At 51.3% G+C, this 70059-nt stretch overlaps 3 protein-coding genes across 3 annotated transcripts; 1 reads left to right on the forward strand and 2 right to left on the reverse strand.

Moving 5' to 3' along the window:
- Window positions 1-16: 16 nt before the first annotated feature.
- Window positions 17-8543, reverse strand: LOC135887533 (zinc finger protein CKR1-like). Its single transcript, XM_065415263.1, has 3 exons — window positions 8456-8543; window positions 2353-2460; window positions 17-1509 (listed from the first exon to the last, which is right to left on the reverse strand). Exons 1-3 carry the CDS (start codon window positions 8541-8543, stop codon window positions 17-19), a joined length of 1689 nt encoding a protein of 562 aa, XP_065271335.1.
- An 18623-nt stretch (window positions 8544-27166) lies between these two features.
- Window positions 27167-35641, reverse strand: LOC135887535 (zinc finger protein 664-like). Its single transcript, XM_065415264.1, has 4 exons — window positions 35559-35641; window positions 28785-28894; window positions 28380-28430; window positions 27167-28287 (listed from the first exon to the last, which is right to left on the reverse strand). The coding sequence occupies exons 1-4, from the start codon at window positions 35639-35641 to the stop codon at window positions 27167-27169; spliced, it is 1365 nt and encodes a 454-aa protein (XP_065271336.1).
- Window positions 35642-36305: 664 nt separating this feature from the next.
- Window positions 36306-57650, forward strand: LOC135887536 (zinc finger protein 436-like). Its single transcript, XM_065415265.1, has 6 exons — window positions 36306-36339; window positions 36655-36768; window positions 37131-38411; window positions 53750-53838; window positions 54433-54546; window positions 56583-57650. The coding sequence occupies exons 1-6, from the start codon at window positions 36306-36308 to the stop codon at window positions 57648-57650; spliced, it is 2700 nt and encodes an 899-aa protein (XP_065271337.1).
- The last annotated feature ends 12409 nt before the right edge of the window (window positions 57651-70059 follow it).

The raw sequence follows: 70059 nt of genomic DNA on the forward strand, positions 1-70059 counted from the left end.
CAGTCCGTGCATCCCCTCAGGGCTCCTCCTCCCCATGGCTCCGCTGGTGTTTGATGAGGTTGGCCCGGCGGGTGAATCCTTTCCTGCACCGGGAGCACTTATAGGGTTTGCCACCCATGTGGGTCCGCTGGTGGATGATGAGGTCGAGAGTGAGGCCGAAGGCCTTCCCGCACTCGCTACACTTGTAGGGCCGCTTGCCCAGGTGGCTGCGCTGGTGCTTGGTGAGATGCGAGCTCTGGCTGAAGGATTCCCCGCACTCGGGGCATTTGAAAGGCTTTTCTCCGGTGTGGATGCGCCGGTGCCGCTCCAGGTGGGAGACCCAGGCGAAGCCTTTCCCGCAGTCGCCGCACTTGTAGCTCTTCTCCGCTGCATGGCCCTGCTGGTGGGCCAGGAAGGCGGCGTTGTCCCCGAAGCGCTTGCCGCAGTCCCCGCACTTGTAAGGCCGGTCGGGGGAGTGGGTCTTGCGGTGCTGGAGCAGGTGGGCCTTCTGGGCGAAGCGCTCCCCACAGCTGGTGCAGGGGAAGGGGCGCTCGCCCGTGTGGACCCGCCGGTGCCGCTCCAGGTGAGAGGCCCAGACGAAGCCTTTGCCGCAGTCACCGCAGCGGTGGGCCCTCTCCCGCCGGTGGGAGCGCTGGTGCCGGGCCAGGGCCGGGCCGGCCCGGAAGCACTTCCCGCAGTCGCCGCAGCGCAGGGGTTTCTTTCCCAGGTGGGTCCGCTTGTGGCGGGCTAGGTCCGAGCTCTGACAGAAACTTTTCCCGCAGTGCGGGCAGCGGTAGGGGCGCTCCCCTGTGTGGCTGCGCCGGTGCTTCGCCAGATGGGAGCTCTGGCTGAAGGATTCCCCGCACTCGGGGCATTTGAAGGGCTTTTCGCCGGTGTGGATGCGCCGGTGCCGCTCTAGGTGGGAGGCCCAGATGAAGCCCTTGCCGCAGTGGCTGCACTTGTGGGGTTTGTCTGCCGCGTGGCCCTGCTGGTGGGCGGCCAGCTCGTCAGGCCGGGCGAAGCGCTTCCCGCAGTCGCCGCACTTGTGGGGTCGGTCGCTGGTGTGGGTGCGGCGATGCTGCAGCAGGTGGGAGCTCTGGCTGTAGCTTTCCCCACACTCGGGGCAGCGGAAGGGGCGCTCGCCGGTGTGGATGCGCCGGTGCCGCTCCAGGTGCGAGGCCCAGATGAAGCTCTTGCCGCAGTCCTGGCAGCGGAAGGGTTTGGCGCGCTCCTCGGCCGGCTTGCCCTTCCGCTGCCGGCCCCCAGCCACCCCACACTCGAAACTCTTCCTGCAGTCGCCACAGCGAGTCTGGGCCACCGTGCCCTTTGGCTTCCTCAGGCCTGGGCCGCGCTGCGTGGCTTTGTCATGCTTCTTCCCTGGCTGGGCTTTCTTTTGTTCATCGGAGTCGGCAGGGCTCTTTTCCCACTCAGGGTTCTGAGACGTGCGTGGTTCCAGCTCCTCTGAGCCTTCCTCCTCCTCTTCCTCCTCGTCAGCATCCTCCTCCTCGTTGTCGCTCACCAAACCATCAGCTGCTGGGATAAAGGGAGAGAGAGTCCAGGCATGAGTCACTCCCTGCACAGGGGCATGGGGGGGGAAAGGTACCCGGATTTCCCCAAAGAAGAGAGAGGAAGGGGTTTATTCTGCCTTCACATCCCATCTGAAGACTCCGGGGAAGGGAGCTGCTGCCAGGTACAAGCCAGGACGGTTGGGGAACCATGACTGACGTCTGCCACAAATACACATCTGGAGTTAGTTGAAAAGCGACAATTATGATTCGTGGGAATTTTTTTTAGGTGGTTTTTAATTTTATTTAATTTCCTACCCCAAAAATGTCACTGTAAGAACCTGAAGTCAGAAAAGTCACAGAATTTAAGGCTAAAAAGGGACCCACCGGGACATCTAGTCTGAAATCCCTTTCTCTTAATTTTCAGTTTTCGAAAAACCATCTGCAGTTTAAAACTTTGAGCTGTCTCTAAAAATGTTCAGTTTTCATAAATCAACCAACCAACCAATAATTTTATTGCAAAACTTTTTTTTTTTTTTTTTTTAATTAAAGAAAAGCAGATTATTTTGATTTTCTAGTTTTGGGTTGAAAAAGTGGAAATTCTGACCAAAATGAAGATTTCCTGCAAAAATGTTTGTTTTGGTGAAAACACTCCTTTTTTTTGGTCCTCCCTCTTAAAAAAAAGAAAAAGTTTTAATGAGCAAATTCCAACCAGCTATAGCCACAACACCTGCTGCGGGCTACAAACCTGACCCGGGTGGGAGGAGGCAGAAGCCGGGAGCTCACGGGAATTCCAGCGGCTGTGTCGTTTGTGCCCCATTCACCGAGGTGGATGGGCCGGGGGAGTCTGATTCACCCGGTTGCTCACCTGTGTGGGCTCCTCGGGGGCTCTCCCGTCCCTGGAAATCCCGGGCGGACGGCTCCTCCCCTCGTTCCATCCAGGAGATCAGGTCGGGTTTAGAAATCGGAAATAGTGCTCGTGGGGGAAAAACAGGTGATATCAGGGTTCATTAGGTGTCTCTACTCCAGCTCCTTGCTCTCTGATTCTGCCTCTCTGGCTGCCCCCTTGTCCTGGGGGTCTCTTTTCTTCCCCAGCTCTTTGCTGGCTCAGCTGTTCAACAGCTGAATCCCTCTCTCCTGGCCTGGTCTCTGTGATGTGTTCTCTCTCTTTCCGATCCAGGCCTCATCTCATTTCCCTGTCCCTCAGTTCATCCTCCTGCCCCTGCCGCTCACAACTTCCCTAACTCCTCTGGTCTCTTTCTCCCCTTATCTCTACTGACTTCAAGCTCACAGCCTTCAAGTCTGTGCCTTCTTCTTTTACACTCGCTTACTGTCGTTCCTCTCTGTCCATCTCCTACAAACCTCCTGTCCTCTGGCCCATCCTCTGGTCTTTATAGCCTGCCCAGCCCTAGAAGACGACCATAGATGTTGCTGTTCTGTCCACTCTGCGGCCTTGACTGCACCAGAGAAATTAACCATGCTAAGAGCTGTTTCAACCTCCCCGCACGCTTGTAGCATGCCCTGGGTCGCTTGCAAACGTGCTGCGCACAGTTATGACCCGGGCTATGCGAGTAAGGACTTTCCAGGGCTGAAGTCTGACCTGCATTAGTCTTCTTAGCTTATGTGTGACATGCCTCAGGGGGCATGTGACCAGGGTTCATCACCGAATTGGGCCCATTGGTTGGATCATTAGCTTCCCCGGGCCGGGTACTGACGGGGAGGGCGACGTGAACGCTGATCCACACCCCACCACGGTGTTAGTGCCGCAGTGAAGGTAAGCTAGCAGAGTCTGTCTGGGCAAAAATCACATTGGAGAAGAAAGCTACTAGAGCCTCCCTTGGGATAGTGCTTGGGGTGTGCTATAGACCACCAGGATCTGATTTGGATATGGATAGAGACCTCTTTAATGTTTTTAATGAAGTAAATACTAATGGGAATTGTGTGATCATGGGAGACTTTAACTTCCCAGATATAGACTGGAGGACAAGTGCTAGTAATAATAATAGGGCTCAGTTTTTCCTGGATGTGATAGCTGATGGATTCCTTCACCAAGTAGTTGCTGAACCAACAAGAGGGGATGCCATTTTAGATTTGGTTTTGGTGAATAGTGAGGACCTCATAGAAGAAATGATTGTAGAGGACAACCTTGGTTCGAGCGATCATGAGCTAATTAAGTTCAAACTAAATGGAAGGATAAACAAAAATAGATCTGTGACTAGGGTTTTTGATTTCAAAAGGGTTAACTTAAAAAAATTAAGGAAATTAGTTAGGGAAGTGGATTGGACAGAAGAACTTGTGGATCTAAAGGCGGAGGAGGCCTGGAATTACTTCAAGTCAAAGTTGCAGAAACTATCAGAAGTCTGCATCCCAAGAAAGGGGAAAAAATTCATAGGCAGGAGTTATAGACCAAGCTGGATGAGCAAGCATCTCAGAGAGGTGATTAAAAAAAGGCAGAAAGCCTACAAGGAGTGGAAGATGGGAGGGATCAGCAAGGAAAGCTACCTTATTGAGGTCAGAACATGTAGCGATAAAGTGAGAAAGGCCAAAAACCATGTAGAGTTGGACCTTGCAAAGGGAATTAAAACCAATAGTAAAAGGTTCTATAGCCATATAAATAAGAAGAAAACAAAGAGAGAAGAAGTGGGACCGCTAAACACTGAGGATGGAGTGGAGGTTAAGGATAATCTAGGCATAGCCCAATATTTAAACAAATACTTTGCCTCAGTCTTTAATGAGGCTAATGAGGAGCTATGGGATAATGGTAGGGTGACAAATGGGAATGAGGATATGGAGGTAGATATTACCACATCCGAGGTGGAAGCCAAACTCGAACAGCTTAGTGGAACTAAATTGGGGGGCCCAGCTAATCTTCATCCAAGAATATTAAAGGAACTGGCACATGAAATTGCAAGCCCATTAGCAGGAATTTTTAATGAATCTATAAACTCAGGGGTTGTACCGTATGACTGGAGAATTGCTAACATAGTTCCTATTTTTAAGAAAGGGGAAAAAAAGTGATCCGGGTAACCACAGGCCTGTTAGTTTGACATCTGTAGTATGCAAGGTCTTGGAAAAATTTTTGAAGGAGAAAGTAGTTAAGGACATTGAGGTCAGTGGTAATTGGGACAAAATACAACATGGTTTTACAAAAGGTAGATCGTGCCAAACCAACCTGATCTCCTTCTTTGAGAAGGTAACAGATTTTTTAGACAAAGGAAATGCAGTGGATCTAATTTACCTCGATTTCAGTAAGGCATTTGATACAGTTCCACATGGGGAATTATTAGCTAAATTGGAAAAGTTAGGGATCAATATGAAAACTGAAAGGTGGATAAGGAACTGGTTAAAGGGGAGACTACAACGGGTCATACTGAAAGGTGAACTGTCAGGCTGGAGGGAGGTTACTAGTGGAGTTCCTCAGGGATCGGTTTTGGGACCAATCTTATTTTATCTTTTTATTACTGACCTTGGCACAAAAAGTGGGAATGTGCTAATAAAGTTTGCGGATGACACAAAGCTGGGAGGTATTGCCAATACCGAGAAGGACCGGGATATCATACAGGAAGATCTGGATGACCTTGTAAACGGGAGTAAAAGTAATAGGATGAAATTTAATAGTGAAAAGTGCAAGGTCATGCATTTAGGGATTAATAACAAGAATTTTGGTTATAAGTTGGGGACGCATCAGTTGGAAGTAACAGAGGAGGAGAAAGACCTCAGAGTATTGGTTCATCACAGGATGACTATGAGTCACCAATGTGATATGGCCATGAAAAAAGCTAATGCGGTCTTGGGATGCATCAGGCGAGGTATTTCCAGTAGAGATAAGAAGGTGTTAGTACCATTATATAAGGCAGTGGTGAGATCTCATCTGGAATACTGTGTGCAGTTCTGGTCTCCCATGTTTAAGAAGGATGAATTCAAACTGGAACAGGTACAGAGAAGGGCTACTAGGATGACCGGAGGAATGGAAAACCTGTCATATGAAAGGAGACTCAAAGAGCTTGGCTTGTTTAGCCTAACCAAAAGAAGGCTGAGGGGAGATATGATTTCCCTCTATAAATACATCAGAGGGATAAATACCAGGGAGGGAGAGGAATTATTTAAGCTCATTACCAGTGTGGACACAAGAACAAATGGATATAAACTGGCTGTCAGGAAGTTTAGACTTGAAATTAGAGGAAGGTTTCTAACCATCAGAGGAGTGAAGTTCTGGAACAGTCTGCCAAGGGGAGTAGTGGAGGCAAAAGACGTATCTGGCTTCAAGACTAAGCTTGATAAGTTTATGGAGGGGACGGTATGATGGGATAGCCTAATTTTGGCAATTAATTGATCTTTGACTATTAGCGGTAAATATGCCCAATGGCTTGTGATGAGATATTAGATGGGGTGGGATCTGAGTTACTACAGAGAATTCTTTCCTGGGTGTCTGGCTGGTGAGTCTTGCCCACATGCTCAGGGTTTAGCTGATCGCCATATTTGGGGCTGGGAAGGAATTTTCCTCCAGGCCAGATTGGCAGAGGCCCTGGGGTTTTTTTGCCTTCCTCTGTAACGTGGGGCACAGGTCACTTGCTGGAGGATTCTCTGCACCTTGAAGTCTTTAAACCATGATTTGAGGACTTCAGGGGCTCAGATATAGGTTAGGGGTTTGTTACAGGAATGAGTGGGTGAGATTCTGTGGCCTGCGATGTGCAGGAGGTTGGACTAGATGATCATAATGGTCCCTTCTGACCTTAAAGTCTATGATTCTATAACTGCCCGACAAGTCCTGCGGCTGAACCACAGCCAGTCCTGTGGACACTGCGCTGGGCTGGCAGTCGGGATGCCCAGATTCTATTCCTGGGTGACCTCGGGCGAGTCACTGCCTCTGTTTTCCCTCCCTCCCTTTATCTGTTTGAAGTACAAGCTCTTCAGAGCCGGCATCCCCATTGGCTAGGTTTGAGGGTGGGGCAAAGTACAACAGAACCCCAGTCTCGGTTGGGGTCACTCGAAGCTGCCGTAACAAAACTCACAGCAGCGTCAGTGGACTCTCCAGCTGTCGGAGAGGCTACCCAGAGGGCACTGCCGTTTGGGAGGTGAATGCAGGACAAACCTGCAGTGGTTCAGTAAGACGGGCCAGCACTGAGCCCCTTGGGATTACAGCTGTTCAGCTCGAATGGCTTCATTCTCTGGTGTAGACCAAAGGCCTTGACTGTGTCATCCTGCTCTGCGCTAGGCCGAGCCATCCTCCCCTTTTGTCCTCTGACTCTGCAGACACCTTCCTTCCCCCGGCCTAGAGCGTGTAGACTATCAATAAAAAAAGCAGATTTTGCACTAAATCTATAAATGACACAGATTTCAGTTTGCTGTTGTTCACAGGGCTGTATTACGGACCGTTCACAGCAGCCGAGGAGCGGCAATGTGGTCAGTAAGGAGACCCAGGTTTAATTCCTGGTTCTTCCACTCATTTTACCCCGGGCCTCCTCTGTAAAAAAAAAAAAAAAAAAAAAAAAAAAAAAAAAAGAGCTAATGATGCTCTCCTGCAAATGCTGGGAGAGCCAACCCAGAGCTGTTTGTGGTGGAAGGGGGGGTCCAAGCACCTACAACCAATGTTAGTATGTCTGGGACCATCCAAGGTGCCTGAATTCTCATGCATTAGCCTGGGCAGTCTGGGGCCCTGACAGACGCCAGCCAGCCAGTTCCTCCTGGTTACTGAACTGGGAAACTGACAGTATCCCTACTTCACCTCAGATCTTCAGTTCACCTCCTCAGTTTCTTCGGTTTCCTCCTTTCAAACCCCATCGCCTCCTGCCTGCCAGCCCTTCTTATCCCCCGCCAAAATCTCTTTCCTCTGGCGCCTCCCCTTTCAGGCACGCCTCTGTTCTCCTCCACTCTAGATGATTTCTCCATCTCTCCTCTCCCTCCATCCCTCTCCGGCCCAGCTCCTAAATACCTTTGAGGTTCTGGGCTTCTGTGCGCTGCTTCCATCCAGCCCAACTTCCCCCTCTCCACTAGCCGAGCTAGCAACCAGCTCCTGGCCTGATCTATCCCCCCAAACACATCCTCATTGCACTCTCCACTGCCACAGCCCTGACCTCATTTCCCCCAGGCCGTCCCTCCGCGTCCTCCTCCCACCGCACTCGCGGATCTGCCAGCTCCGCCTCTGGACTTGTGGCCTCTGTCCTCAGCCCCCTCCTCGCTCCACGGTTTCGGTCGTCATCCGGTCCCCTCTGCCTCTCCCCGGTATCCCCTTGCCCTGGCGTCAGACCCTTCCTGTCAGACTCCAGCTCCCACGGAGAGAGTGGGTTGAAAAATGAACAAATAAATCAATATTCAGGCAACAGATTGCAAAGTTGTTTTCATCTCAGTGTCCCACATTTTTTTTTAATTCAATTTCCCCCCGAAATTCCATTTCTTGGGAAACAAAAAAACACTGTTGATAATGGCTTTGATACAAATTTCGGGAAAACAAGTATCCAAAAAAAGTGGCTTCTTTTCTCCCCCCCCCACCCCCCGAAAAACTTTGACAATTCTTTGGGGGGGGAAATCTTTTTTTTTTGGAGGGGTGGGGGGGGGGGTGGGGAGGTGGAAGCCGACTCTTCCTAAGAAAAAACATCTGGTTTGAGAACTGTGGACCACCTCGAGCCCTGCGTCCTTTCCACTTATCCAGCCCCTGGCTACTTCCTGCCGCTCCTTAATCCTACGACAGCTCCTCAGTCTGCCCTTCGCTATCAGCAAAGCACAGTGCTCTGTGGCAACTTGCTTAGGATTCATGAAACGTTTAATACTCAATCAGTGTCAAGGATTCCTGTGGGGCTTTCTAGCCACACCGGCATGATACCTGCTTCCTCACATCTGGCTTCCTAGGCTGCAGCTCCCTGCCTTTCTTCTCCTCCCGGTCCCGTCTTCATGGAGAGGGGAAAGAGGAGGGGCAGGAAGGAGTGGATTTAAGTTGGAGAGAAGAGAAGGGAGAGATGAAAAGAGTTCCTCACCCAGGGACATCAGGGTCTCATAGCTTTCCTGCATGACGTCCCGATACAGGGCTCTCTGCCGTGGATCCAGCATCACCCAGGGCTCCATGGTGAAACAGTCGCCTCCTCTAACGTCACCAGCGGCTGTAACGACAAACGCCCCCTGCTCAGTACCTGCTGCCCATCTCCCATACGTTGCACCTGTGCACCTTGGAAAAGAAGTGGGTCCAGCACCCCTATACCTCAGGTGCCCAGACCTCCTGATAGCAGGGGCTTTGTCTTTATACACCCTGCTCCCTGAAAAAACGGGTCCCAATTTTTCATTCTTGCTACCTGGTCACCCTAGCAGCACAGGTGTGTCCCACTGGGGCTAATCCATGGAGACCTGGGAGCAGGAGGTCGGCTCCCAGTGAAGGGCTCCCAAGGAAGATCCTTGCTAAGGTGCAGGGGGGAAGCTGCAGAGAATTAGAAAGGTTTGCTGGGGAGAAAGACTCAGGAAAGGGGCAGGCAAGAGACAGCTGAGAAGAGACTGAAAGAGGCAGGAGGGGCAAGTGAGAGATGCCTGAGCAGGGTATGAGGTGTGTCGTTCAACTGTGTCGAAGGAGCTGTGTGTACCGGGGGGCAGGGGGAATGGACTGTGTTAGGGGCAATTTTGTACCGTGTGGGATAATAAAGGGTAGGGGTAATATTGGACACAGAAGAACGTGCTGTGGAGCCTGAGAAGGGGAACCAGAAGGTGGGGTGCCTGCAGGGCTGTGCCATGAGGGGGTGTTTGGAGACAGTAACACCACGACAACGCCCCTCAGAGAACAGGCCTGGCTTCATGCAGGTATACCAGAGGATGAGTCTGCCACTCGGGCCTAGATGGTGGCTCTTTGTCCCTGCTCATTGCAGACCCACCTCCCACACAAATCAGCCAACAACACGCCACCACACCCTGCACTTTCCTCTCTTTGGCCGCCCCAGCTCTGTAGCGGCTGATCAGTCCCGTGTTTGGGACCCACAGGGCTGGTCTACACTGAAAACTTACATCGGTCTAACTATGTTGGTCAGGGGTGTGAAAAATCCACACTCTTGAGAGATGTAGTGAAGCCAAGCTAACCTAACCTAGACAGCGCTCGGTCGATGGATGTGGATTAGCTACAGTGACGGGAGAACCCCTCCCATCATGTAGTGAGCGTCTACATGGAAGCCCTGCAGCAGTGTCACTGTAGTGTTTAAATGTGGACGGACACTGAGAGCTCCCTGCCATACAGAGGACAGGGCTGAGTTCCAGGTATTCCAGGATTTGTTCCATTGACAGGTGAATTCTACACCCTCCCCAACAGGCCTGTTCCCAAAACTCAGACCCGGAGTCACACAAGTCGCAGCAGACCTGTCATGCCCCTCCCTTCCTTCCCCTGCTGCATTTACTGTCCCTTTCCTCCTCCAGCAGCTCACTAAAAATACCCTCACTGAGCTGAAGAGAACTTGCTCCATGCCCCAGGCGGGTTGGGACGATCTGGAGAGAAAAGGGCCTGTTATGCTGCAGCCGGTGACTGGGGAAGTTCTAGAAGGTGCTTTAGTCCACTTCACCCCTTAGGCTTTTTCCTTGCAGACAGACACTAGGCTCTGCCATGGGTGCTGGGGGTGCTTGGTTTGAAGTCATTTCCATCATTTACAGGGTTTACAGTTTTGTTTAATGGCTTTCAGCACCCCCACTATAAAAATTGTTCCAGCACCTATGGCTCTGCCTTGCTGGGAAAACGCTGAGGGCTTGTCTACAACGACAGGTTATGTCGGTGTAATTATGTCGCTCGGGGGGTGAATAAGCCATGCCCCTTGAACGATGTAAATTACACCGACCTACGTGCCAGTGTGGACAGCGCTATGTGGGTGGCAGAGCTTTGCCCGCCGGCTTAGCTACCGCCTCTTATGGAGATGGTTTTATTATGCTGATGGGACAGCTCGCTCCCGTCAGCTTAGAGCATCTTCACCAGATGCCCTGTACAGCTGCGCCGCTGCAGCGCTTCTACTGTAAACGAGCCCCCTGTGTCACTTTAGCAGACTCGGCCCCTCCCACCAGGACTAAAGCCATCCAAACATTTTTAAACCCTGCCAGGAACAGAGTCTGGACTCACGTGCGGAACCCAAGAAGCTGCCTGTTTTGGGGGATTCCCCTTGGGCACAGGCAGAACAGCACGGGGACCAGGCAGAACTGACTTTTCCTCTCTTTCTGCTCCTCACCTTGTTCAGGGGAAAGTGAATCTGCCCAGGGATGCTGCAGTAAATGGGTCTGGGCAGGTTTGGCTCCCGGGGCTTCCCAGTGTGACACTTTCATGACTGGCAGTTCGGTCCTGCCCTGCTCCCAGCAAGGATCCCTGCTCCCTCGCAGAAACGGGGGGGGGAGGGAGAGGGAGTGTATGGTGCTGGGTTAGGCAGCCGGGAGGGCTCTCTGCTCCCTCTGAACCCCAGCAGCAGCCTGCGGGAGGGTGATAACAAGCAGAGGGCTGAATAGAAGGGTCTATAGCCTGCCCATGGGGACAGAAGGAGGGGTAGGGACTGAAAGGGGACAGGACAGAATTGGGGAGGCTGGTGAGGAGAGGGGTAAAATGAGGGGGGCTGCCCCAGCTTCCCTACAACCCTCCCCAGATTCCTACAAGGCCAACCCCAGCCTGCCTCAGGATCCCCCTACACCCACAACAACCTGCTGCCTGTTACCAAGGGCTCACCCCATGTTACCTGCAGTGCTACGGGCTGTCCCCACCAACTCTCCTCCCAGACACGGTCCTCCAGAATCCCCCTCCCCTCCCTGGTGGCCTCTGACTCCCTGCAATACCCTGGTCCCCAGAGGTGCTCTGGGTTCATCCCCACCCCCTTTGTTTGGGGAGATGTGGGGAACCCCCAGCAAGCCCTGTTTCCAGGCCTGGGGCAACCCCCCAAAGGGGAATCCTCTAACCATGCGTCACTGGCAAGATTCGTCACCCAGAGGGTGGGCACAAAACTGGGCCCCTTGGGAGCCCATAATAACTTCCCACCCCACTGATTGCTCCTGCCAGTCTCTCCCCCTGTGTCCCTCCCACCCCCTCCCCTCGGGCTGGGAGACTCGGTCCCTGGCCCGGCCCGGGGCGGGGCGTTCGCTCTCCCGGAGCTGGCTCGGCTCCTGCAGGCGCTCAGAGGGGCAGAGCCGGGGGGGATCAGGGAGGGCAGCAGCTCTGGGACTCGCAGACCCCCGCCCCCCCGGGAGCAGAGCTGGGGCGAGGAGGGGCCGGTGATGCAGAGTCACTTTCCTGCCCGGCCCCAGCCCTTTCGCCCGGGTCTCTCCTCTCACCTGCAGGCTCCGGCTCAGGGGCTGATGTCGGCAGAGCCCGGGGCTGCCCCAGGGGCTGGTTCCAGCCCCCGCAGAAAGTCCCGCCGGCTGGGCACAGAGCGGGGTTAACGCAGGTTTCCGACCCCCCGCAGCAGCGGCTCAGTCTGCGATCTCGGGTCACAATAGAGCTGGCGCCCGCCGCCACTACCAGTCACCCCGTCTCGCTCCGGAAACCAAACCCCGGTATCCGGGCCGGAGGAAACACAGAGCGCAGCCAGAGCCAGAGCCCTCTAGAGGCAGCCGAGACAGACTCCGCTTTCCCCGGCCCCTCCGCTCCCTGGCAGAACCTAGTGCTCGTTCCAGATGTGTCTCTAGCTGCAGCCCACGGCACCATGGTATCCCAGTGTCACACAAGCTTTCATCTAGCCTCGGCATCCTCCTCCCAGCACTGCTGGGACGCAGGGTAGCTCCATGGGAAACTGAGGCACAAACAGTCTAAGTGACCTATGATAAAAACGTAAGAAGGGCCATACTGGGTCAGACCAATGGCCCATCTAGCCCAGTATCCTGTCTTCTGACAGCGGCCAATGCCAGGTGCCCTAGAGGGAATGAACAGCACAGGCAATCATCAAGTGATCCATCCCCTGTCGCCCATTCCCAGCTTCTGGCAAACAGAGGCTAGGGACACCTGATCATCCTGGCTAATAGCCTTTGATGGACTTATCCTCCATGAACTTATCTAGTTCTTTTTTGAACCCTGTTATAGTCTTGGCTTTCACAACATCCTCCAGCAAAGAGTTCCACAGGCTGACTGTGTGTTGTATGAAGAAATACTTCCTTTTGTTTGTTTTAAACCTGCTGCCTAGTAATTTCATTTGGTGACCCCTAGTTCTTGTGTTATGAGAAGGAGTAAATAACACTTCCTTCTTTACTTTCTCCACACACAATTTTATAGACCTCTATCATATGCACCCATAGTTGTCTCTTTTCCAAGATGAAAAGTCCCAGTCTGATTAATCTCCCCTCCTATGGAAGCTGTTCCATACCCCTAATAATATTTGTTGCCCTTTTCTGAACCTTTTCCAATTCCAATGATGAGCAAGACAAGGTGGGGTGAGATAATATCTGTTATTGGGCTAACTTCTGTTGGTGAGAGACAAGCTTTGGAGCTTAGATTCATAGATTCTAGGACTGGAAGGGACCTCGAGAGGTCATCGAGTCCGGTCCCCTGCCCTCATGGCAGGACCAAATACTGTCTAGACCATCCCTGATAGACATTTATCTAACCTACTTTTAAATATCTCCAGAGATGGAGATTCCACAACCTCCCTAGGCAATTTATTCCAGTGTTTAATCACCCTGACAGTTAGGAACTTTTTCTTAATGTCCAACTTAAACCTCCCTTGCTGCAGTTTAAGCCCGTTGCTTCTTGTTCTATCCTTAGAGGCTTAGGTGAACAAGTTTTCTCCCTCCTCCTTATGACACCCTTTTAGATACCTGAAAACTGCTATCATGTCCCCTCTCAGTCTTCTCTTTTCCAAACTAAACAAACCCAATTCTTTCAGCCTTCCTTCATAGGTCATGTTCTCAAGACCTTTACTCATTCTTGTTGCTCTTCTCTGGACCCTCTCCAATTTCTCCACATCTTTCTTGAAATGCGGTGCCCAGAACTGGACACAATACTCCAGTTGAGGCCTAACCAGCGCAGAGTAGAGTAGAAGAATGACTTCTCGTGTCTTGCTCACAACACACCTGTTAATGCATCCCAGAATCATGTTTGCTTTTTTTGCAACAGCATGACTCATGTTTAGCTTGTGGTCCACGATAACCCCTAGATCCCTTTCTGACGTACTCCTTCCTAGACAATCTCTTCCTATTCTATATGTGTGAAACTGATTTTTCCTTCCTAAGTGGAGCACTTTGCATTTGTCTTTGTTAAACTTCATCCTGTTTACCTCAGACCATTTCTCCAATTTGTCCAGATCATTTTGAATTATGACCCTGTCCTCCAAAGCAGTTGCAATCCCTCCCTGTTTGGTATCATCTGCAAACTTAATAAGGGTACTTTCTATGCCAAAATCTAAGTCGTTGATGAAGATATTGAACAGAGCCGGTCCCAAAACAGACCCCTGCGGAACCTCACTTGTTATACCTTTCCAGCAGGATTGGGAACCATTAATAACTACTGAGTATAGTTATCCAGCCAGTTATGCACCCACCTTATAGTAGCCCCATCTAAATTGTATTTGCCTAGACTATGTTTACATTGGCATTTTTGTGGCTAAAACTTTTGTTGCTCCGGGGTGTGGAAAAAACCAACTCTGAACAACAAAAATTTTAGCGACAAAAAGCATTGGTGTGGACAGCGCATCGTCGTCAGGAGCTGCGCTCCCGCTGACAAAGCTATCCCTGCTCGTTAAGGGTGGTTTAATTATGCCCACAGGAGAACTCGACACGGGAGACCTTATAGCGGCACAGCACCATTGTAAAGTCTGTAGTGTAGACATAAAGAGAATTGAACCTATATGACCTAAATTTAAGGCGGGCAACCCAAACCACTGAGCCATTCTTTCCTTCCTAACTAAATTAGGCTTTTAACAGTTTATTTAATATGTTTAGAATCTCCTTCCCAACCCTTTTGTGAGACAAAACATCTGAAAAGCCACAGCTGGATTATGCTCTTGTTTACTCCAACTGCTGTCCCACTGAAATAAATGTAAAGATTCAGGCAGTTGTTATCTTTTCAGGATAAACGGCACCAGCCTCTTGTGGGGCTAATTCTCCTCTGTCTTGACCTTTTTGTCCTCTTTTTACAATTGGAACCCAAATCAGAATTCTCCATTCCCTCACCCACACCAGAGGCTTTTTCCCTTGTGTTGTCATTTACACCAGGGGTAGCACTTTAGAGATTGGCTTAAGCCATGAAGCATGAGGTTTACTATCCCTGACAGAATGTGTTGTTGTTCATTATAACAGTTCTGGATATTCTTGTTCGCCAAATAAATCCTGCTGTGTTCTTGTCCTCAACGACTTCCTGTAGCAATGAGTTCCGCAGGCTAATTCCAGGTGGCACAAAAAAGTATTTCCTTTTATTGGTTTTGAAATTTCCCACCTTTTCATTTCATTGCATGTCCCCTTTTCATTAGAATGGCTCTAGTTCTATCTAGCCCAGTATCCTGTTCTCTGAAAGTGGCCAAGGCAGGTGCTTCAGAGGGAATGAACAGAACAGGTAATCGTCAAGTGATCCCGCCTTCTTCTTTTGCTACAAGACAGGAAGAACAGAAATTCCTGCAGCACTACCTCATTTTCCACTTCTCAAAACTTCTCAAAAATCTACTTTGCTAGGATGTCAAAAAACAAACAAACCTCAACAATGTTTTGGTCTTTGTTGATGTGCAGAGACCGTTGTCTATCACACTGACCAATATTGTCTCGTTGTTTCCTTGTATTCCCATGTTTGTCCATACCCATAGGCGCTGACTCCATGAGTGCTCCAGGGCTGGAGCACCCACAGAAAAAAATTAATGGGTGCTTAGCAGCCAAGCTCCCCCCTTCCCTCCCAGTGTCTCCTGCCCACCAGCGGCCTGGCCGATCAACTCCTCCCCTTCCCTCCCAGTGCCTCCTGCCCCCCATGGATCAGCTGTTCCGAGGTGTACAGGAGGAGTTGGGAGGGAGGGGGAGGAGCAGGGAGGGGGCGCGCTTAGGGAAGGGTGCGGGAAGAGGCGGGGCGGGAGCAGCGCAGGGGCGGGAAGACGTGGGGTGGGGCATTGGGGGAAGGGGTGGAGTGGGGGCAGGGCTTGGGGCTGAGCGGGGGTTGAGCACCCCCAAGACAATTGGAAGCCAGCGCCTGTGTTCATACACCTCTGTTGTCTCTTGTTTCATACTAAGTTTCTAAGACCCTTAGGGCAGAGACTGTCTTTTTGTTCTGTGGGTAATGTCCGGCAGTAAGGCGGGGCAAAAGGGAGTCCTGAACAGAGTTCATGCAAGAAGTCTGATCATGGTGAGATCCAATCCAAGGGGAAGGCACAGCAAGGGCAAGGCAGGGTCAGGTGAGGCCAGCACTAGCAAGGCAATGGCCTGTTGCACAGACAAGGCTAGTAGCAAAATAGGAAATTTATATAGAGTCACCAGGCAATCAGGGCCAAGACTATGTGGCCAGTCAGGAAGTGGCTCATAGAACCCTGGCAGCTGGCCCAACCAAGTCGGTGAGTTCCCAATCCCAGGCACTCCAACTCCGGCTCTTTGCAGCACACAATATTAAAACACTGTGTGAGTTAATTATTAACCAATCTAAGTTATTAACCAATCTGTATGCTTTTACTCTGTTATTAACCAATTAAGTTAGCAAGTTATTTATTTATTTGCTTTGAGAAATATATATATATATAAAACCACTGAGGTCTGAGTAGCACTGGTGAAGCATCCCAGGGCTGCTTCCCGAAAATCCTGTGGGCCTGGATTCAAGATCAGCATTTAACAATATGCTTGTACAGCAACTAGTACAAGGGGATCCTGGTCTATGAATATGGTACCTAGGTGTTAGGACAATTATGTCCCCTTATAGTCATCAACTTTCTAGAGTAAACAATCTCAATTTTTTTTTTTCAAAATCAATGGCATTAATTAATCAGGGAGTGAAATACTATTCACAGCAAGGGAATCAGAGTTTGGCCTATCCCTAGGGATGATAGATTGGCTGTGGATAGTGCATTTTCCCTGGCAGATTAATTCCACAACAATTTCAAAGCCACTGGGAAAATATGCAAGTTGGATGTTTTTAAGCCATTATTAGATTGCTCAGCGCTCCTTTAATTTCATAGTCTGGCGATGTCTCAATCCCACTTATTTTAAAATTAAAAATCTGTGAGCCTGATTCCTGCTTGTAAACATCTTATGTTGTGGGGCAGAAGGAGTCTCGCATTAGACGCCAGGATGAGATCTGTCTGGGGGCAGATTATCCCACATCTGCTACAGCAAAGCTCTGACATCTTCTGGAACGTTGTCAGAGACAGGATACTGGGCTAGATGAACCTTGGCACAGACCCAGTCTGGCAATTCTTATGTTTCCCAACTACTATTCAATATGAATACATGTAGCAGAATCTGCCCTATGTGTGCAGTGGACACAGAAATCACCCACTGATGAAAGAACTACCTACACCGCAGTATCTTTCTTTGCTCCAGTCACTGAAAACAATGAATAAATGGCACTGGGCCATCACAGACTGTATTCTTCACTTTTTACTTTTCTAATTACTATTATTTATTTGTATTACTGTAGTGCCAAGGAGCCCCTGTCAAGGACCAGGAGCCCTTTGTGCTAGGCACTGTACAAACATGGAACAGGAGACAAGAGTATACAATCTCAGTTTAAGACAAGAGACAACAGATGGATACAGAAAGACAGACCCGGGAGTACATGGAAACAATGGTACAATGTTGGTCAGCGTGATCAGCAATGTTCTTAGCACTCCAGCAGCCTAACCACTATCAAGTTTCTTTGCCAGCATCAGTAATGAAAAATTGTGTCCGGATCAAAGCAACCTATTCAATATTTTAGTTCTCCTCCTGCCTTTAAGATTGTCTGCTATACGAAACAATGTGAAAAGCACCTAGGACAAATACTGAAGTTTAAGCATGTGAGAAATCTCAATCAACGTTAATGGAACTACTCATGTGTTTAAGTATTTGGCTGTATTAGGGACTGACAGAGTTTATCACCATGAGGTCTAAGCACTGTGCATGGATTAAAGCAGTGGTCCCCAAACTTTTTCACTCATGCCACCATCTTACCTGGTCTGCGCCCCCCCTCAGAGCCGTGATCAGGAGCCGAGGCCAGGAGTAGAGCCGCAGTCGGGGCCAGGGCTGGAGCTGTGGCTGGGGCTGTGGTCAGGAACGGGACTGGAAGCTGGTGGCCAACACTGGAACTATGGCTGGGGTTGGGGCTGGAGGCAGAGTGGGGCTAAGTGGTGTTCCCTCCCTGCCCCCCATGGGGGCTGGTCTGGACCCTGTTGCACCCCCCTCTCCCCCAAACATTCCTCTGTGCCATACCTCACCGTTTGGGGACCACTAGATTAAAGAAACAGCTGTCAGGCTGCCTGGATGAAGTGATCTATTTAGGTACGGGCTATACTCTGATTTAGTATTGGTAGAACATTTCAGTTAGGGAAGTGATTTTTTTTTTTTTACAGAAATACTTATACAGGAGAACCTCAGAGTTACGAACACCAGAGTTATGAACTGACCAGTCAACCACACACCTCCTTTGGAACCGGAAGTATGCAATCAGGCAGCAGCAGAGACCAAAAAAAGCAAATACAGGACAGTACTGTGTTAAACGTAAACTACTAAAATAAAAAGGGAAAGCAGCATTTTTCTTCTGCATAGTAAAGTTGCAAAGCTGTATTAAGTCAGTGTTCAATTGTAAACTTTTGAAAGAACCATAACGTTTTGTTCAGAGTTATGAACATTTCAGAGCTACAAACAACCTGCATTCCTGAGGTGTTCGTAACTCTGAGGTTTTACTGTACTGGTAAAATCCCCTTCTCGTATGGAATAAGCTATAACAGCATAGGCACTTGTATATCGGTATTACTGCCTCCAGGCTAGGGAGGTTGTTCTGGTTTAACTACACCAGTATAGTTAAAGCAGTACAACTACCAGGTGTGTATACAAGGCTTAAGGCTTTGAATCATGTCCCCCTTCCTGTGAAGTATCTGGTATTGGCCACTGATGCAGACGGAAAGTGATAGACCAGGAGTCTGACCCAGTGTGGAAATTCCTGCGCGGTGCAATGCAATTTCTTTGCGCTCGCAGCAAAGGAGCGAAAGGAACAGGAAGTCACTTCGCACTCAATAAAGAGGAGCCATTCTGAAATCTCTCGCTCCCACCGCATGCGCTGCTTATTCCATTTATTTAAAAAATAAATAGATCGATCAAAGCTAATTCTCATAGTCAGTGAGACCTAAACACATGAATCTGTTCCTACAGGCCCCGCCACAGTAGTAGCTGAGTTTGTAAAAGCATGAGGATTTCGCTTCTGTACTTACAGGGGACGGATCTGTGAATCCAGGCCAAACTATACTTATATTTCAGTAGCGCCACCTGAGACCAAGGCCCCATTGCACCAGGCGCTGTAAAGACCGAGAGACATTCCCTGCCCTACACAGCTTACAATCTAAGTAGACAAAAGAACCAGGACCATCCCTGTTTTACAGATGGGAACTGAGACCCATAGAAACTAAATGCCAGATATTCAAAGAAGACTAAGGGAGCTGGGAACTGAGGCCTGGTCTACACTAGGAGTTTATGTCGAATTTAGCGCCGTTACATCGAATTAACCCTGCACCCGTCCACACCACGAAGCTATTTAGTTCGACATAGAGCTCTCTTAAATTCGACTTCTGTACTCCTCGAAAACGAGAGGAGTAGCGCTAAATTCGAAATGGCAATATCGAATTAGGCTAGGTGTGGATGGAAATCGACGGTAATAGCTCCGGGAGCTATCCCACAGTGCACCACTCTGTTGACGCTCTGGACAGCAGTTCGAGCTCGGATGCTCTGACCAGCCACACAGGAAAAGCCCCGGGAAAATTTGAATTCCTTTTCCTGTCTGGGCAGTTTGAATCTCATTTTCTGTTTGGACAGCGTGGAGAGCTCAGCAGCACTGGCAACGATGCAGAGCTCTCCAGCAGAGATGGCCGTGCAATCTAATAGAAAGAGGGCCCCAGCATGGACTGATCGGGAAGTCTTGGATCTCATCGCTGTGTGGGGCGATGAGTCCGTGCTTTCAGAGCTGCGCTCCAAAAGAAGGAATGCAAAGATCTACGAGAAGATCTCTAAAGCCATGGCAGAGAGAGGATACAGCCGGGATGCAACGCAGTGCCGCGTGAAAATCAAGGAGCTGAGACAAGGCTACCAAAAAACCAAAGAGGCAAACGGACGCTCCGGATCCCAGCCCCACACATCCCGTTTCTACGAGGCACTGCATTCCATCCTAGGTGCGGCCGCCACCACTACCCCACCACTGACCGTGGACTCTGAGGATGGGATATTGTCCACGGCCGGTTCCTCGTCGGAAATGTTAGCGGACGGGGAAGATGAGGAAGGAGATGAGGAGGACGAGGCAGTCGACAGCGCTTGCACCGCTGATTTCCCCGACAGCCAGGAGCTCTTCATAACCCTTACCGAGATCCCCTACCAACCGTCCCCAGCCGTTACCCCGGACACCGAATCAGGGGAAGGATCAAGCAGTGAGTGCTTTAAACATCTAAACATTTAATTTTAACATAACTGGAATATTTATATTGTTAACAATGGGGTTTTCATTCACTCATTTAAACATAGAAACTTTTATTTATAACACAACAGGAATATTAACTATATCAGCAATTGGGTGTTCATGATTTCTTTGCCTTAGGCAACTATTTAGTCCCAACTATGTATAAAAAATCAAATAATGTCCGGATTTTCATGATTAGGCAACCACAGGACGCTCCACTCTGTAGTCCCTTCCAGTACAGTTACACGAAAATACGGTCAATATGTCCGGGAATTGACAGAGAGTCCTCCTGGGAGAGCTCAGCATAGCTCTCCTGGAGGTACTGCTCAAGCATGCGCATCAGGTTCCGTGGCAGGGCGATCTTGTTAGGTCCACTGTGGTAAGACACGTTCCCACGCCATGACTCTATTAAGTAGTCCGGGATCATAGCACGGCAGAGCATGGCGGCATACGGCCCTGGCTTCTGCATGCTCTCCCGAAGCATCCGTCCCCTGTCGCTCTCCGAGATCCTCATCAGCGTTATGTCGCACATGACGCCCTGCTTTAAATTAGGGAGGGGAATGTTAGTATTGGGACTGCTTTACAGCCACGCGGTGGAGGCGGCAGAGGGGCAGCATACAGGGATCTTTCCCTGGGACAGCCGCGAGGTGGTGGGACAGGGGCAGAGCTCATGCTTCCCTGATTGCTGCCAGCAGAGAGTGGCCTTGCTTTCAGTGCGAAAGGAGCCCAGTGCTACTATTAAATTTTTAAGCTGCCACAAGTCTACGGCTTACCATGTTTTCCTGCAACAAAAGTAGAGGTGTCCTGCCACGCTTCTCAGATCGCAACTGCAAGACCCCAGGCACTGAAGGCGAGGGCCGAAAATTCGACCTTGTCCTGAGTGCGCATGTGAAAGGTGCAGTGCATGGTGTTGTTCACAGAGAAAGACTATGTTCTTTGTTAGCAACTTCATTTATCTGGCTCAGGAATTCACTCCCTTTTTCCCATTCCCACAGACACATCTGCGACTGTCTCCCAACCCAGCCTGGCATCACACTCCCAGAGGCTAGCGCAGATTAGGAGGAGGAAGAAGAAGACGCGTGAGGACATGTTCTATGAACTTATGGACTGCTCACGAGAGCAGGCAGCCCAGACGACACAGTGGAGGGAGAACTTGTCACAAATGCACCGAGCAGTCATGGAACGGGAGGAGAGGTGGCGCCAGGAAGACCAGCAGGCTACTCAAACCCTGCTTGGACTAATGAGGGAGCAAATGGAGACGCTCCGGCGCCTAGTGGATGTTCTGCAAGACCGGAGGCAGGAGGACGGAGCCCTGCTGCAGTCTCTCTCTAACCGCCCTCCCCCGCCACCAAGTCCCACACCCCCCTCACCAAAAGTCCAAAGAAGGAGGGGCGGCAAGGGCCGTTAAAACTTTCAGTCAACCCCTGCAGACTGCTGCAGCAATAGAAGGCTCTCGTTCCACAAAGTTTGAAAAGTCCTTTCCTACCCATCTCACACAAGCCCCCGTCCAAGTTTCCTCCCCCCCCTTTTCATGTGCGGTTCATAATAAAACATCTGTTTCTGTTAAGTACTGTTTCCAAGATTGTCTTTTAGAGGAGATTCTGTCTGAAGGGGGGGAAGGGGTTTGTTACTTGGACAGGACAGTCACCTTTAGCAGGCTACAGAGGCGGGGGCAGGTCCAGCATCAGGACACACACACAGTGCAGTCACCAGTTACCCTGGTCAGTCTGGGAGGTGGTTTTCATGTTCTGGGGGGCGGGGGGGTTGATCTGTGACTTTGTGGCGGGGGAGGGCAGTTAGAGATCTTATGCCGCGGTCCTTATCCTGGATCACAGAGCCACGCAGCAGGGGGTCTGTAACCCTCCGCCCCCTGCCAGAAAGTCACTTGGCTGACACATACACGCAGTCCCGCCCAGGACTGCTGGCAGGCTCCGTTGAAACAACCAATCCAGCACTGCGGAGCCTGTCATTCCCGGAGTTTAGAAGCATCATTTGCATCAAAACACTAAACCCGCCCCCCGCCACAGTCTGCGTCCCTGGTTTAAAACATTACCGCGAAAACAGTAAGAAAGAGAACGTTGTTCATTAACAAAACGGAACAGATTTTATTTGTTGGGAAGGTGGTGAAGGGGGTATGTAACTTGGAAGGATAGTCAACAGTAACTGGGTAAAGAAACGGGGGCAGGTTCAGCATCTGTGTCCACAAACTAAACAGTCACTGGAGACCCTGCTCAGTCAGGAACCTGGCTTTCAAAGCCTCCCTGATGCACAGCGCGTCCCGCTGGGATCTTCTAATCGCCCGGCTGTCTGGCTGGGCGTAATCAGAAGCCAGGCTATTTGCCTCAACCTCCCAGCCCGCCATAAAGGTCTCCCCCTTGCTCTCACACAGATTGTGGAGCACACAGCAAGCAGCTATCACAATGGGGATATTGGTTTCGCTGAGATCGCAGCGAGTGAGTAAGCTTCTCCATCTCCCCTTGAGACGGCCAAAAGCACACTCCACCACCATTCTGCACTTGCTCAGCCGGTAGTTGAAGAGTTCTTTCCCTGAGTCCAGTGCGCCAGTGTAGGGCTTCATGAGCCAGGGCATTAGCGGGTATGCAGGGTCCCCGAGGATCACTGTAGGCATCTCCACATCCCCAAGACTTATTTTGTGGTCCGGGAAGTAAAGACCTTCCTGCAGCCGTCTAAACAGACCAGAGTTCCTGAAAACACGAGCGTCATGAACCTTGCCAGGCCATCCAACGTTGATATTTGTAAAACGTCCCCTGTGGTCCACCAGTGCTTGCAGCACCATTGAAAAGTATCCCTTTCTGTTTATGTACTGGCTGGCCTGGTGGTCCGGTCCCAGGATAGGGATATGAGTCCCATCTATAGCCCCACCGCAGTTTGGGAATCCCATCTCGGCAAAGCCATCTATGATGAGCTCCACGTTTCCCAGGGTCACTACCTTTGATAGCAGTACCTTGACAATTGCCTTGGCTACTTGCATGACAGCAACCCCCACGGTAGACTTGCCCACACCAAAGTGGTTCGCGACTGACCGGTAGCTGTCTGGCGTTGCAAGCTTCCAGAGGGCTATGGCCACTCGCTTCTGGACAGTCAGGGCTGCTCGCATCCGGGTGTCCTTTCGCTTCAGGGCAGGGGACAGCAACTCACACAGTTCGAGGAAAGTCCCCTTCCGCATGCGAAAGTTTCGCAGCCACTGGGATTCATCCCAGACCTGCAGCACTATGCGGTCCCACCAGTCCGTGCTTGTTTCCAGGGCCCAGAATCGCCGTTCCACAGTATCCACAAGACCCAGTGACACCCAGATGTCCTGGGCGCTGGGTCTCCTGTTTTCTGAGAGGTCGGAGCTACTCTCCGACTTCATGCCCTCACGGTGGTGCCGTAGCCTCCTCTCCTGATTTCTCTGCAGCTGCCTCTGGTAAAGGTGGATGAGAAGCTGCGAGGCGTTGAGAACTGCCACAACTGCAGCGATGGTCACAGCGGGATCCATGCTCGCACTGCTGTGGCGTCCGCGCTGTCAGTAATCAGAAAAGTGCGCGAACTGATTTCCCGCCGGCGCTTTCAGGGAGGGAGGGAGGGCGGGAGTGACGGACGGATGACGACAGGCACCCAAAAGCACCCTCGACACATTTTTTTACCCAGAAGGCATTTGGGGCTCGACCCAGAATTCCAATGGGCAGCGGGGACTGCGGGAACTGTGGGATAGCTGCCCACAGTGCACCGCTTCCAATGTCGACGCTTGCCCCGTTAGTGTGGACTCACAAAGTCTCACAAAGTCGAATTACTGTCCTTAGTGTGGACACACACGTTCGACTTTGTAATATCGATTCCACATATTCGAATTAACTAAAATCGAAGTACTCTCGTAGTGTAGACATACCCTGAGTTCCAGCTCTTCAAAGGTACAGGAGAACCTCAGAGTTACAAACACCAGAGTTCCAGACTGACCAGTCAACCACACACCCCATTTGGAACCAGAAGTACGCAATCAAGCAGCAGTAGAGACAAAAAACAACAAAAAAGCAAATACAGTACAGTCCTGTGTTAAACGTAAACTACTACAAAAATGAAGGGAAAGTTTAAACAAAAAGATTTGACAAGATAAGGAAACTGTTTCTGTACTTGTTTCGTTTAAATAAAGATGGTTAAAAGCTGCATTTTCCTTCTGCATAGTAAAGTTTCAAAGCTGTATTAAGTCAATATTCAGTTGTAAACTTTTGAAAGAACCACCATAATGTTTTGTTCAGAGTTACGAACAACCTCCGTTCCTGAGGTGTTCGGAACTCTGAGGTTCTGTTGTACTTAGGTGCCTAATTACTATTGAAATCAATAGGCTTCAGTTCGCAGTGCAATTCAGCTTGCTGTCTCCCTTAGGGGACTTTGAGAACTCCCTGCCTAAAGTCATACAAGAAGAATATGACAGAGTCGAAACATGAGCACAGATATCTTGGGACCCAGTCCAGTGCCCTAACCACTAGCTCAGTGATAATCAGACCTCAGAGGGTCAGGAGCCAAATTAGTGATCAGCATTACTTCAAAAGAGCCACAGCAGCGTGAATTCATTGTTTCATTTACTATAGTACTATATATTCAGATTTAAATAGTATGACGGGGGGAATTATATATATATAATTCTCACAGTAAAATGATTGATCAAGCATTATTATTTTATCAACTACAGTTGTAGTGACAGAAGTCTTAACGTTATTTAAACCATGCTTATTGAGCCCTACAACCACTCTTCATGAGCAAGGAAACACGTGATCATAGTAAAAGCATCCTGACTGGTTAATAACTTAGTGCAAGTTTAATAACTTAATTGGTTCATAACGTAGTACAGTAGAACCTCAGAGTTACGAACACCAGAGTTACAGACTGACCAGTCAACCGTACATCTCATTTGGAACCAGAAGTACGCAATCAGGCAGCAGTGGAGAAAAGACAAAAAAAAAAAAAAAAAAGAAAATACAGTACAGTGCTGTGTTAAATGTAAACTACTAAAAAAATAAAGGGAAAGCAGCATTTTTCTTCTGCATAGTGAAGTTTCAAAGCTGTCAAGTCAATGTTCAATGTAAACTTTTGAAAGAACAACCATAACATTTTGTTCAGAGTTACAACCAACCTCTGTCCCCGAGGTGTTCGGAGCTCTGAAGTTCTACTGTAAAAGCATCCTGATTGGTTAATAACTTAGATTGGTTAATAATTAAATCACCCTGTGTTTTAATATCATGTGCTGCAAAGAGTTGCCGGAAACACATTAAAGAGCCACTTGTGGCTTGTAAGCCCCAGTCTCAGGATCATCGTGCTAGCCCATCCTTCCTCTGGACTACACCTCCCAAAAATGACTCATTGACTTGCTTTATTGCAGCCCGGTTTCTCACAAATAGCCTGGAATGCAGGTTTTCAGGGAGAGCCAACCACGTGGCAAGTCGGAAGTGGAGGCAACAAACCATTCTTGAGTTAGAAACATTCAACTAAAAGTCGACATTTCTAATCAGGGTAGTTTATTTTAATGCTCTGGAATTCCAACAAGCCTTATAATGGGACCCAGAGTACAATCTAGGGTGGCAGCATGGTCTAGGCCAGTGTTTCTCAACCTTTTCAGGTTGGGAACCCGGACACAGGGTGACGCTGGCCTTTGAGGAAGTGGGGGCCTATGTGACTCATCAGGGGACTCCTCTCTGTCGTATGCAGGAGTACACTAAAAATACGAGAGGCCCAATTCAGCTCTGTGTCGTGAAGCTGCACTCCCCCCAGACTGCAAAGCTGTATTCAGCTGGAGCAAACACCAGGTCCAATACAGGTGTATGAAGAGGCAGTACAGGAAGAGATCTTCATTTTCAGGTGTTCCGGGTGAAGCCGGTATGTCCAGCTATGGTCAAGTTTGACTCTCAAGTATGTGACAGCTGGAAGGAATGACAGTGACTGTCCTGGGCCATGGATCGACAGGACCCCTCATCAGGCTTAAGAGAGGGCATGTGGGTGGTAGAGGTGTGAGAGACCGGATGAGTCAGGCAGCAGGTGAGAGTTGTCAGAGATCAGGAGACTGAAGGAGGCCTCTGGGGAAAACCTGTCATTCCATCCAGCTGTCACATACTTGGGAATCTAACTCAACCATAGCCGGACATACCGGCCTTACTGTACTGTATTTGCTTTTTTTTTTTTTTTGGTCTCTGCTGCTGCTTGATTGCGTACTTACGGTTCCAAATGAGGTGTGTGGATCACCGGTCAGTTCCTAACTCTGGTGTTCATAACTCTGAGGTTCTACTGTGCTTGCAAACTAAAAAAACCCATTCTTCACACAGCTGTAATCACAGCACGTTAGTTAAGAAGTACTGGCCTAGTGGATTGGGCACTGAGCTGGAACTCAGAGCACCTGGGTACTATTCCCAGACCTGCCACTGGTCTCCTACATGTCCTTGGTCAAGTCACATCCCCTTTGTCTTAGCTGTGCAATGAGGATTTATAGGCTGTCCTCTCTGTATCTGTTTTATTTAGATCATGAGCTCTTTGGGCCAGGGGCTGTCTCTCTCTGTGCCTAGCACAATGGAGCATCTATGTCAATGTGGGTGCTATTGCAATGTTAATAATTGGCTCTGCAGAGGCTAACGTGTCCTGCGTAGAGCTGGGCAAATTTCTGGAGGGACAAATAGTTTATTCAATGAAAAATGCCTGAAACTATTTACAAATGTGGCACGAATAGTTTCAGCTATTCACAAAACGAAGGAGCTGCTGCTGACCCTCCCCCCCCACCATGTTTAGCCCACTGGTTCAGACACTCACTTTGGCTGTGGGAAATCAAGGTTCAGTTTCCCCCCTTTGCCAGAGCAAGTATCGGAACAGGGATCTCCTACTTCTCGGAAGCATGCCCTAGTCAGTGAGCTGAGGGATATTCCAAGGTGGGGCTCCCTAGATCACTCCTGGGGCCAAAAACAGACACCAAGCAAGGCAATGAGTGGGTGGGGCACTTACCCAGGACATGAAAGACCCAGCTTCAAATCCCTGCTGTGGAACATGTCCACAATGAGTTTTATTTGCAAGTCTCAAAAAAATTTAGATTTGGTTTTGCCCGGACCAAGTTTTTTAAAATATTTTTATTTCTTTTAGAACTGCCCCCACTCTGAACACATCGATTATCCACCCACCCCCGCAGTCAGGGCTGTGGATCGTGCCTCTCTGCCAGGTGCACTCTCTGATGTTTAGCCAGGGCTGATTTCTGACTGAAGCTCCTCCCGCAGTCCGCGCACTGGCAGGGCCTCTCCCCGGTGTGGGTTCTCTGGTGGACCCCCAGGTGGGACCTTTGCGTGAAGCCCTTTCCACACTCGGGGCATGTGTAGGGCTTCTCGCCTGTGTGGATCCTGTGGTGCGTCACCAGGTCCGATCTGCGGCTGAAGCCCTTCCCGCACTCGGTGCATTTGAAGGGCCTTTCCCCAGTGTGCAGTCGCTGGTGGATGAGCAGGTCGGAGCTGCGACTGAAGCTTTTCTTGCACTCCGGGCATTTGAAAGGCTTGTTCCCGGTGTGGATCCCCTGGTGGTGCAGGAGATTGGCCCGCACCTTGAACCCTTTCCCACACTGGGCGCAGCAGTAGGGCGTCTCTCCCGTGTGCACCCTCTGGTGGGCAAGGAGGCGTGAGCTGACCACAAAGCCCTTCCCGCAGTCAGGGCAGAGGTAGGGGCGCTCACCGGTGTGGGCCCAGCGATGCTGGACCAGGTACGTGTTGCGGGTGAAGCGCTTCTCGCAGTCAGGGCATTGATAGGGTCTCTCGCCCGTGTGGCTCCGCTGGTGTTTCATGAGGTCGGAGCTCTGGGTGAAGGCTTTCCCGCACTCGGTGCACCGGTAGGGCCGCTCCCCAGTTTGCACCCGCTGGTGGTGGAGGAAGTTGGACCTCACCTTGAAGCCTTTCCCACAGTCGGGGCACGTGTACGGTGTGGCAGCGCTGTGGGTTTTCTGGTGCTCTGTCAGGTTGGAGCTCTGGCTGAAGCCCTTCCCGCAATTGGGACACTTGTAGGGTCGCTCGCCCGTGTGGGTCCTCTGGTGTTTGACGAGGGAGGAGCTGTAGCTGAAGCTCTTTCCGCACTCGGCACAGCAGTAGGGTCGCTCACCCGTGTGGGTCCTCTGATGTTGGACGATGTTTGAGCTACGGTGGAAGCTTTTACTGCAGTCGGGGCAGCAGGCGTTCAGTGCCGGAGGGGTCTTTGTTGCGTCTCCAAGTCCCTTTGGACTTCCTCCACGCTGGGTTGATTGACCATTTCTCTGAGCCTCTCTGGCCTGCGCTGGATGTCACAGGCATCTCCATGCTCAGGACTCTGGGAAACGTCCCCATCAGATCTTGATGATGTCCCATGTGGTTCCACTTGCTCAGGACCTTCCTGCTGAGAATTCTCCTCCTGGTTCTCATCCACCGTCCCATCACTTGCTGGGATAGAGAGAGAAACCAGACAGGAGTCATTCCCTGTGTGGGGCGGGGGGAGAGGGAAGGAAATCTTAGAAGTGTGGAACAAACCAAGATAGCTGCCAGGGAGATGAAAAAATCAGGAGCTGAGTCCTCCCAAACCCTTCCCCAGCGTAGCAAGAGGAAAAGATCAGTTTTGCCTCCACATCCCTGGGGGAGCTATAGCCTATAGCTGGGTGTCAGCCAGGAAGCCATGAGCCATGGCTGCCATGAGGATACAACACTTGCCAGGGACAAAACTGGCCTGGGTGAGATGGGACAGAACTGGGGGGGCTCAGACGGGCTTTTATGGGAAACCCAGCTGTTTCCTTCACTCACCGATGGCACGTCTCTGTCGCTTTAAGTGATTCCTCACCTGCGCGGGCACCTCTCGGGATCTGCCTTTCCTTGGATCTCTGGAGAGCTGGGAGCTCTCTCCCTCGTCCCAGCTGGGAGATCACGTCGGGTTTAGCCATCAGAAAACCCTAGTTATTGGAACTAAAACAGGAGAGATCAGGGTTTGTCGTAGATTTGCAGGATATTTTATTTAAAAACCCATGTTTTGACTCCGGGCCCCGTTGTGGGCATGTAATCGGAACACAGCGGGACGTGTTCATGGAAAAGAAAACATTTGCCGGGGGGGGGGGGGGGGGGGAGGGTGTCTTGTAGAAGATCTCCGCTATATCAATCTGTTAGACAACTCAGATAGCCCCATTATTGTAATATCTGAGCCCCCCACAATCTTTACAACACCCCCTGTAAAGTAGGGAAGTGCTATTTAGGGAGAGATGGCCACACAATGGGGGTTTGGTGGGTCAGACACATTTCTGGTGTAAATCCACATTCTGTGGCTGTAGGGTATGTCTACACTGCCTGCGCCAGCAAGTCTCCCAGCCTGGGTTGAGAGACTTGGGCAAGTGTGAGCCCTGCTCTAGAAATGGCCGTGTAGACAGTGCGTAGGAGTTGTGGCTTGGGCTGGAGCTCAGGCTCTGAAGCCCACCTTCACCCCCAATCCTAGACAACTTCAAAGCACTGGCTATACAGCTATTTTTGTGAGCCCTGCTAGCCTGAATCTGTTGAGCCAGTCTGGAAGGCTCAGTGCTATGGGCTGTGTAGACACAGCTGTAGAAACCAGAGCCATGTCCAAGGATGCAGGACGCTCTGGGGAAGAGAGGGGCACAGTTATCGAGCACATTGTGGTAGCAGCTAGAGAACCCCACAGAGATCTGCACCCCATGGCTGCACAGTGCAGACACATAGGACAAGACAGCCGGGGCTCTAAAGAGTTTACTATTTAAATCCAAGCGATGAGATGAAGTACTAACATCCCCATTTTACGGAGGGGGAAACTGAGGCATGGAGCAAGACTAAGCAACTTCCCCAAGGTCACACAGAGAGTCAGTGGCAGAGCCAGGGACAGAACCCAGGTGTCCCAGTCCAGTGCCTGAAGCAGAGAGCCATCCTGCCAACCCTGGATGTGTTGATTGCAGGACCTTAGCTATGCTCCAAGAAGTGCTGGCTGCGCCAGGAGTCAGTCCCAGGCAGCGCATCAAGCCAGCACTGCTGCTCCAGTCTCCCATAGGTTATGCTGGGCACTGATGGTTACAGTTCTCATTCCTTGCTCACACCCTCCCCTAACCCCATGGAGACTCACTGCTCTCTGCATGTTACATTTCGGTTCACCCAGACCACAGCTGCACTCTTAGCTAGTGCACGGACTGGGAGGCAGCAGCTCTGGGACTCGCAGACCACTCGCGAGGAGGGGCCTTTGGTGCAGAGTCACTTTCCTGCCCAGCCCCAGCCCTTTCCCCCGGGTCTCTCCCCTCACCTGCAGGCTCTGGCTCAGGGGCTGGTGTCGGCAGAGCCCGGGGCTGCCCCAGGGGCTGGTTCCAGCCACCGCAGAAAGTCCCCCGGCTGGGCACAGAGGGGGGTTAATGCAGGTCTCTCCCCGCACAGACCCCACTGGGGAGCAGCTCAAATGCAGCCACCACAGCCTCTGACCCAGGAAGCTCAAGCCAGACAGTTAACAGAGACCAGCCTCCCCTCCCTCAGCATCACTAGAGCCCTCTTGGTGCAAAACCTCTGCCTGGCTGTGGTAGAGCAGGGACCAGAGGGATGCTGGAACAATTTGTACAGTGGGGGTGCTGAAAGCCATTGAACCAAACTGTAAACCCTGTATATCATGGAAATAGGGTGACCAGATGTCCTGATTTTATAGGGATAGTCCTGATATTTGGGGCTTTTTCTTATATAGGCTCCTAATGCCCCCCCCCACCCCCATCCCGATTTTTCACACCTGTTGTCTGGTCACCCTACATGGAAACCACTTCAAGTGAGCACCCCCAGTTCCAGCACCTAGACCAGACCTGGCTCCTTTTCTCCTTGAACGCTGAGCCAGGCTGATTCTGAACAGCAGAGCCCCAGCCCCCCAACTCTGCTCATCCCTAACTGGCCCCTCACTTGTTTCCTCTCTGCGATAAACTGCCCTGGTCTTTTCAGCATCTCCCCATATAGAAATCTCTCCTCAGATCCCCAACCATCTCCTGTCTTTATCTGTACTCTCTCTGTTTTTGCACTCAGAACACACACCATACTCAGGGAAGGTTCACCTATCCTATATCATGGCAGTAGGATGTTTGCATTCCCTTCCTTAACACAGCCTGATGTTGGGAATCATTAAGAAAGGGATAGATAATAAGACAGAAAATATCATATTGCCTCTCTATAAATCCATGGTACACCCACATCTTGAATACTGCATGCAGATGTGGTCGCCACATCTCAAAAAAGATATATTGGAATTGTAAAAAGTTCAGAAAAGGGCGACAAAAATTATTAGGGGTATGGAATGGCTTCCATATGAGCAGAGAGGAATAAGACTGGGACTTTTCAGGTTGGAAAAGAGACAACTAAGGGGGGATATGATAGAGGTCTATAAAATCATGACTGGTGTGGAGAAAGTAAATAAGGAAGTTGTATTTACTCCTCATAACACAAGAACTAGGGGTCACCAAATGCAGCAGGTTTAAAACAAATAAAAGGAAGTATTTCTTCACACAACACACAGTCAACCTGTGGAACTCTTTGCCAGAGGATATTGTGAAGGCCAAGACTATAACAGGGTTCAAAAAAGAACTAGATAAGTTTATGGAGGACAGGTCCATTAATGCCTATTAGCCAGGATGAACAGGGATGGTGTCCCTAGCCTCTGTTTGCCAGAAGCTGGGAATGGGCGACAGGGGATGGATCACTTGATGATTACCTGTTCTGTTCATTCCCTCTGGGGCACCTGGCATTGGCCACTGTTGGCAGACAGGATACTGGGCTAGATGGACCTTTGGTCTGACCCAGTATGGCCATTCTTATGTTCTTATGGCCTCCCCCTGTCCACCCTCCCAACTTTTGGCCTCCCCCCCACCCCGCAAGGGTGAGTGACGAGGGAGAGGGGACAGAGAGGAATGAGTGGGAGGCAGGGTCTTGGGGAAAAGGTGGCCCCTTTACACCCTACTCCAGTGAATTCAATGGGGGGACACCAGAGCCCCATTTTAGCCCCACCAGCTTCCTCTGCTTCGGGGGTGGGTCACTTTCTTCCCCCCCATCCTGAAGGAGGGGAGGAGACATTCCCCAACCCACGTGACTCCATCACTCTCTTGCTTCCCTCTGGCTGTACCCGGGGGTGAGGGATGGAGCTGAGCCCTGGGTTGGGCTCCCCAGGATGGGGAGTGGATCCCAGTTGAGCTTCTCCTGGTGCCAGGAGACTGGTGCTGCTTGGAGTGCTGGGCTGGGCCCCCGGGATGCAGCTGGGGTGTGATCCCCCTCCGGAGGGGGTGCTGAGCCCCAAACAAACTGGTCTGAGGGGCAGCACTGTGTCGCCTCCACCCAAACTTGTCCACTGCCTGCTCGCTTGGTGAGGGGGGTCCCCTGGGGCAACAGATACCAGGCTGGGGGCAGGTGCCTGAGGGATGGGTCAGAAACAGGGAGAGAGGCCCCCTTGGGTGAGGGGCCTGAGCCAAGGTCCTATGGGCGATCATACCAGGGGGACATGAGGGGGGATCATGCCAGGGTGCTGCTGGGGCATGGGGCTAACCCCAAGGACCTATGAGGGACCCACACTGGGTGGCTGGGGGATGGGGTTCACACCAGAGGGCGGCGATGCTTTTTGGTGTCTCATTCTCCTTTCTACCTTCACACATGGAGAGTCTTCGCTACCCATCCTGCGTTTCTCAGTCGCTGCTCGCGCGCCAATCCTCACTCTTCAAAGTCACCTGCAAAGGGATGTTTTAACATTGAGTTTGTGGTTTGTTTGTTTTAATGATGTATAAAGGAAACCTCAATTTAAAAAATCCACCTCCCCTGCTTTTTCTGAACTGAGCAATATCAGGACGTCTGAATCAGACGCACCCGAGCTTTGCTGGAAGTTGGAGGCCTGAGACATGCGAACTGTGAGCTCTCACATATTCGCTGAAGAAGCAGTGTGCCGGACCACTAACAAAGACATGTTTTCTCCCAAATGTTCAGTTTTCACTGGATTTGAATACAGCACAACAAACCCCAAATCTTCAAAAACCATGAGTCAGGTCCTTCCCAAGATCATGAGATTACCTTGCAGATCATGAGATAGATAGATAGATAGTTAGATAAATAGATAGATGGCTTTTTTATTTGCCTTCTACATTTTGAACTTTATGATACAATCAGGTCAAATTTGCAAGCTTTCCTTTTAAACCAACAGGGCAACTAACCGGCCATGAATAAATCTAGGTTGGAAATTGGAAGTGAAGTTCTGGAACAGCCTCTCAATAGTCGTAGTGGGGGCAAACAACCTAATTAATACTAAAATGGAGCTTGATAAATTCGTGAATGGGATTATATGATGGGATTGCCTGCGAGAACAGGGGGACTGGATTACTCACTGGCCCAGAAGGGCCCCTCCAGTCTTACATTCCTGTATTTTTATAACTGAAAGCTGAGACTTTTGTGGAATAACATGAATCCAGGAGCTGGGACTTTCAGAAATGCACCAAAGATTGCAAGTCTCATGATGCAATTGTGAGAGTTGGCAACATTGTAAAATAGTTGCTAAAAACAAAGGAAAGATTCTGGTTTAGCCAGGTTCTAATACTGATGGGATAAGTAATGTAGTATGTTAACCTTTTATTGTAACTTTGCCTTAATAAAAAGTTTTTTTGGTTTTGTTTTTAAAAGGAAAGCGGTTAAATAATCCTACTAAAAATCCTTTGCTTTCTTCAGGGTGATTTTATCCCTTCAGAGTCCAGGGACGGACGTGTGTGTGTGTGTAGCACAGCGTATGTGTACACACAGCTCTAGTCCTGGTTGAAATGTGTGGATGCTTCTGCAACAGAACTCATAAATAAATATATATTAAATAACAGAAATGCCAACTCTCTGGATTTTAATTACCAGTCTTGTGATAAGTCCCAGCTCCTGGACTCCTGTGATCATGGGAAAATCTCTGCTTTCACTTAGAAAAGGGGGTATGTTTCTTTTAAAAACAAACATAAAAGCCTCCTAAACCACACCAAAAACACCACCACCCATGCCAAATAAACCTGGAAAACAGAACTCCTTAAAGGCTCCAAAAAGTAGAAAGCAAACAAAAGTAACTTCGACCTTTTAAAACCTCACCCCTTTTAAGCCCATCTTGTGATTTTCCTGTGGTTTAGCTCGTGATTTTTCCTGTGACAACACTGGGTTCATAAAATCCCATTAACCCTTAACAGTCCGTCACTGGGCATGTGATACAGCAGAGGGGAAGTTCTCGGTCACGCCTTCCCTCATCACGAGGTAGGCAAGACTCAGGAGCTGGGGCTGCAGCGAGGAGGAGGAACCGGGCTGAGCTTTCTCTGCTCTCTGCTGGGGGGTTGCTGGACCTGGCAGAGCCAGGGGGGGTTACTGAGACAGCCGCCTCCCCCAGGCTGGAGGCTTGCTGAGCTGAGTGGGCCTCACTCAGCATCTGTATTAGTTCGCCCCCCAGCCTGGATCAGGGCGGCTCCATCCAGTGAATGTTGCAGCTCGGCTTGGTATTGAGGGGAACAGGAAGGGGCTGGAGCAGCTGAGAGCAGTTGGGGCTCGTGTGGATGCTGGGGGGAGGGAGGAGCGGCTGTGCGGCTCCTGGATGGGACTTGCTGCTTGTGATCTCGAGCTGAGCTGCCGCTGCTCCCCAGCGGGTCTGTGCGGAGAGAGCCCTTCCCTAGCGCCCCTCTGTGCCCAGCCGGGGGGACTTTCTCCGGGGGCTGGACCCAGCCCCTGGGGCAGCCCCGGGCTCTGCCGACACCAGCCTCTGAGCCGGAGCCTGCAGGTGAGGGGAGAGACCCGGGGGAAAGGGCTGGGGCCGGGCAGGAAAGTGACTCTGCACCAACGGCCCCTCCTCGCCCCAGCTCTGCTCCCGGGGGGGCGGGGGTCTGCGAGTCCCAGAGCTGCTGCCCTCCCTGACCCCCCGGCTCTGCTCCCCTGAGCGCCTGCAGGAGCCGAGCCAGCTCCGGGAGAGCGAACGCCCCGGGCCGGGCCAGGGACCGAGTCTCCCAGCCCGAGGGGAGGGAGATGGGGGAGAGACTGACAGGGGCAGCAGAATCTGGGAGGTTTTTCTGCAGGGATGGAGTTAGGGGGGGATCGGGTGTGAAATGGACTCAAGTCCCATCTGAAACCTCCCCACTCCCCTTTCCCCCCTGATAGGCTGCAGAACAACGTCCACGGTTCACTCCTGATCATCCCCTTCTCCTGCGGGCCAGGGCAGGGAAATGGCTGGAGCAGAGCCTGCTCAGGTAGGACGATTTCTCAGGGAGCTGCTGTGGGTTTGTCCTGTAGAGAGAGTCAGGCAGGAAATACACAGGGTAGGGTTGGGACAGGGAATTTTTATTTACAAGGGGGTCTGATGATGCTTGTTACTGGGAAGCAGGAATCTCCCCTCTTGGGTGGAAAGAGACCCGACCCTGTGACAAACTGGGGACAGAACTGCCACATTCGAAGCAGCATCTTTGGGTGACTTTTTGTGATGACGAGCGTGCGTAGCAAGGGAGCTGTTTCTGAGTTGGCCTCTCTCTGGCTAGTAATAATACGTTAATGCTGCTCCTTCCACCCCAGGCTTTCACCTACCCGGGAGCTAGGCTGGTTTTGTTATCCACATTGTACTGATGAGGAAACTGAAGGACGGGGATGTGATGTAGCTTTGAAGCCATGTTGCCCCGTTCTGCTCTAACCACTAGGCAACACCCCTGATTCCCACTTAGTCTCTCTGCGCTGCTGTTCCCTGTAATATGGATGGGATGAGGGCCTTGCGTGTACGGAGTTGGAAGGGCCGGCAGGTCAAGACAAGCCTGGATTTGATCTTGCAGCATCAGAAGCATTTTCCACAGCCGCTGCTCTCTGATCTGACTTTCCTTACATTGCAAAACAATTGCCAGGAGCTGCGACTGGACGACAGGATGGATCACTCGATAGTTGCTTTGTTCTGTTCATTTCCTCTGAGGCATTGGCACCGGTTGGAAGACAGGAGCCTGGGCTAGACAGACCATTGGTCTGACCCAGGATGGCCGTTCTTATGTCCGGAGCAGCAAGGAAGAGGCAAATCTGGGTGTGATGACAGAGCAGGTGTGCGTGGAGCAGCCTGGACTGAGGGACCAGTTTGGATGCAGATCTAACCTGGGGGGTTATGGGAACTGTCAGGACATAATGTATTGGGGAATGGAGCAGACACACCAGTCTGTGGCTGAGCTGGTGGGATTGTGGCTGAGGTAGAAAGTGCTGAGTGGCAAATGCCTGTTGTTTCAGGGACCGGTGACCTTCAAGGAAGTGGCTTTGTATTTCACTGACCCCAGTCAGAGGGCCCTCTACAGGGACGCCATGCAGGAGAACTATGCGAACAGGACCTCACAGGGTAAGGGAGGGTGTGTTTTCCCATTGTTTGTTAGAAACTGTGTAGTCCCTGCAGCTCTGGGATCGGCCTAGGTCTTCGAGATTTCTGTGATGAGGCCAGAACCACCACGCTTCCTCCCATGGGATGAGAGATTTGGAAATGGAACGATCCTAAATCCTGTCTCCACCTCCTGGGCTTTCAAAGGGGCAGAGGGAGATTTCCCCAAGGGGTCCATGAATGTTCCCCCTCCATCCAAATCCCAAAACATTCTTGCCGTAAATTCCCAGGACAGTTTAACCAACCAGGGTCTTTGCCTCTCTGCTGTCTCGTGAACAGGATCTCCGATTCCCAAACCCAACACTGTCTCCCGGCGGCAACAAGAGGAAGAGCCATGGGTCCCGGATCTCCAAGGCTCTGGGGAAAGGGAGAACCCGAGAGGAGACTGCCCAGGTGAGGAATCCATGAAACTGACACAGATGCCATCGGTGAGTGAAGAAGACAGCTGGGATTCCCACAAAGGCCCCATGAGCACCCCCAGTTCTGCCTCATACCTTGCCTCGCCCTGATCAGGATTGTCCCCGTCAGGGGTCATATCCTCACGGCAGACGTTGCTCATGGCTTCCCACCCATCTTGACCGACACCTTGCAGAACCTCCCTCCCTGCTGAGTGTTCAGGGGGATGCAGAGGTAGACTTGCTCCTTTCTCCTCGGGGGAAGGGCTTGACTCCTGATTTTTCAGTCTCCCCAGCAGTTATTTTGGTTTATTTTCTCCCCTTTGCTGTTCCCCTCTCTGAGGTTTCCTTTCTCCCCAGTGCAGGGAATTGACTCCTGTTCAGATCATCCCACTCGCCTCGGGGAAATATTCAGGACCCGCAAAGACTCCCTGTTGCGCAAGGGCCCGCGCCCCAGGGAGAGACTGAACACATGCAAAGACTGCGGGAAGAGCTTCCGTCAGCGGTCCAACCTCCTGGCGCATCAGAGGACCCATGGGGGAAAGAGACCCCACCCATGCGCTGACTGTGGCAAAACCTTCGGTGCCTTCTCCAACCTCCTGCGGCACCAGCGTGGGCACGCCGGCGAGAAGCCCTACAAATGCCCCGACTGTGGGAAAGGCTTCGGGCACAGCTCGGCCTTGGTCACCCACCGGCGGATCCATACCGGAGAGAAACCCTACGCCTGCGGGGACTGCGGGAAGCGCTTCAACGTGGTCTCCAACCTGGTGCGTCACCAGCGGAGCCACACGGGCGAAAAGCCCTACAAGTGCCCCGACTGCGGGCGGCGCTGCAGCCAGCGCTCCCACCTGGTCACCCACCGGCGGCTGCACACCGGCGAGCGTCCCTATGTCTGCCTGGAGTGCGGGAAGTGCTTCAACGTCAGCTCAGACCTCATCAAGCACCGGCGCATCCACACCGGGGAGCGGCCCTACGCCTGCAGCGACTGCGGGAAATGCTTCAGCGGCAGCTCCAACCTGCTGACCCACCAGCGGCTGCACACGGGCGAGCGGCCCTACAAGTGCCCCGACTGCGGGAAAGGCTTCACCATCAGCTCCAAGCTGATTGCCCACCAGCGCACCCACACCGGCGAGCGGCCCTACAGCTGCGCCGACTGTGGGAAGGGCTTCAGCGACCGGCCCCACCTGGCCCGTCACCAGAGCGCCTCCCGGCGCGAAAAGCGCTACAAGTGCTCCGACTGCGGGAAGGGCTTCACCACCAGCTCCTACCTCCTCACCCACCAGCGCAGCCACACCGGGGAGACCCCCTTCATCTGCGGCGACTGCGGGAAGAGCTTCGCCGTGGTCTCCAACTTGGTGCGGCACCGGCGCATCCACACGGGAGAGAAGCCCTTCCGGTGCGGTGAGTGCGGGCGGCAGTACAGCCAGCGAGCCCACCTCACCACCCACCAGAGGGTGCACACCGGGGAGCGGCCCTACGTCTGCCTGGACTGTGGGAAAGGCTTCAACGTCAACTCCTCCCTCACCAAGCACCGCAGGACCCACACCGGAGAGAAACCCTACGTCTGCCCCGACTGCGGGAAACGCTTCAGCCAGAGCTCCAATGTCATCACCCACCGCAGGCTGCATCACGGGGGCCATGGTGCCCTTGGTCCCGCGGCTAGGGCCAGCCAGCGGGAGTGATCACCCGCCAGCCTCTCTGGGGCCAGGACAAGGCAGCAGCTGACCCATAGGCTTTGTGAGACAGAGCCTTTTGCTGCCGCTGCTGCAGATCCAGCTGTCTGGAGACCTCGCGCCTCCTGCTGATCTGATGGGGAGTCTGGAGAGAGAGAGAGAGACACACACACACAAACACACACACCCTTCTCCTCCAGGGGAGGATGGGTAAGAACCCCCTCCCCCACTTCCACCAGTGCTTCCATCACCCTGGAGTGGATGACGACTCTGTTCCCCACGGCACCTGCCCGCTCCACGCCCTGAGGTTGGGGGAGCAGAGACCTCCCTTCTCTCCAGACACCTTTGTTTAGTTTCCCGGTTCCGTGCCGTGTCCGGGTCACTTCCTGTCCGACGTGAATAAAAAAGTTCCCTCCCTGAAACTTCCTTCTACTTTCTTGAGAAGCTGGTGGAGCTTGTCTGGAGCCCTGTGTGCCGGGGGGGAATTACATAGCCCTGCATGCTGGGGCGGGGATTGGGGGGGAATTATAGAGCCCTCTTCTCGAGTGCTGGGGAATTAGGGAGGATGTGCTCAGTGGGTGAAGATTATTCCTAGATTCCAAGACCAGAAGGGACCATTGTGATCATCTAGTCTGACCTCCTGTGTAACACAGGCCATAGGACTTCCCTGGAACGGTGCCCGTTTGAACCAGAGCCTGACTTTTAGAAAAAACATTCAATCTTGATTTAAAGATTTTCAGTGATGGAGACTCCACTATCACCCTTGGTAAGTTGTTCTGATGGTCAATTACCCTCACTGTTAAAATGTGTGCTTATTTCCCGTCTGAATTTATCTAGCTTCAACTTCCAGCCACCAGCATGGGGGCAGAGCTGTCCCTAGGGTACGGCCAATCGGAGCGACAGCCCCGGGCCCCGTGCTTTGGGGGCCCCCGCGCTTCATGAGGAGGTGGGCGCCCGGTGGGGAGGTGAGGCAGGCGGGCGAGAGGGGTGAGGAGGCAAACAGGGAGGTGAGCAGCGGGTGGGGGGGGGAAGGAGGAGTCCCCCCTACCAACCTCCCCCTCCTCCCAGCACCTCCTGCCCATTGGCGGGCCCCTCCAATCAGCACCTCCCTCTCAGCGCCTGCTGCTGATCAGCTGTTTTGCGGCATCTGGCACTGGTGGGGAGGGGAGAGGAGCGATGGTGCAGCGCGCTCAGGAGAGGGGTTGGAACTGGGTGGGGAGGAGGCGGGAAGAGGTGGGGCAGAGCAGGGGTCGGAAGAAGCAGGGTGGGGTGGGGCCCTGGGGGAAGAGGTGGAGTGGGTGGGGCCTGGGCAGAGATGGGGGGAGCACCCCCCAGCAGATAAGTGCAGAGTTTCTATGTCCCGGGCCCCACACCCCGTTAGTGACAGCCCTGCATGCGGGAGAGATGGGTTATGTGGGGAATTAGGAAGTTGCAGGAGAAGAAACACAGGGCTAGACCCTCTGCTGGCGAACAGTGGTACAGCTCTACTGGAGTGGTTGGGGCAGCACTAGTTGATGATGATAATACCTAATTCTGCTATAGGGCCATTCATCCAGAGATCTCAAAGCTGACGGAGGTGAATGCCATTGTCCCCCGTTAGAGATGGGGAAGTAACTTGTCCGGGGTCCCCGGCCAAGCTTGGGATTTGGGAAGGAGGAGCCTGGGAACTATAGACCAGTCAGTCTGACTTTGATACCTGGGAAGCTACTAGACCAGAGGTGGCCAAACTGCAGTTCGTGAGCCACATGCGGCTCTTTTACAGTTCAGGTGCGGCTCACGGAGCCCCCCCTACCCCATTCTCCGCCTATCAGACTGGTGGGGGGGGGGAGCTTAGGGCTTCTGCCTGGTGGCGGGGCTAGGGGCTTCTGCCAGAGACGATTGGTGGCTGCTGAAAACAGAGGGGGGGGGCACAATTTAAAGGTTTGCCCCCCCCCAACAGCTTGAGTCATGCCCCCCAAGCACACACCTCCTCTTACCCTCAGCAGTCCCTCCCTGCAGCTCCCAGGTGTTCGCTCGCTCCGCATGGAGAGGCAGCAGCAAACAGCTGGGAGCTGCAGGGAGGGGTCGCTGCTTTAGCTCCCCGAGGAGAGGCTGCAGCAAAAGCAGCGGCTCTCCCTGCAGCTCCCAGCTGTTTGCCGCTGTCTCTCCCCAGGGCCGCAGCTCCCAGCTTGCCAGCTCCAGCAGCTGCTATGCAGGGAGGGGGTCCTGCAGCACCATGTAACCGAGCGGGGCCAGCAAACCCTGACAAAAATCGGGGAGGGGGGGTATGTGACCCCATGTGCCTCCCTCCACATGCGTCACTTCAGGCTTCTGCCCAGCGGGACAGGAGGTCTCAGGGCTTCAGTCCCACAGGGCACGTCTGCTGGGGCTTGGAACTTCAGCAGGAGCAGGGCTTCAGCCCCGAGCCCTGGCAGGCATCTCCCATGGCGCTGAGGCCTGAGACACCCCCCCCCCCCCAACACCTGCAAGGCTGAAGCCATGAGCCTTGGCAGTCACGCCCTGGTTCTTGAACTTCTGAAGATTGTCGTATGTGGCTTGGAGGATCAGTAAATTTGGCCACCCCTGTAACAGAGCAATGTATAACATTCAATTTGCGAATACCTGGAGGATGAAGGGGTAACCCGCACATCTAAGGACAATCACAAGGAGCCAGCATGGATTTACTAAGAACAAATCATGCCAAACCAGCTTGATTTCCTTCTTTGACAGAGTAACTGGTTTGGTGGATGGAGGAAATGTGGTGGACATAACTTACCTGGACTTCAGCAAGGCTTCTGCCACAGTCCCGCATCACATTTTGATAAGTAAGCTGGAGAAATGTGGGCTTGGCAGAACTACCATTCAATGGATATGTAATTGGTTAAACAACCGCAGACAAAGGGTAATTATTAATTGAATGATGTCAGATTGGAGGAAGGTCTCGGGTGGGGTTCCATAGGGACCTGTTCTGTGTACAGTGTTGTTTAACATCTGCATTAATGACCTGGATGTAGGACTAGAGAGCATCCTGATCAGATTTGCAGATGACACATTTTGGAGAATAGAGCTAAAGTTCAGCGGGATCTTGATAAATAAGAGAACTGGGCTTTAGACAACAAAATGAAATTCAAGAAAGGCAAATGTAAAGTGCTGCACTTACTGAAGAAAAACCATATGCACAACTACAGAATGGGGGGTAACTGGCTTGGCAGCAGCACTGCTGAGAATGACCTGGGAGTTATGTTGGATCACAGCCTCAACATGAGTCAGCAGTGCGATGCTGTTGCAAAAAAAGCAAATGCAACTTTCGGTTGCATTAACAGAGGCACAGCATGCAAGTCATGGGAGATGATAGTGCCACTCTATTCCGTGCTGGTTAGGCCTCAGCTGGAGGCTGTGCCCAATTTTGGTCACCAGTGTATAGAAAAGATGTGGAGAAACTGGAAAGGACCCAGAGGCAAGTGACAAATGATCAGAGGGATGGAATGCAGCCAGATGAGCAAAGGCTGAAGGAACTGGGTATGTTTAGTTTGGAAAAGAGGAGATGAAGGGGGGACATGACAGCGGTCTTCAAATACTTGAAAGTTGCCATAAAAAAGATGGAGAAAGTTGTTCTCTTTTGCCACAGAGGGCAGGACAAGAGGCAATGGGTTCAAACTACAGCACAGCAAATTTAGATTAAATCTCAGGAAAAACTTCCTAACTGTAAGAACAATAGGCCAACTGAACAGATGCCTCGGGGAGGTTGTGGAAGCTTCTTCACTGGAGGTTTTCAAAAGGAGGCTGGAGAGCCATCTGTCTTGGATAATTTACACACAGCAAACCCTGCATCTTGGCAGGGGGTGAGATTAGATGACCCTTGCGGTCACTTCTCACACTATGGTTCTGTGATTCCATGAATTAAACTCCAGTCGCAGGCCAGTGCCCTCTCTGCTAGGCAATTAGCACCCGTGTTGCATTATTCCCCAAAGGGCTAATGCCCCCCAGTTGAGGGATCTCATCCCTGGCGGAATACTGCAGAACCACTTCAGTGAACAAGCCGTGACTTTTGAAACATGTTCATTGTCACTTTTCCCCTCAAGCAGATTGATCACCTGTAACGGGAAACTTAGAAGCAACTTTCTAAGGGCTTATCTACGCAGGGAAGTTATTCCAAAATAAGCTAGGGTATGAATGTAAAGCACAAGCGCTATTCCACAATAATTCCCTGTGCGGATGCTCTTATACCATATCAAGAGTGACTTTTTGTGGTTTAGCTTAATCTACTTCCAAAATCATTCAGCAATAGCTGTTCCGGTCTCTTTCCCTATGTAGACAAGCCCTTAATCAACTACGACTATTTGGGGAAACCAGGTTTTAAATTCTCCCATGTGATTATTCATGCCAGAAGTGGGTCTTTACTTGCCCAATCAGGCATAGAAATAAGGCCATGTGACTTATCTGACCCCCTCTATCGCAACTTGAGCATTGCAGCTTGATGCTTCGGAGAGTAAGTGCTCATCCTTAAACCAGAGAGCAAACAATATTTGAGTAGAGATTCGCCAGATAAATTGGAGGTGAGCATCACCTTCTTGCAGATAGTAGGGGTGTGGGGCGGGGAAGGGATATGTGTTGTGTGTGGGTGGTTGGGAATATGAGACTGATGGTGGGGATCAGAGAGTTCACTGGGCACTGTCTGAATTGGGGGTTTGATAGTGTGATATTTGCATGGGGCAGAGACCAAGGCATGAGGCCCTTTTGAAAGGAGACACAGCCCTCTCCAGTTGTCTCAGCTCTGCTGGGTTACAGACCAAGTACACATAGAGCATCTGTGGTCCATATGTCCTGCTACAATGTCCTACGCACCTTGGGCCCTGCCCGCTTTGTGTGAGAGCAGCAGCACAGCTGTCCCCACAGAGGGAAAGGGTCTGTTTAACCAGGACTATGGCCACTGGGAGATTGTGTGGGGGTCACTTCAGGGGGCTCAGGAGTATAGTTCAGACAGGGCCGGTGCTACCATTTAGGCAAACTAGGCGGTTGCCTAGGGTGCCAAGATTTGGGGGCGGCAAAAAGCAGTGCCCTCAATTTTTTTTTATAGCATTCCTGGGCTGGGCTGCTGCACGGTCGCCGCTCCACTTCTCCCGCCTCCCAGGCTTGCGCCGCCAATCAGCTGTTTGGCGCCGCAAGCCTGGGAGGGGAGGAGAATTAGAGCGGGGGCGGCGTGCTCGGGGAGGAGGCGGAGCAGAGGTGAGCTGGGGTGGGGAGCTGCCGCACGGCTCCCGGGTGGGGGGAGCTGCCGGGGGGGGAGCTGCCGCGGGGGGGGGGGGGGCCTCAGGGCAGGGGGGGGCGGGGAGCTGCTGCAGGGCTGGGGGGGGGGCGCAAGGTGGAAGTTTCGCCTAGGTCGCGAAACTTCCTTGCACCGGCCCTGAGTTCAGAGCTTTCAGGTGTAGGGGATTCAAGCTGAACCCTAACTAAGCACCAAATAAGAATGGCCAGGGAGACCCCCCAGTTCCCTATGGCAAAGAATCCCTCAGCCTGAGCTGTGAGTGGGCAGAGTGCCAAGGGGAGACAAAAGCAAGGAGATGGGACCTGCCAATTACTTTGCAAAATGAGACCTCACCTGCCTCAGAGTCCACAAAAATTCTCACCCGGCTGGGCCTGATGCTCACGGGAAGAGGGGAAAAGCTTCGTATTCATATCCACTTATCAGCCTTACCAGTCTCCATTCTCATAGGGCAGTTCATCCCTCCACTTCCTGCTCATAGATTCCCTACCACATCCCAGTTCTCATTCAGTGTCATCTCCCACCTCCACCTCCCCATGACGCCTCCCGCCCACCCACGAATCCCTCCGCCCCCAGAACTTCAGGGCATGTGTCAAATCTCTCAGGATTGTCGGGCAGATCCTGTCATGTGTCTCCCATCACTCACTTTTCTGATCTGAGGTTGGGCTGAGCCGTGTCTGGATCCAGAGTTGCATCCACTGGGGGAGAGAGTGTCAGGGCCGGGGACAGAGGTTGGTCACTGGGATTAAAGGGAAAGTAACCTGTGCCCCCATTAGTAGCTGTTTAGTCCCTAATTTTAGATCACAGTCACTGATGGAAATAGAGGCAAAGCATCCTAACCCCCAGGACAGAGTGGGCTTTTCCTCCCTGCCCTGTATAGTCCCTGGGGCAGGAGGCAGGGTCTGCAGAATAAACACAAAATCCCCCATCTCTGGGCAGCTTCAGGCCTCTCTCAGCTCCTATGGGAACTCTTGGGAGGGGATTGGATCCCCCTGCAGCCTGTGCTGGACTCAGGAATCACCCGCTCATGATATCGGCCACGCTGTCCCGTCCACTACCGAAGAGGGGTCGGGAGTGAAGGGGTTGGGGTAGAAGGCTCTGGGGAGGGGCCTCCCTTGTGAGCCGCAGAGGATGGAACCCTGCCAGCTTCATCTGATGCTGTTGCTGTCCGTCCCCCGCTCCCCCCATTGAACCAACTCTGGCCGCCAGGGTGGGTGTGGAGGGGCTGGAGGCAGGAGTGGCAGAAGGTCCTTAAAATTGGGGGGGCCACCAACACCTGAACTGTGACCCCACTGCCCCACCCTCAAGGCCTCACCCCCCCCATGCTGCCCCTCCCGCTGAGGTCCTGCCCTCACACTGCCCATTCCCCTGAAGCCCCACCCTTACACCGCCTATTCCCTGCAAGCTCCTGGCCTCGCACCACTGCTTCTCCCGCCGAGACCCTGCTCCCGCGCTGGCTCATCCCTCCGAGACTGTCATAACTATAAAGGGAAGGGTAACAGCCCTCCTGTGTACAATACTATAAAATCCCTCCTGGCCAGAGACTCCAAAATCCTTTTACCTGTAAAGGGTTAAGAAGCTCAGGTAACCTGGCGGACATCTGACCCAAAGGACCAATAAGGGGACATGATACTTTCAAATCTTGGTAGGGGGAAGGCTTTTTGTTTGTGCTCTTTGTTTTTGGGGTTGTTCGCTCTTGGGACTAAGAGGGACCAGACATCAATCCAGGCTCTCCAAATCTTTCTGAACAAGTCTCTCATATTTCAAACTTGTAAGTAAACAGCCAGGCAAGGCGTGTTAGTTTTATCTTTGTTTTCTCAACTTGTAAATGTACCTTTTACTAGGGTGTTTACCTCTGTTTGCTGTAACTTTGAACCTAAGGCTAGAGGGGGGTCCTCTGGGCTCTTTAAGTTTGATTACCCTGTAAAGTTATTTCCCATCCTGATTTTACAGAGATGATTTTTACCTTTTTCTTTAATTAAAAGCCTTCTTTTTAAGAACCTGATTGATTTTTCCTTGTTTTTAGATCCAAGGGGGTTGGATCTTGATCCACCAGGAGTTGGTGGGAGAAAGGAGGGGGGATGGTTAATTTCTCCTTGTTTTAAGATCCAAGGGGTTTGGATCTGTATTCACCAGGGAATTGGTGAAGAGTCTCTCAAGGCTACCCAGGGAAGGGAATTAGCACATTGGGAGTGGTGGCAGCGGACCAGATCTAAGCTGGTAGTTAAGCTTAGAAGTTTCATGCAGGCCCCCACATTTGTACCCTAAAGTTCAGAGTGGGGAAGCAGCCTTGACAGAGACTCTGTCCCCTGCTTGCTCCTCTCCGTCCATCACCCCCCCGGCTCTCCCTTACAGCTGTTAAAAAGTGAGGGGGCCATGAGCCCCTGGCTCCCCCCGGTCCGGTGTCCCTGGCCTGGGGTTGGGACAGATGCACAGAAGACTTTATGGGAGGAGTTCCAGAGTCAAATTATGCCCCATCCCTGATGCAGTCACATTTGGTGTGGCGGAGTGTGGGCCATACATTGAGTCCAGAGCCCAACTCCTACCTCGCGCTGATGAGTTAACAAGCTCCATCCATGTGCAGTTTAGGACCTGCACATCTAAGCCTGCCAGAGCCCCTGGCTTGTCTGACTGGGTGCACAGACACACGACAGGATCTGCCTGAAAAGCCTGAGAGGTTTGAACCTTGTGTCTGTGTCCTGGGCACTGATGAATTCATAGGCAGGAGATATTACTGGATGGTGGAGGTGGGAGACAAGACAGGCTGGGACCCGAGGGTTTGTAGGGAATCTGTGAGTAGGAAGGGGCCGCTCACAGTCACAGCTGGGAATGGATACTGGGCCGTGAGGCTGAGGGATGGAGAATACAATGCCTGTCCCTCCCACTTGACCCCCTGTCCCGTGAGCGTCAGGCCCAGCCAGGTGGGGATTTTCCTGGACTATGAGGCGGGCGAGGTCTCATTTTTCAATGTGACTGACAGGTCCCATCTCTTCATTTTCACTGACACCTTCTCCAGGATGCTACGCCCTTATTTCTGTCCTGGTCTCAGTGCTGGGGGTAAAAACGCAGCTCCCCTGATAATCTGCCCGGTCCCAGCCCAGGCCAGAAGGAATCTCTGTCCCTGACAGTGACACCCATGGCCGAGACTGTCTCCTCCCTGTGCTGACCCTCCCCAGACAGCCTGCAGCCCTGCACACTCATAGACTTTAAGGCCAGAAGGGCCCATCATGATCATCTAGTCTGACCTCCTGTGCATTGCAGGCCACAGAGCCTCACTCACTCCTGTAATAGACCCCTAACCTCTGGCTGAGGTACTGACGTCCTCAAATCATGGTTTAAAGACTTCAAGTAACAGAGAATCCACCATTTACACTAGTTTAAACCTGCAAGTGACCCGTGCCCCATGCTGCAGAAATTATTGGGGCCAGATGAGGCCCCCAGGCAGTATTGTCTTTTCCCCTTCCTCCATGGCTCCATCCTGGCCTCAGACGCTCGCCCTACCCAGGAAAACCCTGCCTGCCTTCAGCTCCTTGGAGCTCTCTGCAATGTAAGGACACTGGGAGTAGACACCACCACCCCACCCAGACAGCTCCAGTGCCCCCTGCCCACATTAACCCTTGCCCAATTCCTCACCTTTCTATGTGGGGAGGGAGGATCCCACTTGGCATGGACTGCAGCTTTCTGTGATTTCTATGGTTCTCCCAGCCAGTGGCAGTTTATCGCACAGGCCAACAGGGGCCCCCAGAAAAATCCCCCCCCCCCCCGTGGCCCTGGAGGAGCTCTCGCTACCTGCTGTGGGACTGGGGCTGAGGTGAGGGCACAGAGCTTCTCTGGTCTTGGGGCTGCAGCAGGGGATGGGTGGGTAGAAAGGAGCAAGCAAGCGGGGGGAGGGGCTGTTGCAGGGAAGAGGTGGAACGGGAGTGGGACTACAGATCTGGCGCCAGGGCCCCTCACTTGCTCCGGCTCAGGGCCCCAAGAGACTTTAATCCCCCTCTGGTCCCAGCTCAGAGTGCATATTTCCCCTCGTACCTCAGGGGATGTCTGTCCCCACACAGGACACTGCAGTAGATAGGGTGAGCTGTCTGGGACTTTGTCTCCCTGTGGCCTTGGTGATGGGTGGGGGGACCTGGCTTCAGTTCCAGCTGATTTGTATGGCTTGGGGGGAGAGTAGCCCCAGGGTCTGTTTTAGCTCTGCTGACACTCCTCTCCGGAGTCAAGGATCAACACCCACTCCTCCTCCGGGGCTGTCATTTGCAGCCCTTTCCTGTTGAGGAACAGCATCCCCCCCAATGCGGTTTCCTGCATCTCCATCGCTGGTGCAGTGAGTTAGCCGTTCTCAGCTCTCCCAACTTTTCAGTGCGACCCCCTACAGCTCTCCCAGCCCTCCACATTCCCCCACACCCTCCCTTCTCATCACATCATGGCAGGCCTCAGGATCTAACCTTCCTCACCCTGCCGCTGCCTCTCGGCCCAAGGATTTCTGTGCCAGAAGAAACTGCTGAGTCTCCTGTAACCAGGGGCCTGAGACTCAGCATGCTTTTGTTTTATTATTGATAAATTTTCATATTTCAGCCATCTGGGAAGTCTCACAGATAAGAGACGAGAAAATGAGCAAAAACAAACGGCCGTGAGACAAATAACCATTGGGGGAATGGATACCCAAACAGCAAGGCCTAGCAGCCAGTCCCGTGGGGGCTTTGAGGGGATTACAAGGTCTATGGGGTGTCCATCCCCCAGGTAACAAATTCAGGTGAGTGGGGATCCCACCCCAGGTGCTGGGGGAAGCTAGGCACAGGTCTCGGGAGTGAGGCATGGCCCAAGTATCCTTCTCCAGGGATAGGGAAGGGAGAGGCGTCCATCCCAGGCACAGAAGGCAGATGGGAGGATCTCTTTCCTCCCCTGCCATGAAGCAAAGGACTTAGAAGCTGGGGCTGCAGCAGGAAGGTGGAGCCGACCGGGGTCTCTCCTCCTCCGCCTGCCGAGCCAGAGAATGGTACTGATCAGGCTGGAGTAGGTTCTGCTGTCTCCTGACCCCAGAGAGGCAGCTGGCGACTGAATGCCCCCTGGCATTCCTGAGAACTGCAAATGCTCTGGGGATGGGACAGGCGTTTGTTTAGTTGTAAGGTCTATTCACACAGTGAAGTATCTGATGCACAACCAGGTTGGATCTCTGCTGAAAGCTCTTCCTGCAGCCCAGGCAGGGATAGGGTCTCTCGCCCGTGTGGACTCGCTGGTGCATCACGAGGGACGAGCTGTAGCTAGAGCTCTTCCCGCACTCAGAGCAGGCGAAGGGTTTCTCTCCCGTGTGCACAGGGCCAGTGCTACCATTAAGGCAAACTATGCGGTTGCCTAGGGCGCCAAGATTTGGGGGCACCAAAAAGCGGTGCCCCCAATTTTTTTTTTACAGCGTTCCTGGGCTGGGCTGCCAGCGGCACGCTGACACGTGTGGCTCAGACTCCCTCTCCCAGCGCAGCGGCCATTGCTGGCGGGGGCGGCGTGCTCAGGGAGGGGGCGTAACAGAGGTGAGCTGGGGTGGGGAGCCCTGCTGGGGAGACTACTGTACCCCTTTCAGGAGTCTGATTTGTCTTGTTTACCCCCAAGTTTCACCTCATTTAAAAACGACTTGCTTACAAAAATCAGACATAAAAATACAAAAGTGTCACAGCCACACTACTACTGAAAAATTGCTGACTTCTCATTTTTGCCATATAATTATAAAATAAATTGATTGGAATATAAATATTGCACTTACATTTCAGTGTATAGTATATAGGGCAGGATAAACAAGTCACTGTCTGTATGAAATTTGAGTTTGTACTGACTTCACTAGTGCTTTTTATGTAGCCTGTTGTAAAACTAGGCAAATATCTAGATGAGTTGATGTACCCCCTGGAAGACCTCTGAGTACCCCCAGGGTACATGTACCCCTGATTGAGAACCACTGCTCTAGAGAAACCCCAGTCACTGTAACATCAGACCAGCCCTTGGGCTGGGTCTCCCCAAGCCAATACACAGACAGACCCTCTCCTGCATAGCAGCCTCTCACACCCGGAGATCATCACGTTACCAAACATGTGCCCAACCCTGCCCTCCTCCCTAGGCTCCAATGAGGAGGGTTTCTTGGCTGATGCTTGCAGGACGGGCCCTGCATTTGCCATGTCGCTCAGGGCAAACCGATCCCAGGTAAACTTGAGTGGGAGGCTGTGGGTACTTACCAGTGGCTCTTTGCTTTTCCTCTCCCTATAAGCTTTGTCTTCTTCTATTTCTTTCCTCAGACAGGCCAGACACGCTTGTGACATCTCCTGGAAGCGGGGGAAGAAGGTGCTTTTTTACAAACTGATGCCAATGGCCTCCCAGCTGCCAAATTTCAGGCCCCAGTCCTGCCCTGCAGATGCTGGTACAGCATCCCCAGCACTCGCTCATACAGATCCCAGGGCAGGAGGAGGCCCTCAGTCTTGTGGGTTAAGCAGAAATAGATGTCAGAGGGGCAAGGCCATGGGCCAGTGGATTTTCCACAGAGAAAAACATTAGCAGCTCAAGTGGGGGGGGAGGGGGGGCAATGCAGCCCCAAACCACCAGCTCCAATCATCCCCCCCCAAATGGCCTTAATTCCAAACCCCTTCCCACCCCTGCAACTCACCCCAGCTCCGAACATCTCCCTGCAGACTGGTTCTAAACACAGCCACCAACCACCACTCCAGCTCCAACCACTGCCCCGTAAATCAACTCCCACATACCAGCTGCCTGCTCCCCCCACTATCATACCTCAACCCCCCGTCCCCCCCCCCCCCAAGTTAGAATCAGTGCCCGGCACAAATCCCAGCTCCAAATATCCTTCACACACACACACACAACCTCATAAAGCCACAGTCCCCTCAAACACCAGACTTGCCACCTGCCTAGATTTTCCCCGGATGATCCTTTTTTCTTTTTGAAGCTGCAGTCCCAGGAAATCTGAGGGTGCTGATTCCATACCGCCCGCTGGCCAGCTGTGTGGGCTCTGCATCATCCCAGATGTCCCGGTTTTTGTACCTGAGAGGTGGCGCCCTTAGGCACCAACACCCCCTAACTTGAAACATCCCAGCTCCAAACATCCCCCCACGCCATCTCCACACCCCAGCTCCAACTCCCCCCCAGACATGCTCCACACCCCCCAGTTACAACCAGCTCCCAACCTCCCCGTGACACCCCCTAACCCTCCAGCTCCCCACACACCCCAGTGATAAGCACCCTCCTCGCACCTGCAACCCCCCACTTCTGAACACGCCCCCCCCCCCAGCACCGGAGCATCCTCCAGCTCCACACAAACCCCTTGGAGATCCGCTCCCCCAGCTGCCCGCTGGGGATCCCCACCGTGCTCCCCAGCTGCCCCCAGGGCTGCAGCAGGCTCCGGGGTATGGGCTCCTGGCACCGGGGGCAGCACTGGCTCTGCTCCGCTTCCTCCCAGCGCTGCGGCTCGGGGAGCGGCGCCCTGCCTGCAGCGCTCCCTGCCCGGGCCATGGCCATGGGGCAGCCGCCGGGTTTGAGCTGCCAGGGCTCAGGGGAAGGTTTTGCAATGGGACATAGGAGGGTGGGGTGGGGTGTCTCCTTGCCGGGGACTGGCTGGTGCCTGGGGCCTCTCCAAGGTGTGGGTGGATCCAGCTGTAGTGAAAACCAAACCCAAATCCCCCCAGGCTGAGACGATCTCAGGCCGGGGGGATGGGCAGGGAGTCCGGACACCTGGTTCTATTCCCGGCTCTGTGGGAACAAGGCTTCTTCCAGCCTGAGACAGCCCCTGTGAGTGTTGCTACCCGACTTGGTATTGAAGGGCACAGGAAGGGACTAAACCAGCTGGGCTCCAGCAGCTGATGCTGGGAGGGGAAAGGAGGGAGGCAGGAGCTGCTGGGGGGAAAGGAAGAGGAATCAGAGCCCAGGCGGATCCTGATGTGAGTTAGTGCTAAAGCCTGATGGAAGATGCTGCTGCCTCTGTTGTGACCTGGGAGCTCGCGCTGAGCAGCTGCTGCGTGGGGTCTGTGCGGGGGGAGACTTGCATTAAACCCCCTCTGTGCTCAGCCCTGGTGGGAACTTTCTCCGGTGCTTGGAACCAGCCCCAGGCTCTGCCGACACCAGCGCTGGAGCCGGAGCCTGTAGGTGAGGGGAAAGACCTGGGGGAAAGGGCTGGGGCCGGGCAGGAAAGTGACTTTGCACAGTCTCAGATCTGGCAGTCCCAGTCTCGTGTTATTTTATGCTTTTCTTAAAGCCCCAGGTCCTCTAGTCCAGTCCAATGGTTCTCAACCAGGGATACATGTATTCCAGGGGGTGTGCAGAGGTCTTCCAGGGGGTAGATCAACTCACCTAGCTATTTGCCTAGTTTTACAACAGGCTACATAAAAAGCCTAGTGAAGTCAGTACAAGCTAAAATTTCATACAGACAAAATGAGAAAGAAAGCAATTTTTCAGTACCAGTGTGTGGTGACACTTTTGTATTTTTATGTCTGATTTGTAAGCAAGTCGTTTTTAAGTGAGGTGAAATTTGGGGGTATGCAAGACAAACCAGCCTCCTGAAAGGGGGACAGTCATCTGGAAAGGCTGAGAGCCACTGGTCTGGTCCAGTGTTTCTCCCGCTTTTTGGAGACTGATCTGCTGCCTTTCTAAACTGTGTCTGGGAGATCTCAGGGCAGACACTGCCCTTCTAGTCCAGGCGTTAGGGTGAGACTCTCAGCTGTCATTAAAACTCAGCTTCTAGCCTTCAAGGTTGCAAAGAAAAGCTTGATGACTTAAGTAAAACCACAATAGCCTAAATGCACACAAACCGAATCTGCAATTTTTTTAATTTTTATTTTTAGCAAATGTCATGATTTTGGGGGTCTGGCTCACGATTTTGGGGTTGTCTGCACCAAGAGCCAAACTGCAGGAGAGAGACGCTTCAGGGGGACCATGAATAAGCCTTAGTGGGGTATCCCGTTTGGTCAGAGGAGTTGTCAGGGAGGGGGTGAAAAATAAGACCGAGATGCAGGGAAAAGAAGATGTGTGGGAGAGAGAACTTAAAATGTGGCAGATGTAGCCATCTCTGTGCAGTTAGGGCAATAACAGGGAGCGGCGAGAGAGAGTGTGTGTGTGGGTTTATTCCTGATTTACACATCTGACCCCATTGCTGTCCTGTTATCCCCCCCCACACACACACCCTGAGCCGGCTACAGCTTCCAGTGATAAGTAGGGCCCTACCAAATTCACGGTCCATTTTGGTCAATTTCACGGTCATAGGATTTTTAAAATAGTAAATTTCATGATATCAGCTATATAAATCTGAAATTTCACAGTGTTGTAATTGTAGGGGTCCTGACCCAAAAAGGAGTTGTGGGGAGGTCGCAAGGTTATTGTAGGGGAGGGTTGCGGTACTGCACTGCTGCTGGTGAGGTGGCTTCAGAGCTGGGTGCCCGACCAATAGCCGCTGCTCTCCAGCTGCCCAGTTCTGAAGGCAGTGCAGAAATAAGGGTGACAATACCATGACCCCTGCAAAAAATAACCTTGCGGACCCCCCTGAAATTCCCTTTTGGGTCAGGATCCCCAATTTGAGAAACATTGGTCCCCCCCCCCCCCCCCGTGAAATCTGGGTAAAAGCACACAAAAGACCAGATTTCACGGGGGAAGACCAGATATCATGATCCATGACGTGTTTTTCATGGCCGTGAATTTGGTAGGGCCCTAGTGATAAGCCATGGGGTTCCCATAAACATCCCCAGTACGAAAACACTGCCAGGGCTAGTGTGCACTGGAACTCTTTAATTCCTGGTTTTCAGAGGTTTACACAGAGTTGATTCAATGGTCTGGAAGGACACGAGGGGGGTCAGTCACCTTACCTCTGTGTTAACAAAGTTTTTTGGGGCAGTGAAATTTCCCTTTGCTATGCGGAGGGTTTAAAAATGTCTTTGGGAGAGTCTGGGTCTGGGCTGTTACAAAGTGACCAAATGATTTCCCAGCCAGGCAGAGTCTCTCTGCAAGGAAAGAGCCTGTTGAGAATTGGGGTGTGAAATGGACTAAAACTCCTTCTGCAATCACCACAATCATTCCTCTTGCCCTGACAGGCTGCAGAATAACATCCACATTTCGCTCCAGATTGTCCCATTCTCCTGAGGGGCCGGGTAGAGGAATGGCTGCAGTGAAGCCGATTCAGGTAGGGGATTTCTCAGGGACCTGTCCTGAAGGAGACACAAGAGGAGAAAGAGAGGGGGACAGGGTGTGAGAAACCTGCTGGGACTTGTTGAATCTGGGTCCTGGTTTATAGGAACAGGCCTGTTGGAAGAGGGCAGAATTCCCCCAATTTATGGAACAGTAAACAACCCCCTGAAGAGAAATGGGGAAACTTGCCAGCCTCTCCGTGTGGAAGCTTGAGCCCAGTAGCCAGAGGCTACTATGAAATATGAAGGGGCCACCCAGCAGTGAGGCCCAGGGGAGCTGCCCTATCTCCTCACATCCAGCAGCTAGCAATGGGGAGCGTATTGGGATTCCCACCCGGGCTCCGTCCCTGTCCCCTGCTTGGTGCCTCCATCTCCTGTATCAGCTAGTAGATGTGTGATTAAATGTGATGGCGCCACCCTCCTTTGTCTTCTGGGAAGGACAAGAAGCTCTCTCTTTCTCCTCACCCCCTGAAGCCTCCTGGCTGCTCTGGCTCTCCCATAGCTTCCATTTTATTGGCCCTCCTCCCCTGTGAATAGTGGGATTGTGGCTGGGGCAGCAGGTACTGAGTGGGTGACTGTGGCTGTTTCAGGTGCCAGTGACCCTAGGGGAGGTGGCTGTGTATTTCACCGAGGGGCAGGGGGCTCTGCTGGACCCCGGTCAGAGTGCCCTCTACAGGGACGTCATGCAGGAGAATTACGAGACGGTGACCTCGCTGGGTAGGGGATTCCTGTCCTTTTGATTTACCCCCGGGGGAATTCTGCGCATTCTGCGGATGTGCAGAATTCATCTGTCTCGTATAATTTTGTATTTTCCCGCATAAGAAACGTTTTGCCTAAGAAGTGCTGCAGTTCCGCCTTTTACCCACCAGAGGCCATTGTGGCGCCAGAACAGCAGCACCACAGCAGCCTCTGGTGGGCAAAAGGTGAAACTGCAGCACTTCTTGGGCAAAATGTATCTTATGCGGGAAAATACAAAATTCTGTGCCCCATGCTGCAGAATTCTCCCAGGAGTAGAGTTTATCACAGCACCCTGCTCGCGGAGCCAGGTCAGGACAGAGAGGGGCACGCAGGGCTGCTGGGGGATCACAGACTGGGGTTCAGAATGGACAGACTGGAGCATGGGCTCAGGAGCTAGTGGGGTGACAGTGTTGAGGGACGGGGGAAGAGGGGCTGCAGAGACCCATAGGGATAAGAGGTGCAGGGACAGGGGCAGATGTGCCTGGCTGAATGGGAGAGGCTTGGGGTCAGCCAGGGTATGCATGGAGGAGGCTTCCCAACACCGTAACATTTCTCCCTCCCCCCCTCCCCCCCTGCAAAGAAAAACCACATACCCACACCCAACACCCTCCAGGTTCACTCCTAGGCTCCTTCCCTCTCCCTCAGCTCTTCCGTTACCCCTGACTCCCCTAAGCCTTTGCACTGCTTCTGACAGGTGCAGAAAATACAATTCTGTATTGCAATGTAAATGAATTACACTAAGTTCTGTACTAATATGCCTCGTAAGGAATCTATTGGTAAAAAAAAAAAAAAATTACCAGAATCTTTTTTTTTTTAATCTGTATTGTTACAGACATACTTGCTGACAGATATTTTGAAATAAATTACCAAAATAATTGTAACTGGCATGATTATACTGTGTTATTTTGACAAATAAAATATGCAGAATTTTGCAAAATTTTCAAATATTGTGTGCAGAATTTTTATTTTTTTGGTGCAGAATTCCCCCAGGAATATTGATTGTTAGAAGCTGTAGGGTCTGTGCTGTGCCCAATTTGGCTTCTGCTCAGGTCCTTTCCTGGTCTCTTAGGCTGTAGGGGATTCGGCCCCGTAGTCCCCAGTCTGGTGAGAGAGAGACTTTCAGCTCTATACCTTTTCCCATGGGCCAGGGGAGTCAGAAACCTAAGGGAGATCCTACTTCATATCCATCCCCCATAATTTACACGGGGGCAGAAGCTTTGTCTTCTCCCGTCTGTATTCACTGTCTCACACAGAACCCCAATTCCCCTCCCTTTCTGGGACTAGCTCCATCTGTGGGGTCGGCCCTGGCCTCTGCACGTTTAGAAACAGGCAGGGATTTTAAATCAGAGCTGGGTCTGAGTTAGTATGTCCTCCAGAAACTCCTACTGAGGTGCAATATCTCCCCACACAGACATCTGCCTCTCCCATGGGGGTGGGGGTCAGTGACCACGTTCCCCTATATTCACATTTCACACATCCCTACCACAGCATGGGGGCTGGTTAAAATAAGGGAATGTTCTTTGTGACTGATATTCTACGAATATATAATGCATCCTGATCTTGCCTGATTTCACTCCCTGGGCAGGATTTCTCCTTCCCAAATCTGACGTGATCGTCTGGTTCGAAAGAGGGGAAGAACTGTGGGTCCCAGATCTCCAGGGCTCTGCAGAGAGGGAGATGTCGAGCGGTACCTGCGCAGGTGGGGAACCAGTTAAATGGATGTAGGGAACCATCAGCTGAGATTCGCTCAAAAACCTCGTGAGTTCTCCCAGTTCTGCCCCACCATCTCTTACGCCCAGCATGTGTCATACCCTCATGGCAGTCGTCACTCATGGTTTCCACCAATCCCGACTGACATCTGGCAATAGCTCCCCACTGACCTCTCTTCTTAGTGTCTAAATCGGGTCCCTTTTTTTCTCAACCACCCCAGCGGTTACTGTATTTCATTTCCCCAACCCCCCCTGATTTTCTATTCCCTTTTTGAGCTTTCCTTTTTCCCCAGTGCAGGGAAGGACTCATGTCTGGATTCTCTATCCCGGCACATGATGGGACGGTGAGTGAGAACCAGGGGAGAAATCCTCAGCAGGATTGTCCTGAACAAGTGGAACCCCATGGGACATTATCAGGAAGAGCTGAAGGGCATGTCTCCCAGGACCCCGAGCGGGGAGAAGGCTGTGGGATTCAGCACAGGCTAAAGAGGCAGCAGGGAAATCATCCATCAGAGAAAGGTGGCAAATCCAACAATGGTGTGGGAGGTTGCAAGGGCCTCAAGGAAACCCCAGCCCAGCCGAGAAACCCCGAGGGGGAGAGAAGACACACGTGTACGGAGTGCGGGAAGAGCTTCAAACGGAGCTCCAACCTTATCACCCATTGGCGGATCCACACCGGGGAGAGACCCTACAAATGCTTTGACTGCGGGGAAAGCTTCAACGTGAGCTCCAATCTCATCACGCACCGGAGACTCCACACGGGGGAGAAACCTTATATGTGCCCCGACTGCGGGAAAAACTTCATCGTGAGCTCACAGCTTACTATACACCAGAGGATCCATACAGGAGAGCGACCCTATCAGTGTCCCGAGTGCGGGAAAAGCTACATCCAGAGCTCAGCCCTGGTTAAGCATCGGAGAACACACATGGCAGAAAAACCCTACAAGTGTCCCGAATGCGCAAAAAGCTTCACTGTGAGCACCGCCCTCATTAGGCACCAGAGACTGCACATGGGCAAGCGATCCTATACATGCCCCGAGTGCGGAAAAAGCTTCGGTGTAAACTCAGACCTTATCCGACACCAGAGACTACACACAGGAGAGAGGCCTTATAAATGCCTGGACTGTGGGAGAAGCTACACACAAAGCTCAGCTCTGATTAGGCATCAGAGAATCCATACAGGAGAAAAGCCTTATAAATGCCCCAGTTGCGGCAAGAGCTTCAGCCAAAGGTCAAATCTCATTAAACACCAGAGAATCCACACGGGAGAAAAACCGTATAGATGCGGCGAATGTGAAAAATGTTTTAGCACCAGCTCAAATCTCGTAACGCATCAGAGACTCCACAGTAGAGTCTGTTAGGGCTGACCAAAGTAGATAACTTACATTCGTCAGTTGCCATCTTGGGTGTTATGTGTGTTGATCTCATGTTTAACCAGGCAAGACCAACCCAAATCATCTGGCCCGTGGGGATTCTGCCTAGCTCTGCAGCCCCTCTGCCAGCCTCTACAATTCTGGATACTGCCTATATACTCTGGACTCAATGCCACCCCTGTGAAAACTCAGAACTTCGCCACTTGCCGGGGATTTAGTGGAGCATCTCTGCATTCTCGGCCCCATCCCTGCACACTGGTGGGCATACACCCAGACACCCCTGTGTAAACTGTGGGTTAGGCTCTGTCTCCATCATGTAACCAAATACCACCCCCAAAAGAGTCTTGAAGACACCAGATGGGAGCCACCACACAAAAATGTTCCCTGCTGGGGTTGAGAGTTCTTCCTCCTGCCTTGGTCTTAGGTCCTCCTCCAGCTCTGTTCTTCCAGTGCAAACCCAGTGTAGTGTAAAGGGATTGGGTAGTGTCCCTTTAAATTGTATGTGAGGGCCTTTGCTGGCCCTCACTGTCTTCTCTGAGGCCAGAGCAGTGGTATAGGTATGTGTGATGGGTTGGATCACAGAAACCCCCTTGGGAGCTGCCACCCAATGTACCAAGACTACCCCTGCTTCTGTTTTCCCTGCCAGCTCAGGACTCCAGCACCCTGTCTTGCTGAATTAGACACTCCAGTCCGCTCCAGACACAGACCCAGGGTCTGAATCACTTGTCCCAAAGCTGCAAGTTTACCTGAAAACAGCTCACAGTAGTGTGCTTGTCTTTAGCACTCAGATGCCCAACTCCCAATGGGGTCTAAACCCAAATAAATCCGTTTTACCCTGCATAAAGCTTATGCAGGGCAAACTCATAAATTTTTCACCCTCTATAACACTGATAGAGAGATATGCACAGTTGTTTGCTCCCCCAGGTATTAATACATACTCTGAGTAAATTACTAAATAAAAAGTGATTTTATTAAATACAGACAGTAGGATTTAAGTGGTTCTAAGTAGTAACAGACAGAACAAAGTAGTCACCAAGCAAAATAAAATAAAATGCGCAAATCTATGTCTAATCAAGCTAAATACAGATAATCTCACCCTCAGAGATGCTTCAGTAAGTTTTTCTCAGACTGGACACCTTCCAGGCCTGGGCACAATTCTTTCCCCTGGTACAGCTCTTGTTCCAGCTCAGGTGGTAGCTAGGGGATTCTCCATGATGGCTCCTCTCTCTCTCTCTTCTGTTTTACCCCTTTATATATCTTTTGCATAAGGCGGGAACCCTTTGTCCCTCTGGGTTTCCACCCCCCCTCACTGGAAAAGCACCAGGTTAAAGATGGATTCCAGTTCAGGTGACATGATCACATGTCACTGCAAGACTTCATTACTCACTTGCCAGCACACACATATACAGGGAGACTCACAGGTAAACAGCCATCTGCAGACAATGGGAGTCATCAAGATTCCAAACCATCATTAATGGCCCACACTTTACATAATTACAATAGGCCCTCAGAGTTACATTTTATATTTCTAGTTTTAGATACAAGAGTGGTACATTTATACAAATCAGATGATCATACTCAGTAGATTATAAGCTTTGTAATGATACCTTACAAGAGACCTTTTGCATGAAGCATATCCCAGTTACGTTATATTCACTTATTACCGTATTTTCTCTAAAACTATCCCAGTTACATTATATTGACTTCTTATCAAGTTTTTATAAAACCATATAGACTGCACAACGTCACTGTATGTACCTAGGTCTTGCATGTTGAATATATGTACAAAACACAGCTATTTGGTCTCCATTGTGCTTGTGTAGTTTCTTCACATTATGTATGTTACGTAAAGAGCAAAAGACATAACAGTTGTTGAAAGGATGGGATCCTAATCCAGGAATAGAGTGAAATAGACAGTGACTGCACTTAAGAACAGCCATACTGGGTCAGACCAATGGTCCAGTATCCTGTCTTCCCACAGTGGCCAATGCCAGGTGCTTCAGGGGGAATGAACAGAACATGCAATCATCAAGTGATTCATCCCCTGTTGCCCATTCCCAGCTTCTGGCAAACAGAGGCTAGGGACACCATCCCTGCCCATCCTGGCTAATAGCCATTGATGAACCTATCCTCCATGAACTTATCTAGTTCTTCTTTGAACCCTGTTATAGTCTTGGCCTTCACAACATCCACTGGCAATGAGTTCCAGAGGTTGACTGTGTGTTGTGTGAAAAAATACTTCCTTTTGTTTGTTTTAAACCTGCTGCCCATTCATTTGGTGACCCCTAGTTCTTGGGTTATGAGAAGGAGTAAATAACACTTCCTTATTTACTTTCTCCACCCCAGCCATGATTTTCTAGACCTCTATCAGATCCCTCATTAGTCGTCTCTTTTCCAAGCTAAAAAGTCCCAGTCTTATTAATCTCTCCTCATATGGTAGCAGTTCAATACCGCTATTTCATATCCAAAGAGTTTAAATTGTATGTCAGATAAATAGTATCAAACATATCACACCAGTTCTTCACCATCTTGCCACACAGGGATTACTGGAATGGTTTATCCAGCCATTCAAGCAAGTGATTTGGGCTATGCCTCTGGATAAAGGTAACTTATAACACAAGACTGTGAATTTTCCCTTGGCCTATAGAAATGCAATAAGTACTGCAACAAATCAGACGTGAGTGATGTTGCTTATGAGACATCATTTAATGTCCGGACTGGACTTGTTAAAGGCCGAGGAACATTTATAAGATACTGTCTGATCAACTGAGTGCAAAAAGTCATCCTGAATTACGCAGTTTTCATGTGTGAGAAAGTGTCTTAGTAAGAGACTACAGAGATAATTAATAGAAGCCTGGAGTGATGATGTCACTGCCCAGAGCACTGTCTTATTGGGTAGAAGTGGCACCAAACATGTCATGGAGAAGATATCAGCACCAGGTTTTTAGCACATGTTCCCCAAGATGTCCTACCCCAGTGATGCCTGTTGAAAACAGACCGCCTACAATACAGCCGCAGCCACTGACTCGTGATAGCACCAGTGAGTCTCACGTCCCAGTTTCTACTACAAGTGACCCTAACACTACACAGCAGGAAGGTGTTGCTCCCCCAGAAACACAGGCACTGTTCCAGAGGCTGTTGTGATTCCTGTGAAACGTTGTCTAGACGAGGAAATCATAAATCACCTCAGACTGATTTTGTAGCATGTTGTATATTGAGTAACAGCAGGAGTGAGAATACATTTGTAACTTTTCTATAATATCCTTTTATGTTAAGGAAGGAGGAGAATATAGTGTAGGGGATCTCTTTAAATGGTTTGTGAGCCCTCTAGTGGTGCTCACAGTGTTCTATGCTTAGAAGCAGTCAGAAACCACTTGGAGGAGCAGCAGTGTGTATGTAACCAGGCCTTTCCTGTTTGGATATATTTGGTTAACAATGGTTACTGGGGACAGCCCACTGTGCCCCTGTGGTTTCTCCATGCGCAAAGGCTCCAGAACATCCAAGGAGGAGGGGGAGGAGGCCCTTCTTTAAAAAAATTTAGCCCCATGATTAGGGTACTGACCTGGGTTGTGGGAGGCCCCCTGTTCCAGTCCTTCCCCAGTCCATCTCCCTCTCTGCAGAGCCCTGGAGATCTGCCACCACTGGGCTGTAGAGCAATTCTCACGTTTTCTTTGGCCTCATTAATATTACATTATTGAATTAAAGTGGAACAACTTCAGTAGGAGAGGACACCCCCCACCCCCCATCAGAATATCCCATAGCCTGGTGGTTAGAGCTCTCACCTGAGCGGTAGCAGATCCCTTCTCCTCACTAGCTAGAGGGGGACTTGAACCTCTGTCTCCTAGGTGAGTGCCCTAACCACTGGGCTAAAGCATCTTCTTGATTGCTCCCTGCAGGCAAACGCCTGTCTCCCCCAAGCTCATGGATCGCTCTGGGGCTGAGGTGCCTGGACACACACAGAGCAGCGGCAGCAGTGCACATACCCAGAGGCAGAAACAGGTGCCTAGGGAACTGTTACAGCAAAAAGTTAGATGCCGAGTGAGTTTAGGCACCTATGGGGTTGGGCGGCAGTTGAGTGAGGGTTTTGTAGATTGCAGTGGCTCCGAAAAATGGGATTTAGGGATCTAAATCTGCAGGTTAGGAGCCTAAATACCTTTGTAGATCTATTTCAGAGTAGCAGCCGTGTTAGTCTGTATCCGCAAAAATAACAGGAGTACTTGTGGCACCTTAGAGACTAACAAATTTATTAGAGCATAAGCTTTTGTGGGCTACAACCCACTTCTTATATGCATCCGAAGAAGTGGGTTGTAGCCCACGAAAGCTTATGCTCTAATAAATTTGTTAGTCTCTAAGGTGCCACAAGTACTCCTGTTATTTTTGTAGATCTAAGTCTGACTCTCTCTGCCCCACTCTCCCCCTGCTCCCCACACACACCAGGGACATCCCCACAGGAATAGAAGCCTCAGCAGGGATGCTGCTGTAAAATGCACCCTGTTCGCTGGCTCCCCTTAACCTGAGCTCTGTGCATTTCCTGCACTCAGAGCGTTGGTTTTTCTGACTGGATCTCAGCATCTCTCAGGGAGTGTCTGCACTTTTCTACCAGCTTTAAAAAGCAGGCCTGTTGCTGGTTCCTAGGCAGTGGGGGGAGTTTTTCTTTTATTTCCTGGTTTTAATTAATAAAGTAGAATTTAGTTTCTCAAACTCCCGGAGTCGTCTGTGTTGGATAATGAGCAAAAATGGCCCTTAGTAGAGTTGGTGGATTCCTGGGAACTCTCTTTGGTGCTTTATTTCCCCAGCCCTGGAACCCATCCACTGCAGACCCCCAGAACAGGAGCAGCTGCCCCGTAAATACAAATGTTGGGCTGCCTGCTGCCTCGATGGCTGGCTTTGTAGGCCCCAGATATGCCTTAGTGCGTCAAGCTGGCTGTGGGGAAAGAGCTCTGAGGCAGGGAACATGGGGACTCAGTGGAAAGCACTGATCCTGATTGTCTCTCCAGGTTGTTGGGCTGAAGATGGAGGGTTTATGACAAAGCACAGTGTTACATTAATGTTTGTCAATTACAAGGACAACATTTGAGATTTTACATCAACACTGGATATTTAGATAGAAAAATGTGCAGATGTTTTGTGAAAATATTAATAAACAGAAAAGGACTGAAATCAGGGGGGGGAGGGATTTTTATATAAAAATTCAATAACTGAGATAAGGGAAAATATCTGATGGCTATTGCATAACATTTGATTCTTGGAGAAAAGCACTAAAGACAGGAGAGGCTATCTCCAGATTAGATCATTGTAAAGAGCAGCAATATCAGAGAATTTATATCAGTATTACCTACAAAAAACAAAAAAAAAAAGACTAAAGAATGTTATTAAGGTTGCTCAGGCAAGCTGGGATGGGGCAGCATCGAGGGCAGTGGTACTTCTGCCCCCTGGTGCATGTGCATTAATGCAGTCTAGGGACAGGAACACATTCTGCACTGTCATTAATGCACGACCTTGCCTCACCCGGTCCTTTGGCCTGGAAGACCTCTGCACTCCCCAGAGCAAGATTCTTAAATTAAGAATAAATACCCCACTCTTCCCTCTCTGTGTCATCCACTCTTCTCCTCTCCCTGTTATTTCCCTAACTCCCTGTCTTTCTCCTCTTGGGCTGGGAGACTGGGTCCTCTCTTCCATAGGCGCCAACTTTCTCTGGCACCGGTGGGTGCCCACGCCCCTCCGCCCCGACTCCACCCTTTCCCTGTCCCCGGCCCTACCCCCTTCCAACCCCATCCCCAAAGTCCCTGCCCTAACTCCGCCCCCTCCCTGCCCCTATTGGATCCCTTCCCCAAATCCCTGCCCCAGCCCCACCTCTTCCCCCAGTGCACCGCGTTCCCCCTCCTCCCCCCTCCCTCCCTGCCTCACGAATCAGCTGTTTCGTGGCGCAAGCGCTGGGAGGGAGGGGGGGAGAAGCAGGACGCGGTGGCGCGATCACGGAGGAGGTGGAGGTAAGCTGGGGCAGGGCGGGGCAGGGAGCTGCCGGTGGATGTTGAGCACCCACCATATTTTTCTGTGGGTGCTCCAGCCCCAGAGCACCCACAGAGTCGGTGCCTATGCTCTCTTCTCCCGGAGCTGGATCAGCTCTTGCAGTTGCTCAGGGGAGCAGAGCCTGGGGGTAGGGTGACCAGACGTCCCGATTTTATCGGGACTGTCCCAATATTTCCTTGTTTGTCCCGCGTCCCGACCAATGTTAGGTCGGGTCACTGGACAAACAAGCAAATACTCCGAAGCCCGGAAGTGCTTGCGCCCCCCCGCCCCGACTCCGTCCCCTCCTCCCCGCAATGGCTCCCTCCCCGAATCCCCGCCTCTTCCCCAGGCTCACCATTGCTCCTCCCTCCACAAGCGCTGGAGGGAGGCCTGGGAGACGCAGGGGAAGCGCGGGGCCAGGGTGAGTGAGAGTCTGGCCTGGCCCCCAGCGCAAGCAGTACTCAGTCGGGCGGTAGGGAGAGGAGGGGGGCGGCCCGCGGGGCCAGGTGGTGGCTGTTCTCCCCCCCCGGGCAGCGGCACTCGGGAGCAGCCGCTGCTGCAGCTCCCACTGCCACGGGGGGAGGAAGTGGCCATGGCGCTCGGCGGCTGCGGCTCTGGCGCCCGGGCCCGAATCTCCCGAGCCCGAGCCTGTTGCGGGGACCCAGCAGCGCGCACGCTGTGCCCAGCCCCTGGCCAGTCATGTCTGGGCTGCTGCCCAGGTGGTGCAATCCCGCGGCGGCCCCGGGGCGGAGGCATCGACAACCCAGCCCCGTTTGTTCCCCTGCAGGACCCGAGCCGCAGCCGCCGAGCTTGGCCATCGGCCGCTTCCTCCCCCCGCGGCTGCTCCCGAGTGCCACTGCTCAGGGGGGGAGAACAGCCGCCGCCTGGCCCTGCGGGCCGCCCCCCTACTCTCCCTACCGCCCGACTGAGTCCTGCCTGCACTCGGGGCCAGGCCGGACTCTCACTCACCCGGGCCTCCCTCCAGCGCTTGTGGAGGAGGGGGGGGGGGTGGTATTTTGTTTTTTTGTTTTGGTCTTGCCCCCGCCACACCCCCCGCGTCCCGATATTTGACCTGGGTGATCTGGTCACCCTACCTGGGGGTGTCAGTGACGGCAGCAGCTCTGGGACTCGCATCGAGGAGCAGAGATGGGGCAAGGAACATAGGTGCTGGAGCTGGGGGTGCTGCCGCACCCCCTGGCTTGAAGTGGTTTCCATTATATACAAGGTTTACAGTTTGGTTCAATGGCTTTCAGCACCCCCACTCTACAAATTGTTCCAACACCCCTGGAGACGAGGGGCCGTTGGTGCAGAGTCACTTTCCAGCCCAGCCTCAGCCCTTCCCCCCGGGTCTCTCCCCTCACCTGCAGGCTCCGGCTCAGCCTGGGAGTGGGTTCATACATCACAAAAGCAGCAGCAGCACTAAAGCTGAGCCGAGGCTATGCTGATCAGGGCTAGGGGAGCCCATTCATTGGCACTAGCCAGCACCCTCTAGTGGCCATAGAGATGCTGGTGTGCAGTTCTTAACACAGTTGAGATTCAGGTTTCAGAGTGGTAGCCCTGTTAGTCTGTATCAGCAAAAAGAATGAGAAGTACTTGTGGCACCTGAGATACTAACAAATTTATTTGAGCATAAGCTTCCGTGGGCTAAAACCCACTTCATCGGATGCATGAAGTGGAAAATACAGTAGGAAGATATATATACACAGAGAACATGAAAAAATGGGTGTTGCCATACCAACTCATTCATTGCTGTCACTAGTAGGGTGACCAGATGTCCTGTTTTTAAAAGGACAGTCCCGTTTTTTGGGACTTTTTCTTATATAGGCGCCTACTACCCCCCACCCCCTGTCCTGTTTTTTCACAGTTGCTATCTGGTCACCCTAGTTACTAGGGCTCTTTGTTAATTATTGCTAAGGCAGAGGAGGCTGCTAGTGCTCAGGATACTGGGGGTTGAGTTTCTTGGATACTGCTGTGTCCTCCATTGGGATCTGGGCTCCCCCCAGCTAAGGAGCTGCAGCTCCCCCCAGGGGAGCTGTTTCAGGGACAGACCTTCATTAATGCTCCCTCTGTGCCCAGCCCAGGTGGAACTTTTCTCAGGTGGCTGGAACCAGCCCCTGGGGCAGCCCCGGGCTCTGCTGACACCAGCCCCTGAGCCGGAGCCTGCCGGTGAGGGGAGAGACCCGGGGGAAAGGGCTGGGGCAGGGCAGGAAAGTGACTCTCTGCATAAACCACAGGAGCACCATTTAGGGGAGGGGGGTTTCCTTCTCCGTAAGTCTCCCCCACAAAACTGCTCAGTTTTATTTCCAGTGTAACATTCAGTGCTTCCCTTAGACATTTCAGTTGCTCCTCATGGAAATCAGAGGAAGTTATTGGCCATACCTCTGCTTCTCACTCAGCAAATAAACTATTTTCTTTCTTGAATTAGTCATTATACCCCTGGGACATTTTTTTTCCTTAATAACATCTAAGACATGTAGTGTCATATTATATTTTCATTAGGCACAGTTAAGAATCCTCCAGTTGGGTCACTGCCTCCAGTTGGGTCACTGTAGATACTCAGGATTTCTATATTACTTTATAAAACCGAACATTTTCCAGAGGTTAAAACAGGCTTTTAGCTCATTAAATGCAAGATCAATTTTTAAATTCATTTTTATGTTTTGAGTCCTTACACCTTTAGTCCCTTGAACTGGAGTGTGTTTTCATTTGTGCTGGAGAAATATCAAATGCATTGTATAAATAGATTACAATGTTAAGACTTTATTTCTAATTATTGAGTAACATAATTGGAAAAGTAAACACATTGCCACTAGAAAAAGGTGATAATATTTTATCTACTGAAATACACCTTCAGATGTATTACAGCTGATAGGAAACTCATGTTGGCCAATTTATTGTAATATTTTTCTTTCCAATTATCACTTTAAAAGCTTTTTGACTTTTCCTTTTTTTTTTAAGCTAGTGCCAAAATGAATTTCTTCTCTACTTTGTTAGTTATTCCATGTTTTAGAAGCATGTTTGAGGGGAAACTCAACTACTTTAGAGTTCATAACTTTTTGATGAGAAATGAGATACAAATTAAGACTGCATATATTTGCTTGAGTATAATTCTCCAAATGGTAATATAATTAAAATTAAAAAGTATGTGGGTGTTTGAGGGTGATTGGTGTGATGTTGTAAGGACAATGATATTGAGTAAATATTCTGCATGAATTCTATTTGCCCATAAAAGTTATTAGTTCTTGTATTAAGGCTCCAAAACTGATAGAAGAAAGTAAATGAAAAGTAACACACATTGGAAAACATAATCCCACCTATACAAACAAAATGATGGGGTCCAAATTAGCTGTTACTACTCAGGAAAGAGATCTTGGAGTCATTATGGATAGTTCTCTGAAAACATCTGCTCAGTGTATAGCAGCAGTCAAAAAAGCTAACAGATTGTTTGGAACCATTAGGAAAGGGATAGATAACAAAGCAGAGAATATCATAATGCCTCTATATAAATCCATGATACGCCCACATCCTGAATATTGTGTGCAGATCTGGTCGCCCCATCTCAAAAAAGATATATTGGAATTGGAAAAGGTACAGCAAAGGGCAACAAAATTGATTAGGGGCATGGAATGGCTTCTGTATGAGGAGAGATTAAAAAGACTGGGACTGTTCAGCTTGGAAAAAGATGAGTAAGGAGGGATATGAGAGAGATCTATAAAATGTTCACTGGTGTGGAGAAAGTAAATAAGGAAATCTTATTTATTCCTTCTCATAATACAAGAACTAGCAATCATCAAATGAAATTAATAGGCAGCAGGTTTAAAACAAACAAAAGGAAGTATTTCTTCACACAAAGCACAGTCAGCTTGTGGGACTAGTTGCCAGGAGATATTGTGAAGGCCAAAAACTATAATAGGGTTCAAAAAAGACTTAGATAAGTTCATGGAGGATAGGTCCATCGATGGTTATTAGCCAGGATGGGCAGGGTTGGTGTCCCCATCCTGTTTGCCAGAAGCTGGGAGTGGACAACAGGGGATGGATCACTTGAATATTGCCTGTGCTGTTATTCTCTCTGAAGTACCTGGCACTGGCCACTGGCGGAAGAGAGGATACTGAGCTAGATGGACCTTTGGTCTCACCCCAGTATGGCTGTTCTTATGATACCTCAAGGCTTGGATTGGGAATATTTTACTGCATTATCTGCTGATTGTTCTAAATTTACATATAAAATTAAAATATGGCTTTAATTGGTGTTTGTATATATAGTTTTTTTTTTCTTTATATAGGAATCAGTTACAGTGCTCCTGTCAGGTAATTTCTAAATGCAAATATCATCTGCCAAAAGAAATAGCATTTTCAGGTGCTTAAGTAGCTCCTGGAATCATGGTTAAAGTTCCTCTCTCTCTCCCCCCCCCCCCCCGCCCCCAATCTGAAATGGTGCCCCTGACAACAACAGTAAATTTGTAGGTCCAGTTGTCACAACAGTTACCACAGAGGGAGCAAGAGCATCAGAGAAACCACCAGGAACCCGGGAGCAGGCATTTGATAGGAAGCAATGGCCTGGGATGGAGGACATCTGAGAGCCTGCAGCTGTTCTGTGTTCATGGGGAAATGTCACAATTTTGCCTGGGAGTCACTGGATCCCGCACTGAGCTAGGCATGGAGCAGAAAGAGGGAAGAGACACTGGAGATGCTGCCAGAGAGGAGATGGGCTGCTCTCCATCTGGAAATGTTCATGTATTCAGCCTCCCTGTGACCAGCTGCTCCAGTCCTCCTGAGCAACCTTTGGGGCTCACGTCCAGCCAGGGCTCCTGGACTCTGAGGTGGTTTATCCCCTGCACTGATTAAACCTGCCAGACAGGGGAAGGGAAGAGACAGATACTGAACCCAGAGTCACTCAGAGCCACAAGAACAAAGACGTGGAGGAGCCCAGATCCCCTTTTAAAACTGGATGCACAGAGACATGAGCAAAAGGGCTGGATCTGGGGGAACGAGCAATTCCTGCTGAGGGGCAGTGAATAAGGGAGGAACTGACCCAGTTTGGGACACGTGGCCCACCATCCCTAGAGCTCAAGACCACAGGAAACTTGTGGGACACCCAGGGTGATGGGAGAATTGCAGCAAACATTTTATTAGCATTTCTTTGGAAAAGCAGAAACCAACACAAGTAAAAATGTCAACAAGAAAAAGACTTTCTCGAAACCCACATTTCCAGAAACACGAGACCATCCAGAAAATGGAGAAAAATCCTCCCAGGGCAGTTCCTTCAGGAATAACCCCAGTGTGTGACAACGTGAACAGAGCCTCTGCCTGCAGACAGGGACAAAGGAATCCTGCTAAAACTTTCCCTTTGGCTCACTAAAACAGTCTCCCACCAGGGAAAGCCAGGAAAGGAGAAGGGCTGCTGGTAGCTCACAAATGTAACCATTAGCAGAGCTGGGAATAGAATGCAGGACTGCAGATTCATAGCTGTCCTTCCTATTCTAACCCATTAGACTTACTCCTGGGGGAATTCTGTGCCATTGCGCAATGCAGAATTTTGCAGAAATTAATGTGCACGCAGAATTTCCTTTCCCCCACAGAAATGGGCTGCAGAACTGCTGGCCGCCACTAGGGGCTGCTGGACCCAGTAGAGCAGAGCTCGCACATAGACAACACTGCTGGGTGGGAGGAGGAGGGAGCTGGAGGGTTCTTGGCAGCTGAAATTCCCAGCACGCCCTGAGGGAAGGCGGCGGTGGAGTGCAGGAAACTCCACACAAGCCTGGGACCCAGCATCAGGCTTATCCCTGGGCTCTGGGGGGGGAAGGGATGTGGGTATATGGGCCGGGGGGACCCTGCAGCTGGGCTCTTGAGAGGTAGGGGGGTCAGGTGTATTGGCTGGGGGGGGGCACATCTGGCCTCTGGAGGGAAGGGGTTGTGGGTGTCTGGCCCCCTGACTTGGTTCTGGGGGATGGAGGGGGCAGAGAAACAGGAACTGGGTTATCATAGCGGTTTCTTTAACTCTCTACTCCTGGGGGAATTTTTGTGTATGTCTGTAGCAATACTTGCTGACAGGTATTTTGAAATAAATTACTAAAATAATGGAAACTGGCGTGATTATATAGTGTTATTTGGACCAATAAAATTTGCAGAATTTTAAAATATTGCCCACAGAATTTTAATTTTTTTAGCATATAATTTTTAATTTTTTGGTGCAGAATTCCCCAAGGAGTACTTAGATCCTACGCCCCACCCGGAGTGGAGAACAGAAGCCAGGAGTTCTGATTCCTAATCCCCTGCTTACACCATACTGCCCACACAGCAACAGTGCAATATCCCAAAGGTCTCACCTCCTCATCTGGCTCCAGCCCACCTCACTGTCTGCAAAGATAGCCAGTACACTGAGCACTGC

Source organism: Emys orbicularis, chromosome 13 (assembly GCF_028017835.1).
Source record: "Emys orbicularis isolate rEmyOrb1 chromosome 13, rEmyOrb1.hap1, whole genome shotgun sequence".
Lineage (NCBI taxonomy): Eukaryota > Metazoa > Chordata > Testudines > Emydidae > Emys > Emys orbicularis.

Coding starts and splice junctions, on each gene's coding strand:
- LOC135887533 (XM_065415263.1), bottom strand. CDS start 8,543: ATGGAGCCCTGGGTGATGCTGGATCCACGGCAGAGAGCCCTGTATCGG. Junction 2,461..8,455: donor TGAGACCCTGATGTCCCTGG/GTGAGGAACTCT, acceptor TTCCCCCACGAG/CACTATTTCCGATTTCTAAA. Junction 1,510..2,352: donor CCCCCGAGGAGCCCACACAG/GTGAGCAACCGG, acceptor TTATCCCAGCAG/CTGATGGTTTGGTGAGCGAC.
- LOC135887535 (XM_065415264.1), bottom strand. CDS start 35,641: ATGGCTTCAAAGCTACATCACATCCCCGTCCTTCAGTTTCCTCATCAG. Junction 28,431..28,784: donor GCGACAGAGACGTGCCATCG/GTGAGTGAAGGA, acceptor TCTCTATCCCAG/CAAGTGATGGGACGGTGGAT. Junction 28,288..28,379: donor GGAGAATTCTCAGCAGGAAG/GTCCTGAGCAAG, acceptor TGTGACATCCAG/CGCAGGCCAGAGAGGCTCAG.
- LOC135887536 (XM_065415265.1), top strand. CDS start 36,306: ATGCAGGAGAACTATGCGAACAGGACCTCACAGG. Junction 36,340..36,654: donor TGCGAACAGGACCTCACAGG/GTAAGGGAGGGT, acceptor TCTCGTGAACAG/GATCTCCGATTCCCAAACCC. Junction 38,412..53,749: donor GCTGCATCACGGGGGCCATG/GTGCCCTTGGTC, acceptor TTGCCCTGACAG/GCTGCAGAATAACATCCACA.